General features: G+C 49.1%; 1 pseudogene; it reads right to left on the bottom strand.

Annotated features, from left to right (window-relative positions):
- Positions 1 to 35,129: 35,129 nt before the first annotated feature.
- On the bottom strand, positions 35,130 to 36,376 carry LOC123158251 (uncharacterized; annotated as a pseudogene).
- Between the last annotated feature and the right edge of the window lie 24,572 nt (positions 36,377 to 60,948).

A 60,948-nucleotide genomic window follows, 5' to 3' on the forward strand; every position in this document is an offset into this window, starting at 1 on the left:
GTGTTAAATAAGGTCAAGGACTGTCGTGAGGAGGACACAGTCTCACGTTTCTGCAAAAACTGTATGGACAAAGGAATCCTTAATGCTATAAGTAGCCATGACATAGTACACCTTGCCACGTCTTGAGCTTGCGTTGGTTTTCCCCGAAGAGGAGAGGGTGATGCAGCAAAGTGTAGCGTAAGTATTTCCCTCAGTTTTGAGAACCAAGGTATCAATCCAGTAGGAGGCTCCTCAAAAGTCCCATGCACCTACACAAACAAACTGAGAACTCGCAACCAACGCAATAAAGGGGTTGTCAATCCCTTCACGGCCACTTACGAAAGTGAGATCTGATAGAGAGATAATAATATATTTTTGGTATTTTATAATATAGATGCAAAAAGTAAAGATGCAAATAAAAGTAGATTGAAAGCAAATATGATAAGAGATAGACCCGGGGGCCATAGGTTTCACTAGAGGCTTCTCTCGAGATAGCATAAGTATTACAGTGGGTGAACAAATTACTGTCGAGCAATTGATAGAAAAGCGCATAGTTATGAGATTATCTAGGCATGATCATGTATATAGGCATCATGTCCAAAACAAGTAGACTGACTCCTGCCTGCATCTACTACTATTACTCCACACATCGACCGACTCCTGCCTGCATCTAGAGTATTAAGTTCATAAGAACAGAGTAACGCTTTAAGAAAGATGACATGATGTAGAGGGATAAACACATGCAATATGATATAAACCCCATCTTGTTATCCTCGACGGAAACAATACAATACGTGTCTTGCAACCCTTTCTGTCACTGGGTAAGAACACCGCAAGATTGAACCCAAAGCTAAGCACTTCTCCCATGGCAAGAAAGATCAATCTAGTGGGCCAAACCAAACTGATAATTCAAAGAGACTTGCAAAGATAACTCAATCATACATAAAAGAATTCAGAGAAGATTCAAATATTATTCATAGATAAACTTGATCATAAACCCACAATTCATTGGATCTCGACAAACACACCGCAAAAAGAGATTACATCGAATAGATCTCCACAAGAGAGGGGGAGAACAATGTATTGAGATCCAAAAAGAGAGAAGAAGCCATCTAGCTAATAACTATGGACCCGTAGGTCTGTGGTAAACTACTCACAACTCATCGGAGGGGCTATGGTGTTGATGTAGAAGCCCTCCATGGTCGATTCCCCCTCCGGCAGAGTGCCAACGAAGGCTCCAAGATGAGATCTCGCGGATACAGAAGGTTACGGCGGTGGAAATTGTGTTTCGTGGTGCTCCTGGATGTTTTCGGGGTCCGTAGGTATATATAGGAGGAAGAAGTACGTCGGTGGCCGCCCGAGGGGCCCACGAGACAGGGGGCGCGCCCTACAGGGGGGCGCCCTCCTATCTCGTGGGGCCCTCGGAGCTTTCTTGACTTGCACTCCAGGCTCTCCGGATCAGATTTGTTCCAAAAATAACGCTCCCGAAGGTTTCATTCCGTTTGGACTCCATTTGATATTCCTTTTCTTCGAAATACTGAAATAGGCAAAAAACAGCAATATGGGCTGGGCCTCCGGTTAGTAGGTTAGTCCAAAAAATGATATAAATATGTAGAATAAAGCCCCTAAACATCCAAAAGGGGTAATATAATAACATGGAACAATAAAAAATTATAGATACGTTGGAGACGTATCACACCTTGCTGGCTTAACGACCATAGTACAAAAATACTGTGTGATGGAAAGCGCTTGGAAAACCCAAACAGAATTTTGGGATAGCCCGGCTCTCGCCAAAACCTTTGTTCGAGCTAAATGGGCGAACACTCGAAGGTCGGCCGATCCAATCCCCAAGAAGTCAAAACCCGCCCCAGGGCGTGGAACCGTATTGGAAGAATGGCTCAATGGGCCATGTAAGCTTCACAGTACGCCGGACACAACACCAACCTATAGCCTTAGGGCATGTTGGATACTCCGGCAGGTAGCAAAAAATGGTGAGGATCTCCTCGTGGGCCATACAGCAGAACAACATCCCGCCAAGGAACACAATACGGTACTAACAGTCTTCGAGACTTTCGCCTCAAACAATAGGCGCAAGTGAGCTCACCGAAGCCCCGCTGGAATCTGCCATGTGGCAAAAATAAATCCGTGGAACGACACTACTATAACTTTCAATGCCAGTGACAAACCCCAATTCCAGACCATCCGGGCACCAGCCGCTCTGGTCCTTAACCCAATAGTAGATGGCTTTCGGCTCACTAAAGTACTCATGGACGGCGGAAGTGGATTAAACTTGATCTACGAAGAAACACTCAAGAAGATGGAAATTGATAAAAGCCGCATTGAACAGAGCAGCACAACCTTCAAGGGAATTATCCCTAGTCAGGAAGCACGGTGTGCGGGAAAAATCACACTCGATGTGGTATTCGGCACCCCGGAGAATTATAGGTCCGAAGAAATCACATTCCAAGTGGCTCCTTTCAGCAGTGGATACCACGCCCTTCTAGGGTGGGACACGTTTGCAAGCTTTCAAGCTATACCCCATAACGGGTACATGAAACTTAAAATGCCCGGATCCAATGGAATCATCACTTTAGCCAGTGATCCGGACGTCGCACTCCGCGCCGAAAACAAAACGACAGCACTAGCCTTGGAAGCATTATCTGAAGCCCTAGCAGCCGAAGAATTAACAACACTGCGCACCACCGTGGACAGGGACGACGTGATACTCGACAAGCAACCCAAGTCCACCTCATTTAAACCCGCAGATGAGATAGTCAAATTCCAAGTCCATCCAACGGACCCCACGAATACAGCTTCCATCGGGACAGAGTTGAGCCCCGCAATGGACGCCTCACTACGAGACTTCTTACGCGAGAATTGGGACATTTTCGCCTGGCACCCATCGGACATGCCGGGCATCCCACGCAGATTGGCCGAACACAGCCTCAACATATTAAAAGTATACAAACCTGTCAAACTGACTCTAAGGCGGTTTTCAGAGCCCAAGCGGCAAGCCATGGGAGAAGAGCTAGCCAAGCTACTTGAGTCCGGATTCATCAGAGATATCAAGCATCCGGATTGGCTCGCAAATTTGGTAATGGTACCAAAGAAGGACAAATCCTGGCGCCTGTGCGTCGACTTCAAAGACCTCACTAAGGCTTGCCCCAAGGATCCCTTTCCCCTCGCTCGCATCGATCAAATCATCGACGCCACAGCAGGACACGACTCGCTGTGTTTCCTCGACGCATACTCTGGATACCATCAAATAGAGATGACAGAGTCCGACCAAGCCGCAACAGCTTTCATAATGCCATATGGCCCTTTCTGCTTCAACACAATGCCTTTAGGGCTTAAGAATGCCGACGCAACCTACCAACGCATGATTCAAACATGCCTGGAAAAGCAAATCGGCAAAACAGTGGAGGCATACGTGGACGACGTAGTCATAAAAACAAGACACATCAAAACCCTAATAGATGAATTGAGGCTTACGTTCGACAACCTCCTAACATACGACATCAACCTGAAGCCGGAAAAATGCGTTCTCGGCGTCCCCTCTGGAAAACTGCTGGGCTTCATCGTTTCCAATACAGGAATTGAAGCGAATCCGGCAAAAATCCGAGCTTTGTCGCAGTTGGCTATACCAACAGACCTCAAACACATCCAGAAACTAGCTGGATGCGTGGCTGCTTTGAGCCCCTTTATCTCCAGGTTAGGAGAAAAGGCATTACCTCTTTACCGCCTCTTCGGCGCATCGAACACTTCGTGTGGACGGATGCAGCCGTGGCCGGACTCGATGAGATAAAGACCTTATTGGCCAATAATCCAGTCCTAACGGTGCCAAATATCGGCGAACCTATGCTGCCGTACATAGCTCCAACACATCAAGTTGTAAGTGCAGTACTCGTCGTCGAACGAGAGGTTGACGGATACAAATTCCCGCTACAGAAGCCGGTTTATTACGTATCCACGGTCCTCACCCCATGCAAATCCCGATACCCACACTATTAAAAAATAGCATACGCGGTCTTCATGGCATCCCGAAAGCTACGACACTACTTTCAAGAGTGTTTGATTGCGGTGGCCTCCGAAGTACCACTAAACGGTATAATAAATAACCGCGATGCCACGGGCTGGATCGCTAAATGGGCCCTCGAGCTCCTTTTGTTCGACATAACATACAAGCCTCGGGGGGCCATCAAGTCGCAAGTATTAGCTGACTTTGTCGCCGAATGGACGGAAGCTACACTCCCTAAAGAGTACGGCGCATACTCTAACTGGATCATGCACTTCGACGGCTCTAAAATGCTGGCCGGATTGGGAGCAGGTGTAGTCCTGACGTCTCCCACCGGAGACACAGTCCAATACGTCCTCGAAATATTATACACGGACTCCAACAATGCAGCCGAATACGAGGCTCTATTGCACGGTCTTCGAATGGCAGTCTCTATGGGCATTCAACGCCTAGAGGTGCGCGGGGATTCAAACCTCACAATATCACAAATAAACGGAGACTTTGATGCCAAGGATCCGAAAATGGTGGCCTACCGTAATGTCGTCCTTACAATGTCAGCTCGGTTTGAGGGGCTCGAATTCCGCCATGTGGCTCAAGAAAACAATCAAACGGCAGACGTCCTTGCCAGCATCGGCGCTAAACGCGACCCTGTCCCACCTAACATATTCCTAGAAAGGCTGTTCAAGCCATCCGTGGTATGGGAAGGGGAGTCCGGCAATACCAGCATGGATCCGAATACATCCCCAGATTCCGAACTATCAGACATAATCGGAGGCTCTACCACCGAAATAACATCTTCAGCCCACGAAATCATGGCTGTCATCGCCCCGTGGACTGAGCCTTTCTTGGACTACCTAAATAGGCAGGAGCTCCCCGAAGACCAAAATGAAGCACGATGCATCGTCCGGCGTTCTAAAGCTTACAAAGTCCATGAAGGGGAACTCTATAAGAAAAGTGTGATCGGAGTGCTCCAAAGGTGCATCTCCGAAGAGGAAGCGCGGCAGCTCTTGGCTGAAATCCATGCCGGACTGGGCGGGCACCACGCCGCGGCTAGAGCACTAGTCAGCAAGGCCTTCCGTACAGGCTTCTATTGGCCGACGGCCCGAGCAGACGCACAGGACCTTGTCCAACACTGTGTCGGTTGCCAGCTCTTTACCAATCAGAGTCATATGCCCCCTACCGCTCTCCAAACAATCCCCATAACTTGGCCCTTCGCGGTCTGGGGGCTGGATATGGTTGGACCCCTTAAAGGGGGAAGCCACAAAAAAAATACTTATTGGTCATGGTAGACAAGTTCACCAAATGGATAGAAGCCAAAGCAGTCAAAACGGCCGAATCTGGAACAGTAATAGACTTTATATTAGGGTCGTACACTGATACGGTGTCCCCCACAGCATCATCACCGATAATGGCTCAAATTTCACAGTAGATGAAGTGAAAGCTTAGTGCGGCAAAATGGGCATTAAGCTCGACTACGCTTCCGTCTACCATCCTCAAACAAACGGCCAGGTCGAACGGGCAAACGGTCTCATGATGAGCGGCATCAAACCCAGACTAGTGCGATCCTTGACAGAGTAGGACACGCACTGGGTCGAGGACCTCGACTCCGTACTCTGGGGGCTGCGGACCACGCCGAATCGCACCACTGGATATACACCATTTTTATGGTGTACGGCGCGGAAGCAGTACTACCCTGCGACATAATACATGATTTGCCACGCGTACGCATGTACGAAGAGAAGGAAGACGAGTTAGATCGGCAGGATAACTTGGACGCCTTGGAGGAAGAGCGCGATGTCATGAAGGCCTGCTCCGCATTCTATCAGCAATAGGCTCGACGATACCAAAGCAGAGAAGTGCAGGCCAAAACTTATAATATTGGCGAGCTCGTTCTACGCTTACTGGAGAAGAAGAAGGACAAGCTCAAACCCAAGTGGGAGGGTCCCTTCGTCATTGACAAAGTTCTCACCGGAGGAGCGTACCGCTTATGTAATGCGTCCGATAACAGACTTGAGCCGAACCCATGGAACGCGGCCAGACTCCGGAGATACTACGCCTAGCGCCAAACTCAGTGTTTGTCTCCTTACCTCCTCCTTTTAATTATGCTCCCTCCCTTTTCCTTTCTCGACCTTTTTCTCTTCACACAAAGCATTTAATACAGTACGGACTCCCAGATTACTCCGGCCGCACTATGTGTGTAAGCAATACCTGGGGGCTTCCTATAGGGAAGCTAAACATAAATTACTCTAAAGGCTTTTTGCCCATCACATATGTGTTTCCTTTTCCATGTGTGCCTTTTCTTCACCATTATATGCATCGATATGACTTAAGATGTGGCCAAGCTGGGTTGCCTGGCTCTTGTGTTTATGCCCTACGTTCCCGTTAATTCGGCTAGGGCATAAGGGGAGCACCTCTGCGATTGTTACTGCCGGTTCAGCCGGATGTGTACCTCAGACTGGGTGAAGCCGAAATCTAGCCTCCTTAAGAGAATATTCGGTCGGTGAACAAAAGATATCTTCGTTTATCATAACATAAATCCCCAAAAGTTTTGTATCATGCGCCTTTGTTCGCAGTCCGGACATGTGCATCATCGCATGCGTACCCAAGGAAAGGAACCCTTAACGGAACTATTCTCCTTGGAAGATGTTTCTTACTATCCATGTAATATAACATAACTAGTTGGGTACTTGTCTGTTCAAGCACTTATGACCCCTATGCCTGGTTTCCACGCATACCCCGGTTTTGTATAACTGAGCGGGTATTCGGACACACCCCGGACTGTAGGATCCGGGGGCTGAAGCGAAAAGGTCTGCCATGACAAATGATTTTAATCCAGCTAGGGGCTACTTATGTCCACCGAATTACACAATCACTTGGACTGACTATATTCCTCCTCTATACCATCCAACAGGCTATCTTGCTTACAATCCTGTTGAGAATACTTTGTGGCTAACGCCACCTGGTCATATACCAGACTCACGGGAATTTCTTGCCCATCTGGCCCTGCCGGTCTGACTTCGGCCATATGGTTCGGGTCCAGCTTGGTGTAGCGCGTCTTCACCATAGCCCATGCTTCTCTTGCACCTTGCTGGCAGGCTGACATCTTCCACAATCAGAAGTGTCGCCGTGCTCCTTGAACCATGTCCACAAGCTCCCCCATGCCATTCGGCAGAAAGCTTGATGGCCACAAGGCCTGAGCAATGCCCTGCATCGCCTGCCGAGCTCGCTCGTGTAGTTGTGAGAGGTCTTGCAGTAAATCGCCTGCAGATGCAGGCATCTCCTCCTCAGGGCGACCCGTTAACATTCCTACAAGCAAAAATCTTTTAATACACTTCCTCGCCAAACTATGCTACAGTTCGTCTAGACACTTACCATAAATACCGCAGAGAAGCCTTTTGTTCTCCTTCACGAAGTCCACCAGCTGCGCACGAACGTCTTTCAATTCCACGTCCAGCCGAACATTGGCATCTTGAAGATTATTCTTCTCTTGCTGTTAAACTCCGCCCTCCAGATTCACCCCGGGTTTATCTGCAGAATTTTCTGTTAAACTCGTCATACCAGCCACTTACGAACTGGTGCATTTTCGTGCAATCGAGATAAATGTTACCAGATGAGGCCTTCTGGGATTCCTCTAGCTTGGCAACCGTGGCCCTTAGTTGGATCTTGCACCCCTCCAGCTCCCGAGACAATTGCTCATTCTTATCTATAAGAACCTGCGCATAGATTGATCCTTAAAACAGTTGTTCCAACCATTTCAAGTCTCAGGGGCTACTGCTATACATGCTTATCAGACTTTCTTACCCGTATATCTTTGGTATACTGGTCCATCGCCCGGGCAAGCCCGCCTTGAGCAGCTCGGATGTATGCGTCTCCCGAATTGAAAGAATTAAATGCCTCTTCGGAAAAGATGTTGTTGCGAAGCACGGCCCATCGACGCTGGTGATTCATGGCGCTCTCTACTTCGAAATTTGTGGCAGAGAGCATATCTGCGTCCTCTGTTGGAGGACTATGCGGCATCGGCCCCACGTCCGCCTCCTCCCTCGAAGCCGGTTCTGGAATCCGACTGGTGGAGGCGTGATTGGCAGGATCCCCGGATATAGTCTGGATACTCCTCTTCCTACCAGGATGTAAAGGGCGCCGTTATACTTCAAATGCAATAGTTACATGACAGATTTTTGCCTTACCTACGTAGTGGCGTTTCGGCCCTGACCGCCTTCCTCTTGAGCCTACCCAATCTGGACGCCTGTGGCCGACGGGTCCCTAGGGGCTCGGCCCTGCGCTCCGACCGTCCTCTCTGCAAAAACACGACACTTCAGGGGTAAGGCATAACATCAGGAAGGAGTCCTCTTCGGAGGATAGAGTTTTCGGCTTGGCTTACACGCGACGTAGGTAGCAGTCCGGGATAATCGGCAGTGATAGCCACTGAGGTGCCGTCACGGCTCGCCCGGTAAAATATCCGTTGACAATCTCCATGGTCATATCCGGATCTTCTTCGAGTCCTGGATCCAGGGTCCTCTGGCTGCGGGGAAGGATTTGAGATTACTTCTACGGCCCTCCTCAGTTCCTAAAATATCGAGGCAGGTAATCTTAGCGAAGAACGCCACAATAAGTGAAGCGGGAAAATGAATGACAACTTACCCAGTTTGGGGGATTGTACATGGAGAATCTGTCCCGCGGTTTGATGTGAAGGAAGTCTTCCTCTTCTCCTCTGTATAAATCGGACAGGATCCTTGCCAGAGCAGTGGCGGAGTCCGGACCCTTACGGCCACAACGGGTGGCATTGTCTTCCCCGTTGAAATGCCACATGGGATTGCCCCAATATTGGAGCGGTTGCACCCCCCGCATTATGCATATTGCCATAACCTCGACTATCGTCAGTCCGGATTTGGCCAGTAACTTTATCCTGCTCATTAGGAAGTGTATCTCCCTGGTGTCCTCCTCATGGGGGCCTCGGGGGCGCCAGCTTAGACGTGCCCTTGGCGGAGCGTTACTGAACTTGGGGAGACCTGTCCGGACTGGATCCAGAAGGGTAACATCATGAATGTAGAACCACTCCGAAGGCCAGTTCTCTGGTCCCTTTTTGGGAGTGCCGGATAGGTATCCGGTCTCAGTGATATGCCATACTTTGGCCCCTCCCACTTGACATAGGGACTCTCCCTTGTTGCAGGCGACAAGGCAGAACAGCTTCTTCCATAACCCGAAGTGAGCCTCACAGCCTAGAAATAGCTCACAAAGGGCGACGTACCCCGCTATATGTAGTACGGAAGTTGGGGTAAGGTTGTGCAACTGGAGGCCATAGAACTCCAGGAGACCGCGAACGAACGGGTGGATAGGAAACCCGACGCCCCTTAACAAATGCGGAATGAGGCATATTCGCTCCTCTGGAGACGGATTAGGAGACCTCTCCGCTTGTTCCCCGCCATTATAGGTGGCTATTCCGGCTCGGACGGGGACCATGAACTCCAGTGGGAGAAACCCTTGGGTTTGTAACTCTATCAAACGGCTATGAGGAACTGAACACTCTCCCTATTCCCCCGGTTTGGGGCAAGGGGAGCAAGCAGAAGAGCTGCGATGACCGGCCATGTTGGAATGGTTTTTTCCGGGGCACTCTGTTGGATGCTTGCTCGAGGGGGAAGAGTGAGGTTTGGATCTGGAAATCCCTGTCTCTTCAAATAGACGGCTAGCCCGAAGGATCGGGGTGGCAAATGCGAAAATGCCTCGACTCCTCGCATTCGCTCGACACGTGGAAATGATCATTATTGAGGCACTGAAGCCAAGGAGTACAACATTGATGAGAAGTCGGACACTTTTCATCGTAATAGGTACATTGGAGTATTCGGAGATGGAACCCGCCTTGCAATGCCGAAGACAAGACTGCGCGCCGGACTAATCGTCATTGAAGCCTGGTTCAGGGGCTACTGGGGGAGTCCTAGATTAGGGGGTATCTGGACAGACGGACTATATACATCGTCCAGACTATTGGAGCGTGAAGATACAAGACTCAAGACTCCGGCCCGTGTCCGGATGGGACTCTCCTTTGCGTGGAAGACAAGCTTGGCGATCCGGATATTGTGTTTCCTTCCTTGTAACCGACTCCATGTAAAGCCTAGCCCTCTCCGGTGTCTATATAAACCGGAGAGGATGGTCCTTAGAAGACCGATCACAATTACAATCATACCATCATAGGCTAGCTCCTAGGGTTTAGCCTCTACGATCTCATGGTAGATATACTCTTGTACTACTCATATCTTCAATATTAATCAAGCAGGAAGTAGGGTTTTACCTCCATCGAGAGGGCCCGAACCTGGGTAAACATTGTGTCCCTTGCTTCCTGTTACCATCAGCCTAAGACGCACAGATCGGGACCCCCTACCCAAGATCCGCCGGTTTTGACACCGACAACTACCTCTCTTCCCTCGCACTTTTGGGACGAGTATGTCTCCACTTCCATCTATCTCACCAACCTTCAGCAAGTGCTCTATAGGGTGGCACTACTTTCGAGCATCTATTCGATCGTTTCCCGATTATTCGGTGTTTCAATTGTTTGGTTGTGTTTGCTATGTCCTTGCCCCACGTGAACGCACCAAACTGACTGCTTAGTCCGTTGTGTGTGTCTTCTTAGGATACAACGATGAGCATAAGGGATATCGCTATTGGGATCATGTTCTTAGAATACAACGATGCGCATAAGGGATATCGCTATTGGGATCATGTAGGTCGTCTAATGCCTATTTCTCAGGATATAACTTCTAATGAGTCTTGACCCTACTTGCCTCGTCCATCTTCCTCGATGTTTTTAGTGGAATCTTTCCATAGTTTTCGACACTCCTATCACTCCTGTTGGGCCCAAACCATTCATCGTACTTCTCCTGCTTCTCCGATTATTGCAAATCCAATGCCATCATCTCCTATGATTTCCTCACCTCGCTTATCATAGGATTATACAGCATCATCACCGGTGGCTTCCTTGTTGTCTCCATAACCTTAGTTTATCCCGATGATTCCAACACGTACTCTTCCATCTTTTCCTCACTTTTATACACATCGTCTACATGTTGTGGATGCGTCTACTGATGTGCCATCTTACCGTAAGGTTGTTCATCCCGACTGGCTCCATGTGATGGCATCAAAGATTGATGCTCTTGCCCGCATCGTCATGTGGAATCTCATTTCCCTCCTCGTGCTCGTCTCATCACTTGTAAGTGGGTCTACAAAGTTAAGACTGGTGATTTTCTTGAGTGTTACAAAGCTTGTCTAGTGGTGAGAACATGGTCATGACTACGATGAGACATTTGCTCCTATATGGCCCACATGACCACTCTTCGCACACTTCTCAATGTGGCTTCTATTCATTGATGGTTTGTCTCTCTTGATGTCAAGAATGCCTACACGTAGCCACCACCTGGGTTCTCTTCCTGATGGCATGGTTTGTCGTCTTCATCACTCTCTAAATGGCCCTAAGCAAAACCCCTCGTGCCTGGTTTGAGCGCTTCCCCTCAATTGTGATTGCGGCTGGTTTTTGGCGAGTGCTCATGATCCTGCACTTTCTGTCCACCATTCAACTTGTGGTCGAACACTTCTACATGTCTATCATCATTGGCGACGACTCAAGTACATTGCCTTTGTGCAGGCTCTTCATAGTTAATTTCTTATGTATGATCTTGGTCCTCTTCGCTACTTCCTCGAGCTTGAGGTTTCTTCTACCTCTAATGGCTTCTTTATTTCCTGCACTTTCGGTCCACCATTCAGCTTGTGGTCGAACACTTCTACATGTCGATCATTACTGGCGATGACTCTAAGTACATTGCCATTGTGAAGGCTCGTCATAGTGAATTTCTTATTAATTCTTCATAGTTCTTTGTCCTCTTTGCTACTTCCTTGAGATCTTCTTGCTTGTGCCGCTCTTACTTGAGACTCCTATGAAGTGAACATCCACCTTTGTGTCCACCTCCGCTCTGTGTCAGTCTAGATGGGCATCCTTTGCCTTGCTGCGGGTTGCTATGGGATCTGTCTTAATCCCATATCCCGTGTTCCCTTGTTGTGCGACACCATAACCGCACGCTCGAGCACCACCTATGGTGAGCAGAAGCTCGGACAGTCGACGAGTGCCTGGATTATGCACGGGACGAGCCGACGACAGGTGCTACCTAAAGTCGGGGCCAAGAGCACATAGTATGAGAACCTGGGGTGCTTAATCAAGTGTGTGTCCCACAACCCACAAACAAGAGAAGAACACCAATCCGAATCGGCAGGGTATGGAGAGTGCATAGGATCGTGGGATGCTGGATCAAGTCCCTCTGCTACCATCGTTCCCAGTCTCTGCCTTTGTTGCCTTGTCTACCAATTAGTTCCAGCAGTGGCATCAATGCCTTGGGTCACTTATGATGTCTCATCCTTAATTTGACGTTGTCTTCTTGAATTTGTATCCGACAATGTCTCTAAACCGTCAAGGTTGTCGGCTTGGTAAACAGATCCAATTACCTTACTCATATGGAGACACTGTCTTAGCCACCTTTTGACCTTGTTCACTCTGATGTTGGTGGTCCATCTCCCTTTGCCTCCAAAGGAGGTCATCACTAGTAACCTCTCTCGGTACACCTCTTCTTGTAGTGAGGTCTTACCTATAAGCATTTTGCTACCATGGTTCATACTCCATTCTATATTCCTATTCATGTGTTCTGTGACGTCTCTGGCAGAGAGTATATCTCCCAAGTTGTTGGGTGGAATCCTTGCTCCTCCTCGTGTTCGTCCCATCACTTGGTGGGTTTACAAGGTTAAGACTCACTCTGATGGTTCTCTTGAGCCTTACAAAGCTCGTCTTGTGGCGTGTGGCTTTCGGAAAGAGCATGGTCTGGATTACGATGAGACTTTTTCTCTCGTAAACCGTCTGACCATTGTCGCACACTTCTTATTGTGGCCTCTGTTCGCCACTGGTCTATGTTTAGGCTTGATGTTAAGACTGCCTCCACTGGTCTTTGTCTTGGCTTGTTATTAAGAAAGCATTTCTTAATGGTGAGCTGCATGAGGAGGTATACATGCAGCAACCACCTGGATATTCTGCTCCTGACGACATGCTTTGTCATCTTCATCCCTCTCCCTATAGCTTTAAGCAAGCCCTCGCGGCTGGTTTGAGCATTTTGCCTCTATGGTGGCTGCCGCTGGTTTTCAACAAGTGCTCATGATCCTATGTTGTTTGTCCACCTTTCTGCTCTTGGTAGGACTCTTCTTCTATATGTTGATGACATGATCATCACCGGGCGAAGATCGTGAGTATATTACCTTTGTCAAGGCGCGAGTTAGTTAGCAATTTCTTATGTCTTATCTTGGCCCTCCTCGCTAAATTCTTGGGATTGAGGTCCCTTCTTGCTCAAAAATAATCCATGATCTTCTTACTCGTGCTACTCTTACTGATGAGCGCACTCTTGAGACTCCCATGGAGCTTAATGCTCACCTCCCTGCTACTGATGTTGACCTGTTGTCTGATCCAATGCTTTATACATTTTGTTGGAAGTCTTGTCTATATGCATGTCACTCCCCCGGAAGAACAAACAGACTGCAGTGCCCCCATTCGAGTGCACCTCCTCCCGCGACATCGTCGCTCCACTTTCCTACTCTACCCTCCACTATATGCTCAGCGCATTGTCGTCGTGGCTAGGATGGTGGCAAACTCAATAGCGCCGATGCCTTTCGCACGATGTTGCTAGAGCCTTCATCCTCTCAAGTGGCATGAACGACCGAAGGGTACAATGCCACCATGGTTGTTGGCATTCCCTCTGTCGAATCAGAATCGTGAAGTGTTTGGGAGTGAGACTAAGACAAATATGGGAAAGGAGACGATGACTAGCATATTCGGGGAATGGGTAATTACATGAAGTGCTTATAATGCATGAGATGGACATGGACCATGTCACTCTATTAACAAACCAAGCAAGAAAGTAAGGAATCGATTTGTAATAGGAGTAAATGGCCCGAGGTTAAGCCTTTAAAGCTTCTAGGAGACTGTAAACAGTATTTGTGTCAATGTTGCATACCTCCTAGCATGAAGAGGTTTGGATCATGAACTGCATCTATTTTCTCAGTTGGCTGGTACACCTGAAAAATAAGGCAATGACTGATAATGCATACAAAGGTCAACCAGAATATTGTGAAGTATGTGCATCATCTTAATGAAAACTGGATTCACAAGAGAGACGGAACTTTGAAGAAGTTTAATGAAATCACGAACTATGATAAGATAATTTGTACTTTCCTTGCAGATAGCCAAAACAACATATTTTACAGATGGATATCCATGGTTACAATTTATATTTAATTCATTTTTATTACACAGACTACAAAAGAAGTGGGGTTTGTAGCACCATCATGGGGTAGTACCACCCAGGCAAGGACTAGCGAACTGCCTTTGTAATTCCTTCCAACATACTAGCATCAGCAGTCCCATTGCATTTGTTTATAAGGGTGTACCATATTTCAGCCATTTCAACCTACTAGACTAAAAACATGCATCATGGTACAAGTTAAATTCCATGATAATACAATCTACTGTTTCAGAACCAAGATTTAAATAGTAAAAATCTACTCTAGAGGAATTACAACTTCCATGGCACAACAGAGATAACAAGTACCTTCCATATCTTGTTATTGTTGACCTGAAATAGCTAAGTCCAGCATCACTTTGAGATAGCTCAACCTAAGAAAAGGAAAAGTTGGAAAATTCAAGATCAAGTTGGCAGAACATAAAAAATCCTTTCAAAAAAATAAAAAAACTAATAGTATTTATAGTGAATTCACCTTTGATTTTAAAGTTGTCAATCAAATCAGAAAACATACTGCTTTTTGGCAATCATATAACGCGAAACAGCAGCTGATAAACAAAGGTTATTGCAGGACATGTTTAGACACATAAAAGCGGCTGCAAGCACAAAATTTGGTGCAAACAACCTCATTGTGTGTAGCTTGGTGAAAAGCAACTCAATGTTATCAGACCTTGTAGTTCTGGCAAGTAAAAAGGAAGCTCAAGATGATCAATACTCCCATGCAATGTAGTAGTAAATAAATAGAAAAAAGGGGCAGCCCCGGTGCATGTAGCTCCCGCTTGCGCAGGGCCCGGGGAAGGGTCCGACCACTTTAGGTCTATTGTATGCAGCGTTTCCCTACATTTCTGCAAGATGTTGTTTTCAGGACTTAAACATGTGACCTCTTGGTCATAAGGCAACAACTTTACCACTGCGCCAAGGCTCCCCTTCTAGTAAATAAATAGGAAAACTGTTATGGTGCTGCTAGAAGGAGGGCGCGAGAGGGCCGGCCAGGGTCCTTTCAGCCCACGGCCAGGCAAGAGGGAAGGGATTTCCTTCTCAATTCTTGCTTGATTAGATTGATACATCTCCTCTCTTTATATAAAGAGGTTTACTTGACTCCCAAGCAAGGCTTACTTGACCCCTAAGCAAGCGACCCTTATCTCTAATTAACTCTAAGACTAATGGTCCCATTAGGCCCATTACATACTCTAACACTACACCCCACCTGGACATGCAGCTTGTCCTCGAGCTGCAGCCTAACCAACTTATAACCCTGACTCGATGCAACACAAACCTAACACCTAAAAACAAGCCTTTTACATCTCGGCTTGTTTTATTATTCTCAACCTAAAATGGACTCAGACGCTTTATTTTGGACCCCTTAACAAAAAGTGAACACCATCCGCACGTCGGACGTGCACGTGTACACCCACCTGGATCCCATGGACACCACCTAGACAAAAGGAGTGCATGTGTATGACCACCTGGAAGTGGTCGCAAGAGTGACCAGCAGAGGCGCCCTCGCGGCAATCGGTGGCGGAATGCAGTGGTGCTACGTGGTGCGCTGTTGTCGGTGATAGCATGACTTCTCCCTGCCGGACCGCTGTTGGTTTGCACCGCATAGGGAGGAGTGGAGGGCTTGCGATGGAGAATGACGAGGAGGGGTGCGCCCCCCCCCAAAACCACCGATGTCGCAGACTTTAAGGTCGCTACCTGCCGGGAAAACAGCATGCCCGCCGCCCGTGGGGGAAACCGCATGCCCAAGATCCCCGACGCAGCGAATGAGATCAAGGTCCTTTGCGCAGCAAAGGGAAACTTAGAGGAGCGGCAGTTGCAGACCACGCATCTCCCGCACACGACGACGCGCTAGGAGGTCGTGCGCAGCAGCCTGCAGCCTCACCGCCGGCGACACGTAGCGGGTAACGATCCAAGACGGAAGTGGTGACGGCGATGGCGGGGACTGGACTTGGTGAAGCGGGACTCCCGCCGGTGCGGTCGATGCGGGGCCGAAGCTGATCGGCGGTGGCTACTGCAGTTGCAGCGGCTGCTGCGGCAGAGCGCCGGGCGTACCGGAGGCCGCCAGGAGCGGTGGTTGCCACTGTAGTCAGGGCTGGGCGATGGTGGCGATGGATGGCAGCTGCTGCGGCTGCTGCAGTTGCCCGGCGAGTGCGGCGAAGGCCGCTTGGTGAGGCAGCCGCCACGGCAGCCACAGCAGCGCGGGGGCGGCGGTGGGTGCTGGAGGCGCGGCAAGAGCCGGCGCCGGCCACTGTGGGGCAGCGGCGGGCGGCCGCGGCGGCTGAAGCTAGGGCTACAGCATCCCAGCAAACGCCCCGGAGGCCCTTGGATGCGGCAAGTACCACGGTAGGGCCGGCGGCCCGATGGCGGCGGTCGGCGGTGGCCCGTAGGGGCTGGCCAGGTACAGCCGGATCCCCTGGACGGCTATGACGAGGTCATTGAGGACCCCAGTAATCTCCTCTGGGGTGTAGGCGGCGGCCGGTGGTGCGGTGGAGGGCGTCGGCATCTGGGCGATGGCGGCGCCGGAGGATGCGACCAGTGGCGTGGACAAGGAGGGCAGCGGCCCGGTGTAGATGGCCAGCGGCGCGGTGGTGACGGTCGGCAGCGGAAGCGACGGTGTGGGCGGCGGCGAAGACATGATCGGAACTGAGCTACCTGATACCAAATTGTTATTGTGCTGCTAGAAGGAGGGCGCGAGAGGGCCGGCCGAAGGCCTTTCTGCCCACGGCCGGGCAAGAGGGAAGTGATTTCCTTTTTAATTCTTGCTTGATTAGATTGATACATCTCCTCTCTTTATATAGAGAGGTTTACTTGACTCCCAAGCAAGGCTTACTTCACCCCTAAGCAAGCGACCCTTATCTCTAATTAACTCTAAGACTAATGGGCGCATTAGGCCCATTACGTACTCTAACAAAAACATTAAAAAAGGTGCCTGACCTGGTTGCTGTAAATGTGGGATGTGCTTTGTAAGGCGAAGATTTGAAGGATCATCCATACCAAGATGATGTGCAACTTTCTCAATAACATATATGTGGAATGTTTTGATCTACAAGTATGAAAGTAAAACCAGTTATCAGTACTTTTTTATGTGAGAAGTCAATGTGTTAAATGAAGGTTCAGAGATTCCTAACACATACAATTCTAGAGATATCAAGCAATCTGAAATGCACAACCTATAGATAGCAGCAATCATTTTTTTCTCAGTAAAAAAACCATTAGACAACAACTGTAATGAGCTTTTGAAAATAAGTAAAATAAAACTGCCTCATGTATATATGACAATCACTATTGAAGGAACATCAAACACCAGACTAGCACACAATTACATGTGGCACACAAATTAAGAGATCACCCAGAATTAAGAATCACCTATCAGCACACAACTACAAGTGGCACACAAATTAAGAGAACACACAGAATTAAGAATCACCTATCTCCCCTGAATCAACTAGATTTAAAACTTAATGTTCCCCTCGTCGGCTCTACTACCAATACGAATCATAGTAAATAGCATGATTAATAACATTAATAAAGGGAGAAGTTTGAAAGACTAGCTTGGTAAAACAAAATGCCATCCATTTTGTGACAAGAAACTTATTCTATAGTATCACCTTGCATAGAAAAGCGCCGTCTGTTTTGCAATGTGGGGAGCATGTCAGTCTCAATTGGAGCTGGATTTCCAGCATACAACTTCCTTGCCCCTCTTGAAGCTGGTACACTACACTTGAAGAAGCACCACCGGTTGACCAAGAAGCAGGATTTAAGTTGGATCGGGCGGTCCAGATTGCATACCTAATTGAATCGGATGCGTTCAGGCAGCGCCGGCGGCTTTGGGGCTTGTCGCTGAGCTGGCTCCAGTGATCCTTCCTCCCCGAGAAGGCGTCCAAGAGATTTTCTTTGAGTCGGCGATTCCATTTCTATCCTGGGAGATGTCAGTGGTGTTCTCTGGTATCGGCTGGGCTATCCTTGAGATCTATTAGCCATGTGCGGTGCCCTCTCCACCATAATCCACCTCGATAATATCATAGCGGTGCTTAGGCGAAGCCCTGCGTCGGTAGAACATCATCATCGTCACCATGCCGTCGTGCTGACGAAACTCTCCCTCAAAGCTCGGCTTGATCGGAGATCAAGGGATGTCATCGAGCTAAACGTGTGCTGAAATCGGAGGTGCCGTGCGTTCGATACTTGATCGGTTGGATCATGAAGACGTACGACTACATCAACCGCGTTGTGCTAACGCTTCCGCTTTCGGTCTATGAGGGTACGTGGACACACTCTCCCCTCTCGTTGCTATGCATCACCATGATCTTGCGTGTACGTAGGAAAATTTTGAAACTACTACATTCCCCAACATTATATGCATGAGTAGAACACAAGTGAGTTGCGGGCAATACAAGTCATACTGCTTACCAGCATGTCACACTTTGGTTCGGTGGTATTGTTGGATGAAGCAGCCCGGACCAACATTACGCATATGCTTACGCGAGACTGGTTATACCGACATGCTTTGCACACAGGTGGCTGGCGGGTGTCAGTTTCTCCAACTGTAGTTGAACCGAGTGTGGCTACACCCGGTCCTTGAGAAGGTTAAAACAACACTAACTTGACGAACTATCATTGTGGTTTTGATGCGTAGGTAAGAACGGTTCTTGCTCAGCCCATAGAGCCATGTAAAACTTGCAACAACAAAGTAGAGGACGTCTAACTTGTTTTTGCAGGGCATGTTGTGATGTGATATGGTCAAGACATGATGCTATATCTTATTGTATGAGATGATCATGTTTTGAAACCGAGTTATCGGCAACTGGCAGGAGCCATATGGTTGTCGCTTTATTGTATGCAATGCAATTGCCCTGTAATTGCTTTACTTTATCACTAAGCGGTAGCGATAGTCGTAGAAGCAATAGGTGGCAAAATGACAACGATGCTACGATCAAGGTGTCGAGCCGGTGACCATGGTGATCATGATGGTGCTTCGGACATGGAGATCACAAGCACAAAATGATGATGGCCATATCATATCACTTATATTGATTGCATGTGATGTTTATCCTTTATGCATCTTATTTTTCTTTGATTGATGGTAGCATTATAAGATGATCTCTCACTAAATTTCGAGGTATAAGTGTTCTCCCTGAGTATGCACCGTTGTGAAAGTTCTTCGTGCTGAGACACCACGTGATGATCGGGTGTGATAGGCTCTACGTTCAAATACAACGGGTGCAAAACAGTTGCACACGCGGAATACTCAGGTTAAACTTGACGAGCCTAGCATATACAGATATGCCCTCGGAACACTGAGACCGAAAGGTCGAGCGTGAATCATATAGTAGATATGATCAACATAGTGATGTTCACCATTGAAAACTACTCCATTTCACGTGATGATTGGTTATGGTTTAGTTGATTTGGATCACTTGATCACTTAGATGATTATAGGGATGTCTATCTAAGTGGGAGTTCTTAAGTAATATGATTAATTGAACTTTAATTTATCATGAACTTAGTCCTGGTAGTATTTTGCAAATTATGTTGTAGATCAATAGCTTGCATTGTTGCTTCCATATGTTTATTTTGATATGTTCCTAGAGAAAAACTATGTTGAAAGATGATAGTAACAATGATGCGGACTGGGTCCATGGTCTGAGGTTTATCCTCATTGCTGCACAGAAGAATTATGTCCTTGATGCACCGCTAGGTGACAGACCTATTGCAGGAGCAGATGCAGATGTTATGAACGTTTGACAAAGCTCGGTATGATGACTACTTGATGGTTTAGTGCACCATGCTTTATGGCTTAGAACCGGGAATTCAAAAATTGTTTTGAACGCCACAGAGCATATAAGATGTTCCAAGAGTTGAAATTAGTATTTCATACTCATACCCGTGTCAAGAGGTATGAGACCTCTAACAGTACTTTGCCTACAAGATGGAGGAGAATAGCTCAACTACTGAGCATATGCTCAGATTGTCTGAGTACTACAATTGCTTGAATCAAGTGGGAGTTAATCTTCCAGATAAGATAGTAATTGACAAAATTCTCTAGTCACTATCACCAAGTTACTAGAACTTCGTGATGAACTATAATATGCAAGGGATAACAGAAATGATTCCCAAGCTCTTTGTGATGCTAAAATCAACGAAGGTAGAAATCAAGAAAAGCATCAAGTGTTGATGGTTGACAAGATCACTAGTTTCAAGAAAAGGGCAAAGGGAAGGGGAACTTCAAGAAGAATAGCAAGCAAATTGCTGCTCCAATGAAGAAGCCCAAAGCTAGACTCAAGCCTGGAACTGAGTGCTTCTACTGCAAAGGAAATGGTCACTAGAAGCGGAAATACCCTAAATATTTGGTGGATAAGTAGGATGGCAAAGTGAACAAGGGTATATTTGATATATAGGTTATTTATGTGTACCTTACTAGTGTTTATAGTAGCCCCTCGGTATTTGATGCTTGTTCGGTTGCTAAAAATTAGTAACTCGAAACAAGAGTTACAGAATAATTAGAGACTAGTTGAGGGTGAAGTGACGATGTGTGTTGGAAGTGGTTCCAAGATTGATATGATCATCATCGCACACTCCCTATACTTTCGGGATTAGTGTTAAACCAAAATAAATGTTATTTTGAGTTTGCGTTGAGCATGAATATATTTTGGTCATGTTTATTGCAATACGGTTATTCATTTAAAGTCAGAGAATAATTGTTGTTCTGTTTACATGAATAAAAACCTTCGATGGTCATACACCCAATGTAAATAGTTTGTTGGATCTCGATCATAGTGATACACATATTCATAATATTGATGCCAAAAGATGCAAAGTTGATAATGATAGTGCAACTTATTTGTGGCACTGCCATTTGGGTCATATCGGTGTAAAGCGCATGAAGAAACTCCATAAAGATGGATTTTTGGAATCACTTGGTTATGAATCATTTGATGCTTGCGCACCGTGCCTTTTGGGCAAGATGACTAAAACTCCGTTCTCCGGAACAATGGAACGAGCTACTGACTTGTTGGAAATAATACATACCGATGTATGCGGTCCAATGAGTGTTCATGCTCGTGGCGGGTATCATTATTTTCTGACCTTCACAGATGATTTGAGCAGATATGAGTATATCTACTTAATGAAGCACAAGTCTGAAACATTTGAAAAGTTTAAAGAATTTCGGAGTGAAGTGGAGAATCATCGTAACAAGAAAATAAAGATTCTACAATCTGATCGTAGAGGAGAATATTTGTGTTACGAGTTGGTCCTTCATTTAAAACAATGTGGAATAGTTTCATTGCTCACGCCACATGGAACACCATAGCGTAATGGTGTGTCCGAACGTCGTAACCGCACTTTATTGGATATGGTGCGATCTATGATGTATCTTACCGATTGACCACTATCGTTTTGGGGTTATGCATTAGAGATAGCTGCATTCACTTTAAATAGGGCACCATCAAAATCCGTTGAGACGACGCCTTATGAACTATGGTTTGGCAAGAAACCAAAGTTTTCGTTTCTAAAAGTTTGGGGTTGTGATGCTTATGTGAAAGTTTTCACCTGATAAGCTCGAACCCAAATCGGAGAAGTGCGTCTTCACAGAATACCCAGAGGAAACTGTTGGGTACACCTTCTATCACAGATCCAAAGGCAAGACATCCGTTGCTTAGAATGGATCCTTTCTAGAAAAGGAGTTTCTCTCGAAAAAAGTGAGTGGGAGGAAAGTAGAACTTGATGAGGTAACTGTACCTGCTCCCTTATTAGAAAGTAGTTCATCACAGAAACCGGTTCCTGTGACGCCTACACCAATTAGTGAGGAAACTAATGATATTGATCATGAAACTTCAGATCAAGTTACTACTGAACCTCATAGGTAAGCCAGAGTAAGGTCCACACCAGAGTGGTACGGTAATCCTATTTTGGAAGTCATGTTACTCGACCATGACACACCTATGAACTATGAGGAAGCGATGATGAGCCCAGATTCCGCGAAATGGCTTGAGGCCATGAAATCTGAGATGGGATCCATGTATGAGAACAAAGTGTGGACTTTGATTGACCTGCCCGATGATCGGCAAGCCATATTAAATAAATGGATCTTCAAGAGGAAGACAAACACTGATAGTAGTATTACCATCAACAAAGCTTGACTTGTTGCGAAAGGTTTCCGACAAGTTCAAGGAGTTGACTACGATGAGACTTTCTTACCCGTAGCGATGCTTGAGTCTGTCCGAATCATGTTAGCAATTGCTGCATTTTATGATTATGAAAGTTGGCAAATGGATGTCAAAACTACATTCCTGAATGGATTTTTGGAAGAAGAGTTGTATATGATGCAACCAGAAGGTTTTGTCCATCCTAAAGGTGCTAACAAAATGTGCAAGCTCCAGCGATCCATCTATGGACTGGTGCAAGCATCTCGGAGTTGGAATATATGCTTTGATGGGTTGATCAAAGCTTATGGTTTTATATAGACTTTTGGAGAAGCCTGTATTTACAACAAAGTGAGTGGGAGCTCCGTAGCATTTCTAGTCTTATATGTAGATGACATATTGTTGATTGGAAATGATATAGAATTTATGGATAGCATAAAAGGGATATTGAATAAGTGTTTTTCAATGAAAGACCTCAGTGAAGCTGCTTACACATTGAGCATCAAGATCTATAAAGATAGATCGAGACGCTTGATAAGATTTTTCAAATGAGTTCATACCTTGATAAGATTTTGAAGCAGTTCAAAATGGAACAGTCAAAGAAAGAGTTCTTGTCTGTGTTGCAAAGGTGTGAAATTGAGTAAGACTCAAATCCCGACCACGGCAGAAAATAGAAAGAGAATGAAAGTCATTCCCTATGCCTCAGTCATACGTTCTATAAAGTATGCCATGTTATGGACCAGACCTATTGTATACCTGCCCTGGTTTGGCAAGGGAGTATAATAGTGATCAAGGAGTAGATCACTGGACATTGGTCAAAATTATCCTTAGTGGAATAAGGATATGTTTCTCGATTATGGAGGTAACAAGAGGTTCGTCATAAAGGGTTACGTCAATGCAAATTTTGACACTGATCCAGATGACTCTAAGTCTCAATCTGGATACATATTGAAAGTGGGAGCAATTAGCTAGAGTTGTCGGCGTCCTGAGAATGGGGGTCCCCAGACTTGCCTTCCTGTGGCCTGCGGCGTGGCTCAAGGGGCGGCCCAGTACGGCCCGTCTTCATCAACTCAAGCTCAAGACCCTCGTGAGGGGCCAAGCCTCGGGGGCGGATGACGCAAGGCTTCCTCAGGGACGGCCTCACCAGGCAGGCTCACGAGGTGGCGGAGAGATCAAGGCAGGGGTACCTCGCGAGGTGCTCGTGACGCAAGCCATGACGATCGAGACCAGGCGGGCGCCAGGCAGGTGCCAGCCTGCGCAGTGTCCTCGTTTCCTCTTTGGTGCAAAGGGAGCAAGCACAGGCGTGGAGTACCGAGGCATCAAGCAAAGGTTACCATATTGGTGCAACGAGACCAAGGCCAGCAGAGCGGCAGGATGGAGGTCACGGTGGAGCCAAAGAAGGCGTCATCGCCAGTGCCTTGGGCAGTCGAAGACCAACTTTAGTCAAGATAACTTGTACTAGTTGTTCCCCTTCAAAATGGACATTGTTGGCTCCCTTCCCACTCAATATTTGGGAAGAGGACCAGGGCCTCTATAAATAGAGATAGCTATCACCGTAGAGAGATCATCGGATCCAGAGATAACTTCATCTAGAGCCTAGAGAGATCCACCCAAGTAGGACACCGCACCAGCTCAAGAACACCTCTCGCGACGTTGTTCCTCCTCTGTACTGTTCATCATCAGCCCCTGAGGCAATCCACCACACCACAAACTAGAGTAGGGTATTACACCACAACGGTGGCCCAAACTAGTATAAACCTTGCGTCCCTTGTGTTGTTCATCGAGTAGCTTAAATTCACAGCGAGGCGTTGGGACGTGGATCGGTAGGGGGAAGATCTTCGTGCGCACCATAGAGTTCGAACCTTAAGGGTTTTGCCGGAACCCCATATCCGACATTTGGCACGCCAGGTAGGGGTGCACCGTAGCCCTCCCTGCCGTCGACCCGCTCTCCATCAACACCGCGCTTCGCCCTCATGGCGGACAACGCGCCGCCTGCTCCGGCTGCCGACGTCGGCACTGGGGGCAGGGGGCTCCGAACCTTGTCCCCCGCCTTGCGACAGGTGCAGTGGCCGAACAAGTTCAAGCCAGAGATGCCGCCGTGCTACGACGGCGCGACGGATCCACTAGCTTTCATGTTGGCATATGAGGAGGCCGTCCTCAGGGGCTGGGGCGACGACAGGGTCATGGCTAACTAGTTTCCCATGGCCCTCACTGGCGTTCCGCGCATGTGGCTGCTCCACCTGCCAACGGCTTCGGTGGCCTCCTGGGAGGAGCTACGCGACCTCTTCCTCACCCATTATGCTGCGTCGGTGCCCCCGGTCGTCGCAGCTCCCCTGGGCGGCTCGCAAGCGCCACCCTCGAGCCGCCATGTCAAGCCATTCATCCGCCAGATCGGCGCCGCCCTCACGCGCCACGAAGCTCCTCCGGGATGGGTGGCACCCAAGGCCGACTTAACCTTCAGCTTTGATGATCACCCCGCCAACACCGCCTGCTCGGGTGCACTCCCGGTGTTGTGCACTCCCACCATCTGCTAGGTGGCCGTCACCAGGACCCTCATCGATGGAGGTGCCGGCCTCAATGTGCTCTCGGTGGAGGCCTTCAGCCTCCTCCACGTGCCGCTGGAGCGACTCCGACCCAGCAAGCCCTTCTCAGGCGTCGGAGGCAGTTCCATCGGCTCCCTGGGGCAGATCCGCCTCCTGGTGACCTTTGGCACCCACGACAACTTCCGCACGGAACTGGCCGACTTCGACATCGCCCCCATCGGCCTCCCGTACAATGCCATCGTCAGCTACCCTGCCTTGGCCTAGTTCATGGCAGCGACTCACCCGGCCTACAACCTCATGTAGATGCCCGGGAGCAGCGGCATCCTCACTGTAGCTAGAGATACAAAAGATGCTCTGTAGGCGCTCAAGCTCACCTTCAAGGCGGCTGCAGTGGCGCAGCCCACCAGCGCCGACACCCTCAAGGCCAAGGGGGCTGCACCAACCAAGAAGAAGCAGTTGTTCACCCAAGACAAGGCGTAGACCAAGGAGGTACCAGTCGATGAGGATGGATCCTCTGGCGCCACCTTCACCATAGGTGCCAATCTCGACCCCGAACAAGAGGAGGCTCTAGTGAAATTCCTGGGCGCGAATAAGGAGGTGTTCGCATGGGAACCCAAGCAGCTAGCAGGGGTCCCAAGGGAGGTGATCGAGTATCACCTAAACGTGTGCCCCAATGTGTGCCCCGTGAAGCAGAAATCAAGGCGGCAGTCCACCGAGAAGCAGGCCTTCATCATCCAAGAAACCCGCCAGCTGGAAGCTGCGGGTGTCATTCGCGAGGTTCGCTATCCTGAATGGTCGGCGAACCCTGTTGTTGTGCCGAAGAAGGGAGGAAAGGAGCGCATGTGCGTCGACTTCACCAACCTCAACAAGGCCTGTCCTCAAGATCCATTCCCGCTCCCCCGCATCGACCAAATCGTCGACTCCACCGCTGAGTGCGACCTATTGTGCTTCCTGGATGCCTTCTTGGGCTATCACCAAATCAAGATGGCGATAGAAGACATGGAGAAGATGGTCTTCCTGACCCCGTGCGGGGTGTACTGCTATACTTGCATGCCGTTCGGGTTGCGCAATGCGGGCGCAACCTTTCAGCGACTGATGCATATCGCCTTGGGCCGGTAGCTTAGGAGAAACGCCGAGGCGTATGTCGATGACATTGTGGTGAAGTCTCGGGAGGCAAAGACCCTGATACAGGACCTGGAAGAAACTTTTGCGAGCCTTCGTGAAGTGGACCTGCGGCTCAACCCGGAGAAATGCGTGTTCGGAGTTCCTTCTAGCAAGCTTCTGGGCTTCCTCGTGTCCCACAGAGGGATCGAGGCTAACCCAGAGAAGGTCAAGGCAATTGAAGACATGAGTCCGCTGCACACCCTCAGGGAAATGCAAAAGCTCACTGGGCGAGTAACTATCTTAGGGAGCTTCATCTCCAAGCTGGGGGAGCGTGCCCTGCCCTTCTTCAAGCTGATGAAGAAGAACGACCCATTCGAATGGACTCAAGAGGCTGATGAAGCGTTCCAAGATCTCAAGAAGTACCTGACCAGCCCTCCGGTGATGGTGGCTCCACGCCCTCAGGAGCCCTTGGTGCTCTACCTCGCCGCCACACCCTACTCCGCCAACGCAGCTCTGGTGGCGGTTCAGGAGGAGCGCCGGGTCAAGGCCGCATCGGCCGCAACCCCGACCGCGGCAGCTCAAGGCCAGGAAGGCCTCGCGAGGGCCACGGCCTCGGAAGATGGGGACCAGCCTCAACAGGAAGACGGCTCCGGGGCTGAGGGGACCTCACCAAGCAGTCAGGAGCCGGGGGCTCTAACGTCTCAGGAGGCGCTCAACTCTCCGGAGGGTGCGGGCTTCGTCGGCGCGCCCACCCTCGTCGAGCATCATGTGTATTTCGTTAGCATGGTGCTGCGGGATGCAAGGGCGCGGTACCCCATGCCCCAAAAGCTCTTGCTCGCGCTATTGGTGGCGTCTTGGAAGCTGCGGCACTACTTCCAAGGTCACTCCATCAAGGTCGTCTCAGCCTACCCATTGGAGAGGGTGCTCAGGAGTCCCAACTCTGCTGGAAGGGTCGCTGAATGGAACATCGAGCTGCAAGTATTTCAGTTAGAATTCAGCACGACCAGAGTCGTCAAAGGAGTCGCACTTGCAGATTTTGTGGCAGAATGGACAGAGGCGCCAGGGCTCGAGGCAGGCGAAGATCGGTCGCTTTCCCCGGGAAGCAAGGCACCAGATGGCTGAGTTATGCACTTCGATGGAGCATTTTCGCGACATGGTGCAGGGGCCGGCGCAGTGCTTATATCCCCCATTCAGGACAAGCTCTATTACGCCGTGCAGCTCTGTTTCCAGCAGGGCGAAAAGGTTTCCAACAACATAGCAGAATACGAGGGCCTCATAGCAGGCTTAAAGGCCGCGGTTGCACTGGGGGTGAAGCGCCTCATCATCAAGGGTGACTCACAGCTCCTCGTCAACTTCTCCAACAAAGTATACGAGCCCAAGGATGAGCACATGGAGGCGTATCTTGCAGAGGTGCGCAAGATGGAAAAGCAGTTTTTGGGGCTGGAGCTGCAGCATGTGCCTCGTGGCACCAACCAAGAGGCTGATGACATCGCCAAGAGGGCATCGAGGCGGCTGCCTCACGAGCCTGGCATTTTCGAGGAACGACTCTTCAAGCCCTCGGCAGCACTGTCACTATCAAGCATAACGCAACCTCGGGAGGAACTCCCCCAATCGCCTGCCTCAGGAGCTCCGGCCTATGGTCCAACCTCAGGAGCACGCTTGCTCCTGGCGCTGGAGCCTCATGAAGGATGCTGGATGGCGGAGCTCAAGGATTACCTGATGCAAAGGACTTTGCCAGGGAAAGAAGAGGACGCGGAACGCGTGGCCTGGCAGACCACGGCCTACTGCAACCAAGATGGGGAGCTCTACCGGAAGCGGCCAAACGGTGTTTCCCTGCGTTGCATCTCCAGGGAACAGGGGAAGGAGTTGTTGACAGACATTGACGGCACAGACTGTGGGCACCACTCGTCATCAGAGACCCTCACCGGCAAGGCGTTTCGGAGCGGGTTTTATTGGCCTACAGCACTCAACGACGCAATCGAGCTGGTGAAGGCTTGTGAAGCCTGTCAATTCCATGCCAAGCAGATTCATCAGCCAGCTCAGGGCCTGCAGACCATTCCACTCTCATGGACATTCGCAGTTTGGGGGTTGGACATTTTGGGCCCATTTCCTTGGGCGCCAGGGGGCTATCGCTACCTCTACATCGTCGTTGACAAGTTCACCAAGTGGGCGGAGGTGGAAGCTGTCTGCACCATCCCAGCTGGCTCCGCAGTCAAGTTCACCAAGGGCCTCATGAGCCAATTCGGGGTGCCTAATCGCATCATCACCGACAACGGTTCGCAGTTCACCAGCAATCTCTTTAAAACATATTGTGCTAACCTTGGAACGCAGATATGCTATGCTTCGGTGGCACACCCTCGGAGCAACGGCCAGGCTGAATGCGCCAACACAGAGGTCCTGAAAGGCCTCAAAACCAGGATCTTCAAGAAGAAGCTGGAGACCTGCGGCAGGGGCTAGTACGACGAGCTCCAGTCCGTGCTATGGTCCATCCGCACTACCGCCACCAAGTCGACCGGCGAAACCCCATTCTTCCTCGTCTATGGAGCAGAGGCGGTCCTCCCTCACGAGGTAAGGCGTTGCTCCGCGTGGGTCCTGGCGTTTGACGAAGCGTAGCAGGACGCCATGCGGGGGATGGATCTCGTGCTGGGGGAGGAACACCATCAGGAGGCCGCGCTACGAGCAGCAAGATACCAGCAGGCGCTGCGGCGGTACCACTGCCGCAACATCCGCCCCAGGACTCTCGAGGTAGGTGACCTCGTGCTCAGACGGGTGTCTCCAGGGAAGGGCTACACAAGACCTCGCCCATGTGGGAGGGCCCGTTCAAGGTTGTTCATGTTTCCAGACCTAGCGCCACGCACTTGGAGACCCAGGAAGGGGTGCCCATTCCGAACGCGTGGAACATTCAGCACCTCCGGAGATTCTACCCTTGAAGTAAGACCCATTGCCTGTAAAGAAGGCCCGGCGCCTGTGAAGAAGGGCCTAGTGCCTGTAAAGAAGGCCCAGTGCCTATGAAGCTCACCGCCCCAAGAAAACGCCCGGTGCCTGTTAAGAAGGCCAATGCCTGTGAAGCTCGCCGCCCATGACACTCTCACGTAATAATGAGTTGGGGCTGTACACGCCCCGGAGTCTCCAGAGTGCCGCCCTTGGGACTCAGGGGCTCCCGCCCACGCCCAGTGGCAGCACTTAGCTCCGCGCTGGTGAGAATACGTCAAAGACTAGACTAGGTGCCGGACGCGGCTTTTCATTTGCTTTCCGCAATTGGCTTGTTTACCCTTGTCCGAAACACTATTGGAGTTGCTTCTAGTGTTGTTTGTCGGCCCCTGCCCATGATTCTCTGTCTTTGTTTTTTGCCTAACTCGTTCTCTCTTTTGCAAGCCTCGCGAGGGGGCTGCACGGGCGCCCTCGTGAGCACCTTCTTGCCTAATTTCATGAGGCTTCCTCACTCAAGTTTACAGCGGGAGCACCCCTCCCGGTCCATGCCCCACGGGCATCGCGACGCAAACGCAGGACCTAAGCCGGTCACCCTCGCGACAAAGGTTCGAAAGCTATCCTCCCGACTAATTTTTGCAGGCCTCAAGACGCCCGGCGAGGCCTCAGACAGGTACCTCGTGAGGCAAAAACTACAGCGAACCCCCCAAGCTAAGTTGTTCCTACGCACAAGCACACAGCCGCAACACCATAACATAGCACGGGAATGGCAGAAATAACATGGTAATTAGGGGTAATAGTCTTGCACGCCCCTGCGGGGCTCCATACTTCTCTCTCCCTCTCAATGCGGGAAAAAGAGAAAAACAAAATAAATGCAGCGCGCCCCGTGTTGACTCGCGGGGAGGGATCCGCACCGCCCTCCCAAGCTCAATCAGACTCCTCCTCGCGCTTCCCCGAGGCGCGATGACGGGTTAACCCGCTGCCACCCTCGAAGCAGGCATGGCGGTGCGGCGGCTGGTCGCGGCCACCGCTGGAGGAGCTGTCACCTAAGGGGGAGCCGTGAAGCTTGGCGAGCTGCGGACGCTGCCAGGAGTGGCTCGCCTTCATCCTCGTCACGGCCATTGCCAAGGCCAAGCACCCGGTCGCCGTCATCGTCTTCAAGGCAGCACCCGACACGGCGGCCATCTTCTCCGAACACCCTCACATAGAGGGTGGCGTCGCCATCGAACTTGAAGTGCAGGGTGCACCGCTGGCCCAGGCCACGCGCGTTGGCAAACGTCTGCCAGCCGCGGGCCAGGGCCAAATTTCCGGCGACGGAGATCTCCACCGCGACCCAGGAGGCTCTGCTGCAGCAGCCATCCGCCTGAAGCCAGAGCCCGCCAGGGGCACCGGCTGGCAGTTCGCAGGCGAAGAAGCGGGGAAGCTGGAGCCAGTTGCCGGCCGGATCCGCCGACCACACGACAAACTCCGGCAACACCTCTGCCGAGTGAAAACATGGATGGGGAGGCTGGGCGGCCACGACGCGTCTTCCCCCGCCAATCGAGCGGCCTTCACCACGCGAAGGACCACCGTTGCGACCACGAGGAGCCACTGCAGGAGTCGCGGGGCGCTTGCGGGGGAAACCCCGGCCGCGCTTGGGCGGAGGAGAGCCAGACCCTTCCTGGTGAGCCTTCCCCTTCTCTGCGGCCGAGAGCCTCTTTGTAGGTGCCATGGGGCATGGCGAGCGGCTAGAGGAAGGAGGAAGAAGAAGCGGGCGGGGAAAGGGGAGATGAGCAACAGGGGCTCGCACCCCTCCACATTTATAGTACAGAGGAGGCCAACCGTCGGCCTCCATGATCGCAGGTAATCATGACCCATTTTGCATGCAGGGACTCATCAAATCAGGCAGTTGCCGAGGCAGCATGGGGAAGCGGAGACGCCCACGTCCAATCAACTGCCACGCGGCGACCAAGGCCGCGGGCAGTTAGGACCCGCGGCGCTCCGCACTTACCCTTTCGCTTAGCTGCTCAGCCAAGTCCAAGCGCGCCTTGGGCCCGGGGGCTACTGTCGGTGTCGTGGGAACAGGGGTCCCCAGACTTGCCTGCCTGCGGCCTGCGGCGTGGCTCAAGGGGCGGCCCAGTACGGCCCGTCATCATCAACTCAAGCTCAAGACCCTCGCGAGGGGCCAAGCCTTGTGGGGCAGACGACGCAAGGCTTCCTCAGGGACGGCCTCACTAGGCAGGCTCACGAGGCGGCAGAGAGATCAAGGCAGGGGTACCTCGTGAGGTGCTCGTGACGCAAGCCATGACGATCGAGACCAGGCGGGCGCCAGGCGAGTGCCAGCCTGCGCGGTATCCTCGTTTCCTCTTTGGTGCAAAGGGAGCAAGCGCAGGCGCGGAGTATCGAGGCATCAAGCAAAGGTTACCATATCGGTGCAACGAGACCAAGGCCAGCAGAGCGGCAGGATGGAGGTCACGGTGGAGCCCAAGACGGCGTCATCGCCAGTGCCTTTGGCAGTCGAAGACCAACTTTAGTTAGGATAACTTGTACTAGTTGTTCCCCTTCAAAATGGTCGTTGTTGGCTCCCTTCCCGCTCAATATTTGGGAAGAGGACCAGGGCCTCTAGAAATAGAGATAGCTATCACTGTAGAGAGATCATCGGATCCAGAGATCACTTCATCTAGAGCCTAGAGAGATCCACCCAAGTAGAACACCGCACCAGCTCAAGAACACCTCTCGCGAGGCTGTTCCTCCTCTGTATTGTTCATCATCAGCCCCTGAGGCAATCCACCACACCACAAACTAGAGTAGGGTATTACACCACAACGGTGGCCCGAACTAGTATAAACCTTGCGTCCCTTGTGTTGTTCATCGAGTAGCTTAGATTCACAGCGAGGCGTTGGGACGTGGATCGGTAGGGGGAAGATCTTCGTGCGCACCCTAGAGTTCAAACCTTAAGGGTTTTGCCGGAACCCCATATTCGCCAAGAGTAGCTCCGTCCAGAGCATTGAAGACACAGAATATTTGCAAAATACATATGGTTCTGAATGTGACAGACCCGTTGACTAAACTTCTCTCACGAGCAAAACATAATCATACCTTAATACTCTTTGGGTGTTAATCACATAGCGATGTGAACTAGATTATTGACTCTATTAAACCCTTTGGGTGTTGGTCACACGACGATGTGAACTATGGGTGTTAATCATATACAGATATGAATATTTGTGTTAAATCACATGATGATGTGAACTAGATTATTGACTCTAGTGCAAGTGGGAGACTGAAGGAAATATGCCCTAGAGGCAATAATAAAGTTATTATTTATTTCCTTATTTCATGATAAATGTTTATTATTCATGCTAGAATTGTATTAACCGGAAACTTAGTACATGTGTGAATACATAGACAAACAAAGTGTCACTAGTATGCCTCTACTTGACTAGCTCATTGAATCAAAGATGGTTAAGTTTCCTAGCCATAGACATGAGTTGTCATCTGATTAACGGGATCACATAATTGGAGAATGATGTGATTGACTTGACCCATTCTGTTAGCTTAGCACTTGATCATTTAGTATGTTGCTATTGCTTTCTTCATGACTTATACATGTTCCTATGACTATGAGATTATGCAACTCCCGTTTACCAGAGGAACACTTTCTGTGCTACCAAACGTCACAACGTAACTGGGTGATTATAAAGGAGCTCTATAGGTGTCTCCGAAGGTACATGTTGAGTTGGCGTATTTCGAGATTAGGATTTGTCACTCTGATTGTCGGAGAGGTATCTCTGGGCCCTCTCGGTAATGCACATCACTATAAGCCTTGCAAGCAATGTAACTAATGAGTTAGTTGTGGGATGATGCATTACATAACGAGTAAAGAGACTTGCCGGTAACGATATTGAACTAGGTATTGAGATACCGACGATCGAATCTCGGGCAAGTAACATACCGATGACAAAGCGAACAACGTATGTTGTTATGCGGTTTGACCGATAAAGATCTTCGTAGAATATGTGGGAGCCAATATGAGCATCCAGGTTCCACTATTGGTTATTGACCGGAGATGAGTCTCGGTCATGTCTACATAGTTCTCGAACCCGTAGGGTCCGCACGCTTAAAGTTTGATGATGGTTATATTATGAGCTTATGTGTTTTGATGTACTGAAGGTAGTTCAGAGTCCCGGATGAGATTGGGGACATGATGAGGAGTATCGAAATGGTCGAGACATAAAGATTGATATATTGGACGACTATATTCGGACATCGGAAAGGTTCCGAGTGATTCGGATATTTATCGGAGTGCCGGAGGGTTATCGAAAACCCCCGGGGGACTATTGGGCCTACATGGGCCATAGGGAAGAGGGAAGGCAGCCCACAAGGGGCAGGTGCGCCCCCTCCCTATAGGGGGTCCGAATTGGACTAGGGAGGGGGGCGCGCCGCCCCTTTCCTTCTCCTTTTCCACTCCTTCCTTCCCCCTTCCTTTTCCTAGTTGGACAAGGAAAGAGGGGAATCCTACTCCTACTAGGAGGAGGACTCCTCCCCTCCTTGGTGCGCCCCAAGGCTGGCCGACCTCCCCCATTGCTCCTTTATATAAGGGGGCAGGGGGCATCTCTAGACACAACAATTGATCCCTTGGATCTCTTAGCCGTGTGCGGTGCCCCCCTCCACCACAATCCACCTCGATAATAGCAGTGCTTAGGTGAAGTCCTGCGTCGGTAGAACATCATCATCGTCACCACGCCGTCGTGCTGACGGAACTCTCCCTCAAAGCTCGGCTGGATCGGAGTTCGAGGTTCGGTACTTGATCGGTCGGATCGTGAAGACGTACGACTACATCAACCGCGTTGAGCTAACGCTTCCGCTTTCGGTGTACGAGGGTACGTGGACAACACTCTCCCCTCTCGTTGCTATGTATCACCATGATCTTGTGTGTGCGTAGGAATTTTTTTTAATTACTACATTCCCCAACAGAGGCCGCCCGCGCGTACGACGCGGCGACGTGGCGCCTCCAGAGGCCTCGCGCGCAGATGAACTTCCATGATGTCTGGACGCGCGAGCAGGCGCAGGCCGTCACCCCTCCGCCTCTTCTTATAACAGACCAGGACCGTGAGAAACACCGTCGGCGGCAGCGCCGCCTCCTCATCGCTGAGGAGGATGAGCGAGCCATGGCAGAGTGGCGCCGGTGCTACTCGCAGGACGTCGCCAACGAAAACGCCTTCCGGGCGGAGAGGACGGCAAGGCGCCGCGCGGAGCGGGCGGACAGGCGTCGGCGGAAGGCACTCGCGGAGGCGCAGTGTGATCTCGTTAACGTAGGCGGGGAGTCAGTTCTTCGACTCAGACGATCCTCGTTGGGAGGACGCGTGGCTCTCTACCTCGGACGACACCAGCGAGAATGATGATGACGACTCATAGTAGGTTCTAGTTGTAGCGTAGTTTTTATCTAGTTGCAGCGTAGTAGTTTTTATCGTGTTGGACTAGTTTTTTTATCTATCTATGCTATGATGAACTAAGTACGCATTGTGAAATATCTATGTATCATTTTTTTATTTATTTTTAATCTATGTATATGTTTTTTTATATTAGTCCGGAGTGCATATGTTGTTTGTGCGAGAGCGTGTGCAGTATTTTTGCAGCGCCTGCTGGACCTACTCACGCGCGCTAAAGTTTACAGCGGCCGCTGGAGCCATCGCTCGGTGCCGCGCCAAAACAGGCATTCGGCGTGCTGCATATGCTTTTTTAACGCGCCGCGCGTTGGGCGGCTGCTGAAAATGCTCTAAGTTAATATAATTATTTTTTCCACTTCCAGTTTTGTTTGTGTAGAGTTTTTCATCTAGAACTAATACTTGTATATGGAAGTTCAATTGAAGCATATGAATTTCCCCAAAATTGTTTGTGCATATAATTACATAATTAAACAAGCAATTTTCACTTTCATTAGACCCAAACAGCGTTGCTACAGAGATTAACTCAAATTAAATACAGTTGACATGATTCATGCATGGATGAGTTGACCATGAAATTAACAAAAGAATGCTATCCTTCAGCAAAATAAATAATTTCTGAAGAACAGATAGTCGCACATTTGTGCTGCAACTTGTCGAACCTCAAGCCAATTTGCTTAGAGTTTGGGTTCGATGTATAGCTTGTGCCTGCACATAGGGCACGTCTTGCTCTCCACGAGGACGCGCTCCAAACAAGCGCCATGGAAGACGTGGGGCTTGCCGCACCCGGGCCACGCGGCGAGGTCGTCGCCCTTGAGCAGCTGCAAGCAGATGGCGCAATCCTCCCCGGCGGCGACGACCCTCCTTCGCTTCGCTGGCCGTTCTCCGGCGTGTGTGTCGTCGATGGCGGCTTCGTCTTCAACATTGGCTTCGTCTTTGTAATGGCCGCACCGCATCGGCACCGGCAGGTGCAGATTCCATGCCTGTGAAGCGCCCGGGCCACGGCTTCTCCGCCATACGCTCCAGTGCGGCGCGCATCCGCTCCACGCGCTCTGGCCTACAGTCCGACCTCCGGAGGATGCCGACGTCGACGAACACCTCGACGCGCGCGGCGCGCGGCAGCACGCTCACCTGCGCTGCCAGGCTCGACCATAGCTCCTGGAGCTGCTCTCTGAAGTCACTGGGGTATATCAGCCGGACAAGAGACGATCCGGCCCACGCCAACGACCTCGCCGTGTGGTCGCCGGTGGCGATGAACCGGAGCAGGTGCGCCTTGGTGTTCCCTCGCGCTACCTCGCCGTCTGATGATGCCGAGAAAGGGGCGTAGCGGTAGAGCACCAGGATCTGCTTGCCGTAGGCTTCTTCTTGGTCCTCCACGGCGGCGACCCGCATGCAGCCGGCCGTGCACCCCGCGGCGGCGAACCACGGCGCCGGGCCTCCAAGAAACCGGCCCTCGGGGACGTACTCCATCTGTACCAGCACGTCGTCGCCGGGGCAGCGCATATCGAGCTCGTCGTCCGCCGTCCCCGGTTCAGGCGGCATTGTAAAAAGGACACCGTGTAACCGAACGACCGCGTGGGCAGCGGAGTCAGCCTCCCGGTCCAGCGAGTCCAGCGAGAACTCCTGGTTCATCAGCGTCGTGGACCGCAGCCTCACGAGGGGCCTGTCTGCCGACAGCACGAACCTCTCCATCTCCTCGCCGGTGTTGGCGTGTACGGCCACGCGCACGCTCTGGCTAGCTCCGACTGCCGCCCGGTCGACGAGCTCGGCGATGGTGACAACCGCCTGCTGGCTGGCGCTCAAGGGAAACCTCGTGGACTCGCCGCTCCTGAGGTCCCTGAACCAACTCTCGGCCTGCGGCCGCAGCGCCATGCCCGATCGACTTCAGGGATTAGGGTTTAGACTTTAGACTTCAATTAGAGAGATCTCGTGGTGTGTTAATGTAAGCGCCATGCCTGCTGCCGTCTTGTGATTATATTGACTGATCTTTTGCCGACTCCGAATTGAGTTCTGGGAGGAATATATCCAAGTTCAAGTCGGTCAACTTTCCGTTATCCAACGCACAAGGCAAATATCAGTTCAACTCAAAATGGACCGAAAGAGACTGGTTTAGGTACTAGTCGGCTGATTTCTAATTTTGCATCAGCCGATTTCCGATCCACCATTCATTTCAGATCTAAGAGCAACTCCAATGCGCCGATTCAAACCGATACATGCTTTGTCTTCTTTTCGTCCATTTGAATCGCCCAACGGACATGTGCGTCCGCTTTTTCATATCGGTCGGTTTTAGCGACCAACGGGAGGCGAACCCATTTGCGCGCGAAGAAAAATAAAATAAAATGAATCACACGTGACACAGATAACAAAAATAGAAACTTGATTTACAATAGCTGGCCGGTCAACCGCCTACCAAATTCCACTTAAACTTAATTAAACATTCATAAAAAAAAATTGGCGCCCACACGCAACCCTAGACATCGACCTTGCCCTTGCCCTTGCTGTCGTCATCGCCGCCGGTGAGGTTGATGAAGACGGGAGGCGGCCCGACCCAACCGAAGGCGGCTTGATAGGCCGCCAGGGCTGCCTCCTCCGGCGTCTACTGCGGCGGAGGCAATGCGGCGACACGGGCGCGCTCCTCCTCTTCCTCCCGCTCCATCTGCATGCGCTGACAAACTCCTGCACCTGGCCGGTCCAGACGTACCTCTCGGCCGGCTCGGGCGCAGGCGTCATCAGGTTTAGCCGCGGCGGCGACGGCGGCACCACACAGTCGCCTGCTACGGAGAGGGCCATGGCCTCCGCCATCTCTGCCTGGTACACGGCCTCCTCCGCTGCTGCCGCTTCGGCCTTCCGTCACTCCTCCTCGATGGAGTTGGCGAAGGCCTCCGCCAGCGCTGCCTGGTCGGCTACCTCGGCTTCCTCCTCCTCTGGCTTGACGACGGGGAGAGGCGGGGGGTTGACGTGGTGGTGCTGCACAACAGCCGCCGTTGCTCCTCATGTTCGAGGGCGAACCAGACCTTCCAATTAGGAGAGTCTTTGGCATACTCGGGCATGCGCCGCTGCGCCCGGCGCCTGCACACCTCCTCGTCGTGCGCCCGCTGTGTCCGGGCACTGCCGACACCGGGATCCGCTGCGGATCGAGGTGCCAGTGGTGTGGCAGTGTGACATCCGGGTACGGCAGCAGCTACCTGAACTCCCAGTGCCACCACGCTTGCTGCACCGGGATGTGCAGACGCTGCCAACCTCAGCGGGCACGCGCCAGCGGCGGAGGAGGAGGAGCACGGGAAGATGAGGCGCCGGGGTGCCCTTGCCCTTGCCGCTGCTGGATCTACTGCCGAAGAGCCCCATGGCTAGGGATTGGGTTGTCGCCACGGAGGGGGTGGTGGGGGCCAGATATGGACGGAAGTGGATAAGCCACCCCCCCCCCCCCCCCCCACCCGGGCATACGTGGGTTAAAAGCAACACTTCCATTGGCTGATTAGTGGGCTGTCATAAATTAGACGACGGATGGTAGTTGGGCGACCGTCAAGTGAGACCGTGGCAAATACCAAGGGATGCGCGCCGCGTCCGTGCCGACGCATTTCAGGTGCAAATTTGTGTCGGAAATGGGTCCGCGCGGACGCGAAGCAGACGGTTTTAGGGAATGGGTCGGCGCGTTGGGCTGATATTTTTGTCCGTGACGACTCAAACAGATGTGGGCGGATGAAATGGATTGCCCGGTTGAAGTTGCTCTAAAGGACAAAAACAGTGACGGAAGAAACATAATCGACTGACCCAAATTTAGGGTCAGTAGATGAAACCCAACATAATTTTCTGCGCTCTTTCTTTCCACTGACTTGTACGCTCTCTGTTCTCTCTGTACTTTTTGTGGAAAAAGAAGGAAGCTCACTAAAACGGGCTGAACCCGTTAACCCATTGGCAGCCAGCTCACAATAGCGCACCCCTAGGACGTCCATTTCTTCTTTCTCACTCCCGAGACCCCTAGACAGCGCCACCATGGAAGAAACATCAGATCCAAAACAGAAAAAAACAAAGCAAAGGAAAGAAGAGGAAGAAAGAACCTGGAGCTCCATCGCAAAAAAAAAAACCTGGAGCAGATCTCCCTTCTGCTGCGCCCGCGGTAAATTAAGCTCTTGCCCCATGAAAATTTCTTCCCATTTGGTTTTCCGCTATCCAACACACAAGGCAAATCTCAATACAACTCAAAATGACCTAAAAGTTTCCAACTTTTTAAGAGCCGGCAGTTTTTTTTCATGTTTTAGTGATTTTTAAAATTATACATCTGAGAAAAGAGAGAAGCCCATGAGAGAAAAATAAAAAGATAAGCCCATGATATCACACATTCGGTTTTGGTGCCATAGAACACCGCATACCCGATAACCCATTAAGGCTCTTTGGTAAACCATATATCCTAAAAGTCTAAAATCTTTCCCTTATCCGGTCCATTTCCCTAAAACATTTCAGCTAGCAGATCGTCTATAACTTGATCCCTAAAATTTTTACTTTGCCAATTCTTTCAAACTGTTTTCAAACTTAACACCTTAATTAAAAACTTGAACATGAGGCTGCAGGTGGACCTGGGCTGCCCGCGACGCCGACATTCAAGCCCAATAAAACGTGTTCGTGAACACCCGCGGATTAGCGAAATCAGGAGTACTCGTTCCGAAGATCACTTCAACTTTTCCAGGTTGCGAGAAGTGGCGCGCTGCATGTGCGCCACTTGCCGCAACCTGGAAGTTTTTATTTTTTTTCATAGATCCATTTATTCAAAACGTTTCATCTCTTAAACCGTGCGTCCAAATCTCGAACTGCTTTCGGTGATGGATTTCTCGCGTCGAGATCTTCAAAACTAGATCCTATGTTGATAGGTTTTGACGAACATTTTTTCACGAAAAAAACCGGACGAAAAAACCGAACTGGGAGCACGGGTTTTTTCCCTTTCCGAAATAGACACGCCCGTGCCTCTGACGAAATCATACGTGTGCCTCTCGCGAAAGCAAAACCGTGACTTGCGAAAGAAGAAAAAAGGAAAAACATGTTTTTTTTCGTTTCATAGGAGGCACGGCCGTGACTCTCGCGAAAGCACAACCGTGCCTCTTCCGGAAGCAAAACCGTGATTCTCGCGAAAGAAAGAAAACAGAAAACACATTTTTTTCGTTTCTGAGAGGCACAGCCGTGACTCTCGCGAAAGCAAAACCGTGCCTCTCGCAGAAGCAAAGCCGTGCCTCTCGCGAAAGGAAAAGAAAAAGAAAACGCGTTTTTGCGTAAAAATATTTTTTTCGAAATTTTTTGGGTCGAAAAGCTAGAGAAGACCGGTGAAAAACCAAAAAGGTCGAAAAAAACTAGAAAAAAACGTTTTAAAAGCCGAAAACGCGTGTGAAAAAAATAATCCGAAGGGAGAGCCCAGAGCGCGACACATGGCGAATGACTGAGAGCGCGTCAAATGGCGCTGATCATTGCGAGGCTCCCAAAAGAGCACTCGTTAATTAGTTGCTCTCGCGGATTAGCGCCAGAATTATGTGGGACTTCGCAGGCTATGCCACGAAACCTACATGTGCCAACATCTTCACACGCGGTAGCTGTCGGAAGTCGAGGAGCAATAAGATCGAGGTCGAGGCGAGCAGTAGCAGGAGCGCCGCTGTTAGCGCCTCCACGCATCCTCCCGCACTGTGCCATGGAAGCCCCATTAGCTGATAGAGGATAGCTTCGCCGATGCTGCTGCAAGCTCTTCGATCGCGAGACCATCTGCTGTTAACGTTGTGGGCTGCGCTGCTGCCCATCGAGGGCCTTTGGTTACTCCCATTCGGTATCCATGTCAACCATGTTTCTTAACTCGCTGCCTACTTCAGCATAATTTTGTTCTCATACGCGTAGGCTTGCCGACCTACACCACCGGCACCGCTTGTGCTCTCCGCTTGGATGCGCTACAAGCGGCCCAAGTTCGCAAGGACTAGGTGCTGCCCTCGCTCGTGTAGTGTACTAGCACCATGCCATCTGGTCCATCTCAAGCGAAACGCATTAAGTGGGATTATGTGAGACGGGTAAGGGGGGTCCACCAAGTCTCAAAACGCTACGGGCGATAGGAGGCGATCGCCAAGGCGACTGCGTTCTCTCGCTAGGGTTAGGGTTTCGACGCACTGGGGTGGTTGGATCTGGCGAAGCTGAGGGCGGCGACGGCGTCTCCCTCGTGTTAGGCCAGTCTACATGTGTCTCCTCGCCTTGGAGCGGCGCTCATGGCGGGAGGAACGGGAGGAAAGGAAGCAGCCACGGCGAACAGATCTACACCGACCCCATCTGCTGCAGCGGCGGCTACGCCGGCGAGGCAGGGGGCTGGATCTGCTTGCGGGGGAACGAGCAAGTCCCCTGCAGAGAGCAAAATGCCGGATCCGGCGGCAAGCCTTTCAGCGAGGTAAAGTTTGTTCTCCCCGACCAATGAAGATGTCAGTGGTAGAGAAGACCATGCCCAGGGCCTGGGGTCTACACAAAGAAGCTAAGTTTGCTGAGATTGGCCCAAATATTTTTGAAGTTCACTTTGGCTCCGAGGGTGATTATAGGCATGTTATTCACAATGGCCCGTGGCAGTTTGACTTTAGTGTGCTGGTGATGAAGAAGTATGAGGGTGATAAGAGGCCGTCTGAGATGATCTTCGATAAAGTTGATGTGTGGGTAAGAATTGCAGATTTGCCACCAGAAAAGCGAACTGAAGCCTTTGGGAGGGCCTTGGGGGATTGGCTGGGAGAGACAATCAAGGTTGATGTGGATAAAGATGGCTTTGCTAGAGGACAAAGTTTCAGGGTACGGACCAAGATTTCTGTGTTTGATCCCTTAGTCCGATGTATTTTCTTGAAGAAGCAGAAGGATGATAAGGAGAAAACCTGGTTTGATTTTTATTATGAGAAGATCCCGCACTTTGGTTTTGACTGCGGTAGGCTTGTGCATAGGGGCGGGGGGACAGTGTGAACCCCCAGTCGACTCGTCGTTACAGTGGGGAGGCTGGCTCAAAGCTTCTCCAGGTAGGAACTGAAGGAAATATGCCCTAAAGGCAATAATAAAGTTATTATTTATTTCCTCATATCATGATAAATGTTTATTATTCATGCTAGAATTGTATTAACCGGAAACATGATACACGTGTGAATACATAGACAAACATAAAGTCACTAGTATGCCTCTACTTGACTAGCTCATTAATCAAAGATGGTTATGTTTCCTAACCATAGACATGTGTTGCCATTTGATTAATGGGATCACATCATTAGGAGAATGATGTGATTGACGTGACCCATTCCGTTAGCCTAGCACTTGATCGTTTAGTATGTTGCTATTGCTTTCTTCATGACTTATACAAAGTTCCTGCAACTATGAGATTGTGCAACTCCCGTTTACCGGAAGAACACTTTGTGTGCTACCAAACGTCACAACGTAACTGGGTGATTATAAAGGTGCTCTACAGGTGTTTCCGAAGGTACATGTTGGGTTGGCATAATTCGAGATTAGTTTTTGTCACTCCGATTGTCGAAGAGGTATCTCTGGGCCCTCTCGGTAATACTCATTACCTAAGCCTTGCAAGCATTGTAACTAATGAGTTAGTTATAAGATGATGTGTTACAGAACGAGTAAAGAGACTTGCCGGTAACGAGATTGAACTAGGTATTGGATACCGACGATCAAATCTCGGGCAAGTAACATACCGATGACAAAGGGAACAACGTATGTTGTTATGCGGTTTGACCGATAAAGATCTTCGTAGAATATGTAGGAACCAATATGGGCATCCAGGTTCCGCTATTGGTTATTGACCGAGAATAGTTCTATGTCATGTCTACATAGTTCTCAAACCCGTAGGGTCCGCACGCTTAACGTTACGATGACAGTTTTATTATGAGTTTACAAGTTTTGATGTACCGAAGTTTGTTCAGAGTCCCGGATGTGATCACGGACATGACGAGGAGTCTCGAAATGGTCAGGGTGATTTCGGAGAAAACCGGAGTGCCGGAGGGTTACCGGACCCCCCCCCCCCCCCCGGAGCGTTAATGGGCCACATGGGCCTTGGTGGGAAGAGAGAGGGGCGGCCAGGAAGGGCCGCGCGCCCCCTCTCCCTTTGGTCCGAATTGGACTAGGAGGGGGGCGGCGCCCCCTGAAGGAAATATGCCCTAGAGGCAATAAAAAAGTTATTATTTGTTTCCTTATAATCATGATAAATGTTTATTATTCATGCTAGAAGTGTATTTACCGGAAACATAATACATGTGTGAATACATAGACAAACAAAGTGTCACTAGTATGCCTCTACTTGACTAGCTCGTTAATCAAAGATGGTTATGTTTCCTAACCATGAACAATGAGTTGTTATTTGATTAACGAGGTCACATCATTAGCAGAATGATCTGATTGACATGACCCATTCCATTAGCTTAGCACCCGATCGTTTAGTATGTTGCTATTGCTTTCTTCATGACTTATACATGTTCCTATGACTATGAGATTATGCAACTCCCGTTTACCGGGGGAACACTTTGGGTACTACCAAACGTCACAACGTGACTGGGTGATTATAAAGGAGTACTACAGGTGTCTCCAATGGTCGATGTTGGGTTGGCGTATTTCGAGATTAGGATTTGTCACTCCGATTGTCGGAGAGGTATCTCTGGGCCCTCTCGGTAATACACATCACATAAGCCTTGCAAGCATTACAACTAATATGTTAGTTGTGAGATGATGTATTACGGAACGAGTAAAGAGACTTGCCTGTAACGAGATTGAACTAGGTATTGGATACCGACGATCGAATCTCGGGCAAGTAACATACCGATGACAAAGGGAACAACGTATGTTGTTATGCGGTCTGACCGATAAAGATCTTCGTAGAATATGTAGGAGCCAATATGGGCATCCAGGTCTCGCTATTGGTTATTGACCAGAGACGTGTCTCGGTCATGTCTACATTGTTCTCGAACCCGTAGGGTCCGCATGCTTAAGGTTACGATGACAGTTATATTATGAGTTTATGCATTTTGATGTACCGAAGGTTGTTCGGAGTCCCGGATGTGATCACGGACATGACGAGGAGTCTCGAAATGGTCGAGACGTAAAGATTGATATATTGGAAGCCTATATTTGGATATCGAAAGTGTTCCGGGTGAAATCGGGATTTTACCGGAATACCGGGAGGGTTACCGGAACCCCCCGGGAGCTATTTGGGCCATAGTGGGCCTTAGTGGAAAAGAGAAGGGGCTGCCCTAGATGGGCTGCGCGCCCCCCCTTCCCCTAGTCCTATTAGGACTAGGAGAGGTGGCCGGCCCCCTCCTCCTCTTTTCCCCTCCGAGGAATCCTAGTTGGACTAGGATTGGAGGGGGAATCCTACTCCCAGAGGGAGTAGGACTCTCCTGCGCCTCCCCCCCTTGGCCGGCCAGCCTCCCCTCCTCTCCTCCTTTATATACGGAGGCAGGGGCACCTCTAAACACACAAGTTGACACAAGTTGATCCACATGATCTATTCCTTAGCCGTGTGCGGTGCCCCCTGCCACCATATTCCTCGATAATACTGTAGCGGAGTTTAGGCGAAGCCCTGCTGCTGTAGTTCATCAAGATCGTCACCACGCCGTCGTGCTGACGAAACTCTTCCCCGACACTTTGCTGGATCGGAGTCCGGGGATCGTCATCGAGCTGAACGTGTGCTCGAACTCGGAGGTGCCGTAGTTTCGGTACTTGATCGGTTGGATCGAGAAGACGTACGACTACTTCCTCTACGTCGTGTCATCGCTTCCGCAGTCGGTCTGCGTTGGGTACGTAGACAATACTCTCCCCTCGTTGCTATGCATCACATGATCCTGTGCGTGCATAGGAAATTTTTTGAAATTACTACGAAACACTTCAGTGGCATCCAAGCCTGGTTATTTATGTTGATGTTATATGCACGAGTAGAACACAAGTGAGTTGTGGACGATACAAGTCATACTGCCTACCAGCATGTCATACTTTGGTTCGGCGGTATTGTTGGACGAGACGACCCGGACCAACCTTACGCGTACGCTTACGCGAGACCGGTTCCCTCGACGTGCTTTGCACAGAGATGGCTTGCGGGCGACTGTCTCTCCAACTTTAGTTGAACCAAGTATGGCTATGCCCGGTCCTTGCGAAGGTTAAAACGGAGTCTATTTGACAAACTATCGTTGTGGTTTTGATGCGTAGGTGAGATTGGTTCTTACTTAAGCCCGTAGCAGCCACGTAAAACATGCAACAACAAAGTAGAGGACGTCTAACTTGTTTTTGCAGGGCATGTTGTGATGTGATATGGTCAAGGCATGATGCTGAATTTTATTGTATGAGATGATCATGTTTTGTAACCGAGTTATCGGCAACTGGCAGGAGCCATATGGTTGTCGCTTTATTGTATGCAATGCAATCGTGATGTAATGCTTTACTTTATTACTAAACGGTAGTGATAGTCGTGGAAGCATAAGATTGGCGAGACGACAACGATGCTACGATGGAGATCAAGGTGTCGCGCCGGTGTCGATGGTGATCATGACGGTGCTTCGGAGATGGAGATCACAAGCACAAGATGATGATGACCATATCATATCACTTATATTGATTGCATGTGATGTTTATCTTTTTATGCATCTTATCTTGCTTTGATTGACGGTAGCATTATAAGATGATCTCTCACTAAATTATCAAGAAGTGTTCTCCCTGAGTATGCACCGTTGCCAAAGTTCGTCGTGCCCAGACACCACGTGATGATCGGGTGTGATAAGCTCTACGTCCATCTACAACGGGTGCAAGCCAGTTTTGCACACGCAGAATACTCAGGTTAAACTTGACGAGCCTAGCATATGCAGATATGGCCTCGGAACACGGAGACCGAAAGGTCGAGCGTGAATCATATAGTAGATATGATCAACATAACGATGTTCACCATTGAAAACTACTCCATCTCACGTGATGATCGGTCATGGTTTAGTTGATTTGGATCACGTAATCACTTAGAGGATTAGAGGGATGTCTATCTAAGTGGGAGTTCTTAAATAATATGATTAATTGAACTTAAATTTATCATGAACTTAGTACCTGATAGTATCTTGCTTGTTTATGTTGATTGTAGATAGATGGCTCGTGCTGTTGTTCCGTTGAATTTTAATGCGTTCCTTGAGAAAGCAAAGTTGAAAGATGATGGTAGCAATTACACGGACTGGGTCCGTAACTTGAGGATTATCCTCATTGCTGCACAGAAAAATTACGTCCTGGAAGCACCGCTGGGTGCCAGGCCTGCTGCTGGAGCAACACCAGATGTTATGAACGTCTGGCAGAGCAAAGCTGATGACTACTCGATAGTTCAGTGTGCCATGCTTTACGGCTTAGAATCGGGACTTCAACGACGTTTTGAACGTCATGGAGCATATGAGATGTTCCAGGAGTTGAAGTTAATATTTCAAGCAAATGCCCGAATTGAGAGATATGAAGTCTCCAATAAGTTCTATAGCTGCAAGATGGAGGAGAACAGTTCTGTCAGTGAGCATATACTCAAAATGTCTGGGTATAATAATCACTTGATTCAATTGGGAGTTAATCTTCCGGATGATTGCGTTATTGACAGAATTCTCCAATCAATGCCACCAAGCTACAAGAGCTTCGTGATGAACTATAATATGCAAGGGATGAACAAGACTATTCCCGAGCTCTTCGCAATGCTGAAAGCTGCGGAGGTAGAAATCAAGAAGGAGCATCAAGTGTTGATGGTTAACAAGACCACTAGTTTCAAGAAAAAGGGCAAAGGGAAGAAAAAGGGGAACTTCAAGAAGAACGGCAAGCAAGTTGCTGCTCAAGAGAAGAAACCCAATTCTGGACCTAAGCCTGAAACTGAGTGCTTCTACTGCAAGCAGACTGGTCACTGGAAGCGGAACTGCCCCAAGTATTTGGCGGATAAGAAGGATGGCAAGGTGAACAAAGGTATATGTGATATACATGTTATTGATGTGTACCTTACTAGAGCTCGCAGTAGCACCTGGGTATTTGATACTGGTTCTGTTGCTAATATTTGCAACTCGAAACAGGGACTACGGAATAAGCGGGCACTGGCAAAGGACGAGGTGACGATGCGCGTGGGAAACGGTTCCAAAGTCGATGTGATCGCAGTCGGCACGCTACCTCTACATCTACCTTCGGGATTAATATTAGACCTAAGTAATTGTTATTTGGTGCCAGCGTTGAGCATGAACATTATATCTGGATCTTGTTTAATGCGAGACGGTTATTCATTTAAATCAGAGAATAATGGTTGTTCTATTTATATGAGTAATATCTTTTATGGTCATGCACCCTTGAAGAGTGGTCTATTCTTATTGAATCTCGATAGTAGTAATACACATATTCATAATGTTGAAACCAAAAGATGCAGAGTTGATAATGAAAGTGCAACTTATTTGTGGCACTGTCGTTTAGGTCATATCGGTATAAAGCGCATGAAGAAACTCCATGCTGATGGACTTTTGGAACCACTTGATTATGAATCACTTGGTACTTGCGAACCGTGCCTCATGGGCAAGATGACTAAAACACCGTTCTCCGGTACTATGGAGAGAGCAACAGATTTGTTGGAAATCATACATACCGATGTATGTGGCCCGATGAATATTGAGGCTCGTGGCGGATATCGTTATTTTCTCACCTTCACAGATGATTTAAGCAGATATGGGTATATCTACTTAATAAAACATAAGTCTGAAACATTTGAAAAGTTCAAAGAATTTCAGAGTGAAGTTGAAAATCATCGTAACAAGAAAATAAAGTTCCTACGATCTGATCGTGGAGGAGAATATTTGAGTTACGAGTTTGGTGTACATTTGAAAAACTGTGGAATAGTTTCGCAACTCACGCCACCCGGAACACCGCAGCGTAATGGTGTGTCCGAACGTCGTAATCGTACTTTACTAGATATGGTGCGATCTATGATGTCTCTTACTGAATTACCGCTATCATTTTGGGGATATGCTTTAGAGACGGCTGCATTCACGTTAAATAGGGCACCATCAAAATCCGTTGAGACGACGCCTTATGAACTGTGGTTTGGAAAGAAACCAAAGTTGTCATTTCTTAAAGTTTGGGGCTGCGATGCTTATGTGAAAAAGCTTCAACCTGATAAGCTCGAACCCAAATCGGAGAAATGTGTCTTCATAGGATACCCAAAGGAAACTGTTGGGTACACCTTCTATCACTGATCCGAAGGCAAGACATTCGTTGCTAAGAATTGATCATTTCTAGAGAAGGAGTTCCTCTCGAAAGAAGTGAGTGGGAGGAAAGTAGAACTTGACGAGGTAACTGTACCTGCTCCCTTACTAGAAAGTAGTTCATCACAGAAAACTGTTTCAGTGACACCTACACCAGTTAGTGAGGAAGCCAATGATAATGATCATGAAACTTCAGATCAAGATACTACTGAACCTCGTAGATCAACCAGAGTAAGATCCGCACCAGAGTGGTACGGTAATCCTGTTCTGGAGGTCATGCTACTAGATCATGATGAACCTACGAACTATGAAGAAGCGATGGTGAGCCCAGATTCCGCAAAGTGGCTTGAAGCCATGAAATCTGAGATGGGATCCATGTATGAGAACAAAGTATGGACTTTGGTTGACTTGCCCGATGATCGGCAAGCAATTGAGAATAAATGGATCTTTAAGAAGAAGACTGACGCTGATGGTAATGTTACTGTCTACAAAGCTCGACTTGTCGCAAAAGGTTTTATGCAAGTTCAAGGGATTGACTACGATGAGACCTTCTCACCCGTAGCGATGCTTAAGTCCGTCCGAATCATGTTAGCAATTGCCGCATTTTATGATTATGAAATTTGGCAGATGGATGTCAAAACTGCATTCCTGAATGGATTTCTGGAAGAAGAGTTGTATATGATGCAACCAGAAGGTTTTGTCGATCCAAAGGGAGCTAACAAAGTGTGCAAGCTCCAGCGATCCATTTATGGACTGGTGCAAGCCTCTCGGAGTTGGAATAAACGTTTTGATAGTGTGATCAAAGCATTTGGTTTTATACAGACTTTCGGAGAAGCCTGTATTTACAAGAAAGTGAATGGGAGCTCTGTAGCATTTCTGATATTATATGTGGATGACATATTACTAATTGGAAATGATATAGAATTTCTGGATAGCATAAAGGGATACTTGAATAAAAGTTTTTCAATGAAAGACCTCGGTGAAGCTGCTTACATATTAGGCATTAAGATCTATAGAGATAGATCAAGACGCTTAATTGGACTTTCACAAAGCACATACCTTGACAAAATTTTGAAGAAATTCAAAATGGATCAAGCAAAGAAAGGATTCTTGCCTGTATTACAAGGTGTGAAGTTGAGTAAGACTCAATGCCCGACCACTACAGAAGATAGAGAGAATATGAAAGATGTTCCCTATGCATCAGCCATAGGCTCTATCATGTATGCAATGCTGTGTACCAGACCTGATGTGTGCCTTGCTATAAGTTTAGCAGGGAGGTACCAAAGTAATCCAGGAGTGGATCACTGGACAGCGGTCAAGAACATCCTGAAATACCTGAAAAGGACTAAGGATATGTTTCTCGTATATGGAGGTGACAAAGAGCTCACCGTAAAAGGTTACGTTGATGCAAGCTTTGACACTGATCCGGACGATTCTAAATCGCAAACCGGATACGTGTTTACATTAAACGGTGGAGCTGTCAGTTGGTGCAGTTCTAAACAAAGCGTTGTAGCAGGATCTACATGTGAAGCGGAATACATAGCTGCTTCGGAAGCAGCAAATGAAGGAGTCTGGATGAAGGAGTTCATATCCGATCTAGGTGTCATACCTAGTGCATCGGGTCCAATGAAAATCTTTTGTGACAATACTGGTGCAATTGCCTTGGCAAAGGAATCCAGATTTCACAAAAGGACCAAACACACCAAGAGACACTTCAACTCCATCCGGGATCTAGTCCAGGTGGGAGACATAGAGATTTGCAAGATACATACGGATCTAAATGTTGCAGACCCATTGACTAAGCCTCTTCCACGAGCAAAACATGATCAGCACCAAGGCTCCATGGGTGTTAGAATCATTACAGTGTAATCTAGATCATTGACTCTAGTGCAAGTGGGAGACTGAAGGAAATATGCCCTAGAGGCAATAATAAAGTTATTATTTGTTTCCTTATAATCATGATAAATGTTTATTATTCATGCTAGAAGTGTATTTACCGGAAACATAATACATGTGTGAATACATAGACAAACAAAGTGTCACTAGTATGCCTCTACTTGACTAGCTCGTTAATCAAAGATGGTTATGTTTCCTAACCATGAACAATGAGTTGTTATTTGATTAACGAGGTCACATCATTAGCAGAATGATCTGATTGACATGACCCATTCCATTAGCTTAGCACCCGATCGTTTAGTATGTTGCTATTGCTTTCTTCATGACTTATACATGTTCCTATGACTATGAGATTATGCAACTCCCGTTTACCGGAGGAACACTTTGGGTACTACCAAACGTCACAACGTGACTGGGTGATTATAAAGGAGTACTACAGGTGTCTCCAATGGTCGATGTTGGGTTGGCGTATTTCGAGATTAGGATTTGTCACTCCGATTGTCGGAGAGGTATCTCTGGGCCCTCTCGGTAATACACATCACATAAGCCTTGCAAGCATTACAACTAATATGTTAGTTGTGAGATGATGTATTACGGAACGAGTAAAGAGACTTGCCGGTAACGAGATTGAACTAGGTATTGGATACCGACGATCGAATCTCGGGCAAGTAACATACCGATGACAAAGGGAACAACGTATGTTGTTATGCGGTCTGACCGATAAAGATCTTCATAGAATATGTAGGAGCCAATATGGACATCCAGGTCCCGCTATTGGTTATTGACCAGAGACGTGTCTCGGTCATGTCTACATTGTTCTCGAACCCGTAGGGTTCGCACGCTTAAGGTTACGATGACAGTTATATTATGAGTTTATGCATTTTGATGTAACGAAGGTTGTTCGGAGTCCCGGATGTGATCACGGACATGACGAGGAGTCTCGAAATGGTCGAGACGTAAAGATTGATATATTGGAAGCCTATATTTGGATATCGGAAGTGTTCCGGGTGAAATCGGGATTTTACCGGAATACCGGGAGGGTTACCGGAACCCCCGGGAGCTATTTGGGCCATAGTGGGCCTTAGTGGAAAAGAGAAGGGGCTGCCCTAGATGGGCTGCGCGCCCCCCTTCCCCTAGTCCTATTAGGACTAGGAGAGGTGGCCGGCCCCCTCCTCCTCTTTTCCCCTCCGAGGAATCCTAGTTGGACTAGGATTGGAGGGGGAATCCTACTCCCAGAGGGAGTAGGACTCTCCTGCGCCTCCCCCCCTTGGCCGGCCAGCCTCCCCTCCTCTCCTCCTTTATATACGGAGGCAGGGGCACCTCTAAACACACAAGTTGACACAAGTTGATCCACGTGATCTATTCCTTAGCCGTGTGCGGTGCCCCTGCCACCATATTCCTCGATAATACTGTAGCGGAGTTTAGGCGAAGCCCTGCTGCTGTAGTTCATCAAGATCGTCACCACGCCGTCGTGCTGACGAAACTCTTCCCCGACACTTTGCTGGATCGGAGTCCGGGGATCGTCATCGAGCTGAACGTGTGCTCGAACTCGGAGGTGCCGTAGTTTCGGTACTTGATCGGTTGGATCGAGAAGACGTACGACTACTTCCTCTACGTCGTGTCATCGCTTCCGCAGTCGGTCTGCGTTGGGTACGTAGACAATACTCTCCACTCATTGCTATGCATCACATGATCCTGTGCGTGCGTAGGAAAATTTTTGAAATTACTACGAAACACTTCACCCCCCTCTTTCCTTCCCCTCCTCTCCCCCTTCCTTCCCCTCCCAGTAGGAGTAGGAAAGGAGGAGTCCTACTCCTACTAGGAGGAGGACTCCTCCTCCTGGCGCACCCAACAAGCGCCGGCCGGCCTCCCCCCTCCCTCCTTTATATACGGGGGCAGGGGGCACCCCATAAACGCACAAGTTGATCTACGGATCGTTCCTTAGCCGTGTGCGGTGCCCCCCTCCACCATATTCCACCTCGGTCATATCGTCGCGGAGTTTAGGCGAAGCCCTGCGCCGGTAGAACATCATCATCGTCACCACGCCGTCGTGCTGACGGAACTCATCCCCGAAGCTTTGCTGGATCGGAGCCCGGGGATCGTCATCGAGCTGAACGTGTGCTGAACTCGGAGGTGCCGTACGTTCGGTGCTTGGATCGGTCGGATCGTTAAGACGTACGACTACATCAACCGCGTTGTGCTAACGCTTCCGCTTATGGTCTACGAGGGTACGTGGACAACACTCTCCCCTCTCGTTGCTATGCATCACCATGATCTTGCGTGTGCGTAGGAAATTTTTTGAAATTACTACGTTCCCCTTCAGGAACAACTCCAGCAAAGACGGCTCGAAGGCAGGTGGAATGGGTAGCTATAACATCTTTGGCAGCTCTCACACTAGTGAGACGGCCAACAACAATTCGGGGCACCCAAAAGTCAGAGACATTCCTACAAAGAGAAATTTGCAATCTGAATTTTCGCGTACTTCTGATGGCCGCACTGGTGTCCGTACAGAGTATGCAGGAGGGGAAGTTAACAGCCCACAAAAAGATAAAGGGAAGATTGATATGACGCGTGGGTGTGACCTCAGGGACAGCCTTGAGGCAAGGAGGGAGGAGAGATGAGAAGTAAACTAATGTAGCAGCGCCTGGGGAGTCAGAAGAGTGGCCATAAGGAGGAGGAGCATGGAGGGAAGACACAGGAAAGAAACAGTGGGATGAGCAGAAATCACGTCGAGGGAGGCCATAACAGGCGCCATGCAGTACCAGGTCGGGTCGACCCACTGGGGGGCGATATGCATGGAACCCGGGGCAGGCGGAGGGGCTATTATGTCAGGAAAGAAAGGACAGAACCTAGAGAAAGGTATAGATCGGAGCCAAACTATTGGAGAGGTGATTACAGTAGGAAGAGGAGGCCGAGGCAGGTGTGGAGAGCAAAAGGAGATACAAAATTGAGAAACGGAGAGGATGAGTTCATTCCCGACATGAGGAGGAAGACTACCTCAGTGTTTGATCGCATCCAAGAAAGAGTTGATGAAGCGGCGGACCCTGGAGCCCAGGGACGCCGAGAGCAATGAATCTCCTATCCTGGAACTATCGAGGACTGGGGTTGGACTCGACAGTGGGCAAACTTCAAGACATCATTCGGTCTCATAACCCAGCGGTGGTTTTCCTTTCTGAAACAAAAAAAATCAGCTAGAGCTATGGAACGGCTGAAATGGAGCTTGGGATTCTCTAGTGGAGTGGATGTGGGATGCAACGATAGAAGTGGGGGCTTGGCCTTGTGGTGGAGGGATCATATTCAGGTTACGGTGAGGCCGTGGTGCCAATATTTCCTTGATGCAGAGATGGCTTGGGAGGGGAAGCACTATAGAATCACTGGATTCTATGGGGAACCCAAAACTGAACTACGAAAAAAATCATGGGATGCTATTCGCTTTCTTCGGGCCCAAGATGATCTACCCTGGCTCTGTGTAGGGGACTTTAACGAGGCCCCCTTCCGCATGGATCAGGTGGGGGGTAATCCAAGGTTGTTCTCTCAGATGGAGGATTTTCGAGATTGTCTTGCCGACTACGGCTTGGCTGATCTGGGATTTAGTGGGTACCCATTCACATGGGATAACAAGGGAGATGGAGAAGATAATATTCAAGTTCGTTTGGATCGTGCCACATGCAATGACGGTTTCTTGAGCATGTTCCCTGAGACTTCGGTTGAGCACTTGTTATGTGAAGAATCAGATCACCAAGCTCTCCTAGTGAGTATAGCAGAGACGGCTCCGCAACACACTGGGACGAGGGACAGACCGTTTAGATATGAAGAAGCTTGGACTCGGCATGAGCAGTATGAAGCAATGATAGCAGAGGCTTGGGAAGCGGCGAGCACGGGCGAGGAGGGAGTGAAGGCAGTATGGGAAAAACTGGGCAGCATGACGGGCTCGATGCAGCGGTGAGCGTGAGAGGTGTTCGGGTCTATTCGAATGAAGATAAAGCAGCTCAAGGACCAATTGCTGGAAGCAAAAGAACGAGCGCTCATCTCGGGTTTTCAACACGAAGTGCGAGATCTAGAAGAGCAGCTAAGGGAAGTGTACGAGAGGGAAGAAATAATGTATAAACAACGCTCGAGAGTGGACTGGCTTAAGGCGGGGGATCAAAATACTAAGTACTTTCAGAACTGGGCTTCGCATCATAAAAGGAAGAACACCATCAGGGCGCTACGGCGGGCAGATGGATCGAGATGTACTGTTGATGAGGACATGCGCGCCATGGCTGCAGCATTTTACGAAGAGCTGTTCACGTCAGAAGGGTCGGTTGGGGCAGAAGGGGTGCTACAAAATAATCAGTGGGTCGTCACGGAGGAGATGAACACGGCCTTGACAGCACAGTTTTCAGATTCTGAGATAGAGAAGGCTCTATTTCAGATGGGACCGACTAAAGCCCCAGGGCCGGATGGGCTGCCCGCGCTTTTTTATCAGTGACACTGGTCGCTGCTCCAGAGCAATATTTGCAGGGCTGTTCGTGACTTTTTGAGTGGAGCAGCTACGCCGGAGGGTTTTAATGCTACGGTGATAGTCATGATACCCAAAGTTAACTCGCCGGAGTTGCTATCACAGTTCCGACCGATTAGCCTGTCTAATGTTCTATATAAGATCGCTACAAAAGTTCTAGCTAACAGGCTAAAGAGCATCCTTCCAGTCTTGATCTCAGAAGAGCAGAGCGCATTGGTGCCCGGGCGACTAATTACAGACAATCTTTTGGTAGCCGATGAATGCGTCCATGCTATCCGCAACAGGAAGAGGAAGACACCCCTATGTGCAGTTAAGCTCGATATGATGAAGGCCTATGACCGGGTTGAGTGGGTGTTTTTGAAACAAATGTTGGAATGGTTCGGTTTTGCCCCGGCATGGATAGAGATGATCATGCGGTGTGTGATGACGGCGAGCTTCTCGGTAAAATTGAATGGTGCATGCTCGCGGGGTTTCATTTCCTCTCGTGGGCTCAGGCAGGGGGATCCTCTTTCGCCATATCTGTTCTTATTCTGTGTCGAGGGTTTCTCTGCACTCCTGAGGCGAGCACAAGCAGAAAATAGACTGAAGGGTGTGACGTTTGGGAGCACTGGCCCCCATACCACACATCTGTTATTTGCAGATGATAGTATTGTGTTTCTGGAGGGATCCACGGAGTACCTATAGACTCCGAGGGAGATCTTGGTCATTTACGAGGAGGCTTCGGGACAAAAAGTGAACTTGCAAAAATCCTCCATCTTCTTTGGCAAAGGTTGTTAGGACACCACTAAAGAAGAGCTCAAAATGGTGCTGGGTGTATCCTCTGAAGCTCTTAGTGGACGGTACCTTGGTCTCCCAACACTGGTTGGGCGATCAAAAGAGGGTACTTTTTGGTATGTCACGGAGAGCTCAAAGGGAAAATGTAGCGGATGGAAAGGTTTGGGTCTGTCTAAGAAGGCAAGGGAGGTTCTCATCAAGTATGGACTCCAGTCAGTACCAACTTTCACCATGAGTTGTTTCCACCTCACAAAGAAAACGTGCCGGAATCTGAATTCTATCTCGTCAAAATTCTGGTGGGGGGCAAGAGACTGTGAGAGGAAAGTACACTGGATTTCATGGCAGAGGATGTGTTCTCTAAGCGGGAGGGAGGAATGGGATTTCGTGATCCGGCAGCTTTTAACCAAGCCCTCCTCGCAAAGCAGGCCTGGCGAATCCTGCAATGCCCGGAGTCGCTGGTGGCGAGGGTGCTTAAGGCACGTTACTTCAAAGAACAAACCATATAGCGGCAACATGCCCCGCTTCAGCGTCATACACTTATAGAAGCATTTTGCATGGGAGAGACCTTCTTCGAGAGGGATTGGTTTGGAGAGTCGGGGGTCTAAGGTGAGCATACATCATAGTAATTCGATCCCAAGGAGCAGGTCCATGAGGCCACTGGGCCAGGTATATATGCAGGGCGTGAACAAGGTGGCTGACCTCCTCTCACCGGGAGGCAGAAGCTAGAATCGGGACAGAGTTATGGAGATGTTTACCCCGGATGATGCTAATGACATCTTGCAGATTGTGCTGGGCGGGGAGGGAGTTGATGGTTATCAAGCATGGAATTACACGAAGAGTGGAACCTTTACAGTATGTTCGGCATATCATCTGAAGATGGCTATGGTGAGAGCGAGCTCTAGACGGCCGGAGTCGTCTAGCTCAGTGAATAAACACGAGGGGTACATGGCGCTTTGGGACACGAACGCACCCGGGAAGGCTAAGATTCATCTATGGCGATTAATATCAAATGGCTTGGCGGTTGGGTCTGAGCTCCATCGACGAAGAATAAAACCTGGTGTCTTCTGCGTTTCCTATGGGCGGGAGGAAAGTATATTTCATCCGTTTTGGGCGTGTCCACATTCAGTTCTTTTTTGGCAGGTATTTCGCTTGGAGAAGGGAGATATGGTGACGATCCCACCATGCCAGTTGGACTCCCAGAGAGATATAGCACGCTGGCTATTGCAGTGGCTAGCGGAAGCACCCGATGAAGAAAAACAGGCGACGACGCAAGCGTTGTATAGCTTGTGGCTGGCAAGGAACGATGCAAGAGAAGGGAAGATGATCAAGCCACCGCATGAGATTTTGGCTTCGGTACTGTGCCAGGTGGAGGAGTGGAAGCTGGCACATCCGTCTTCAGGTAATAGCCAGGCTCCACAGCAGCTCCAGAAGTGGGAACCGCCGGATGAAGGATGGATCAAGGTAAACTCCGATGGTGCAACGTCAAAAATGGGGGACAAGGCAGGCAGTGGTGCTGTTCTCAGAGACAATATGGGGGTGTTCAGATCAGGTATGTGACACCATTTTTTGGCCGTGGTTGATCCCGAGGTGGCTGAGATCTTGGCTTGCAAAAGGGCTCTGGAGGTTGCATAGGAAATTAACACGCCTTGAGTGCATGTCGAGTTAGACGCGCAGGGAGTGGCGCATATGCTAAAGAAACCCTCAAAGGAGCTCTCAGCGTCCGGGCCTTTGGTGGAGGAGATCAAAGCCTTGTTAATGTCCTTTGTGGATTATAAGGTGTCTTGGGTTAGAAGATCAGCAAATGTTGCTGCACATAAGCTAGCTAGAGTAGGGTGGGTGATGAACTTTGTAAGGTGTGGTTGGGGGCTCCCCCGGACTTCGTTCTTTCTGTTTTGTCGAATGAGATTCCAAACTTTGTAAGTTAAATAAAGCGGCAAGATTGATCCTCAAAAAAAAGTGGGATTATGTGGAGTTACACGGGCACCGCTTAATCTTATCGTTGTATGTGGAGCAGCTGCCAAAGCCGTCTTAAATAAGTGGGACACATCGGGCATAAGTGGGCAACCCACAGACGATTCCACTTGCATCCTGACCTGAACATTCAAGTACGCACAATTTAAATACATACTCCCTCCGTCCGAAAATACTTGTCATTAAAATGGACAAAAAGGAATGTATCTAAAACTAAAATCCATCTAAATACATCTCCTTTTATTGATTTTGGTGACAAGTATTTCCGGACGAAGGGAGTAGAAATTAGTGTTCTCAAACATAACCATTCAAATTCAAATGCAACATACGGTTCAAATGAACATGATAAAAGCACAAGAATTAAGTGTTATGAAGGTGCCGATGGTGCTCAATAAGATCACCTTGACGTCGGTTATGAGCTTGACGGTTCTTCATCCTTTAGTGTGCTTGGAGTAAGGCTTCGATCCTGTTTGGGTTATGTTCTAGCTCCATCGGGGGCTCACTTGAGAGATAATGAAAGTCATCTGTGACCTCTCTGTCATCCTTGATGATCATCTTATGCAAGATAATATGACACATAGTCTTAGGATTCCAATACTCAGCAGGGCCAAGGACAATCGCAAGTGCTTTTTAAGCACACCAAAAGCTCTCTTAACATCTTTTCTAGCAGATTCTGGGCAAGCTACAAAGTGAATTTTTTTGTTGCATTTAGGTTTGTGGATAGTCTTCACAAATGTGGCCCATGGAGGATAGATGCCATCAGCAAGGTAATATTCCATGTCGTACTCATGGACATTGACAACATAGTTTTAAGGTGGATTGTCCCAAGCAACAAGCCTTGCAAAAGAAGATATCGCTGGAGGACATTGAGATCATTATGGGAACCAAACATCCCAAAGTATGTGTGCCAAATCCAGTGATCATGTGATGCAACTGTTGGGGAACGTAGCAGAAATTCAAAATTTTCCTACGTGTCACCAAGATCTATCTATGGAGAAACCAGCAATGAGGGGAAGGAGAGTGCATCTACATACCCTTGTAGATCGCTAAGCGGAAGCGTTCAAGAGAACGGGTTGAAGGAGTCGTACTCGTCGTGATCCAAATCACCGGAGATCCTAGTGCCGAACGGACGGCACCTCCGCGTTCAACACACGTACAGCCCGGTGACGTCTCCCACGCCTTGATCCAGCAAGGAGAGAGGGAGAGGTTGAGGAAGACTCCGTCCAACAGCAGCACAACGGCGTGGTGGTGGTGGAGGAGCATGGAAATCCTGCAGGGCTTCGCCAAGCACCACGGGAGAGGAGAAGGGAGAGAGGTAGGACTGCGCCTGGGAGAGGTGAAACTCATCTGTTGGGCAGCCCCTACACCTCTACTATTTATAGGGGAAGGGGAGGGGGGCTGTGCCCCCTCTAGGGTTCCCTCCCCAGGGGTGCCGGCAGCCCCCAGATCCCATCTGGGAGGCGGCCAGAGGGGGAGAGAGGGGAGGCGCACCTGGGGTGGGCCTTAGGGCCCATCTGCCTTAGGGTTTGCCCCCTCCCACTCTTCCCTGCACCTTGGGCCCCTTGTGGGGGGCGCACCAGCCCACCTAGGGCTGGTCCCCTCCCACACATGGCCCATGCAGCCCTCCGGGGTTGGTGGCCCCACTTGGTGGACCCCCGAGACCCTCCCGGTGGTCCCGGTATGTTACCGAAAAAACTCGAAACTTTTCCGGTGACCAAAACAGGACTTCCCATATATAAATCTTTACCTTCAGACCATTTCGGAACTCCTCATGATGTCCGGGATTTCATCCGGGACTCCGAACAACATTCGGTAACCACATACAAACTTCCTTTATAACCCTAGCATCATCAAACCTTAAGTGTGTAGACCCTACGGGTTCGGGAATCATGCAGACATGACCGAGACGTTCTCCGGTCAATAACCAACAGCGGGATCTGGATACCCATGTTGGCTCCCACATGTTCCACGATGATCTCATCGGATGAACCACGATGTCAAGGACTCAATCGATCCCGTATACAATTCCCTTTGTCTAGCGGTATTGTACTTGCCCGAGATTCGATCGTCGGTATCCGGATACCTTGTTCAATCTCGTTACCGGCAAGTCTCTTTACTCGTTCCGTAACACATCATCCCGTGATCAACCCCTTGGTCACATTGTGCACATTATGATGATGTCCTACCGAGTGGGCCCAGAGATACCTCTCCGTTACACGGAGTGACAAATCCCAGTCTCGATTCGTGCCAACCCAACAGACACTTTCGGAGATACCTGTAGTGCACCTTTATAGCCACCCAGTTACGTTGTGACGTTTGGTACACCCAAAGCATTCCTACGGTCCGGGAGTTGCACAATCTCATGGTCTAAGGAAATGATACTTGACATTAGAAAAGCTTTAGCATACGAACTACACGATCTTTGTGCTAGGCTTAGGGTTGGGTCTTGTACATCACATCATTCTGCTAATGATGTGATCCCGTTATCAATGACATCCAATGTCCATGGTCAGGAAACCGTAACCATCTATTGATCAACGAGCTAGTCAACTAGAGGCTTACTAGGGACATGGTGTTGTCTATGTACCCACACATGTATCTGAGTTTCCTATCAATACAATTATAGCATGGATAATAAACGATTATCATGAACAAGGAAATATAATAATAACTAATTTATTATTGCCTCTAGGGCATATTTCCAACAATCTCCCACTTGCACTAGAGTCAATAATCTAGTTCACATCGCCATGTGAATAACACTGATATGTCACATCGCCATGTGACCAACATCCAAAGAGTTTACTAGTGTCTAAACTAGTTCACATCACCATGTGATTAAGTCTCAATGAGTTCTCGGGTTTGATCATGTTTTGCTTGTGAGAGAAGTTTTAGTCAACGGGTCTGCAACATTCAGATCCTTATGTATTTCGCAAATTCTCTATGTCATATTGTAAATTCTACTTCCGCGCTCCACTTGGAGCTATTCCAAATGGTTGCTCCACTATACGTATCCGGTTTGCTACTTAGAGTCATTTGGATAGGTGTTCAAGCTTGCATCGACATAACCCTTTACGCCGAACTCTTTATCACCTCCATAATCGAGAAACATTTCCTTATTCCTCTAAGGATAATTTTGACCGCTGTGCAATGATCCGTTCCTGGATCATTCTTGTACCCCTTGACTGACTCATGGCAAGGCACACTTCCGGTGCGGTACACAACATAGCATACTATAGAGCCTACGTCTGAAGCATAGGGGACAATCTTCGTCCTTTCTCTCTCTTCTGCCATGGTCGAGCTTTAACTCTTAACTTCATACCTTACAACTCAGGCAAGAACTCCTTCTTTGACTGATCCATCTTGAACACCTTCAAGATCATGTTAAGGTATGTGCTAATTTGAAAGTTTTATTAAACATTTTGATCTATCTTATAGATCTTGATGCTTATTGTTAAAGTATCCTAATCCAGGTTTTCCATTGAAAAACACTTTTCAAACAACCCTATATGCTTTCTAGAAATTCTACATCATTTCCGATCAACAATATGTCAACAACATATACTCATCAGAAATTCTATAGTGCTCCCACTCACTTCTTTGGAAATACAAGTTTCTCACAAACTTTTGCATAAACCCAAAATCTTTGATCATCTCATCAAAGCGTACATTCCAACTCCGAGATGCTTACTCCAGTCCTTAGAAGGATTGCTGGAGTTTTGCATATTTGTTAGTGTTCTTCAGGATTGTCAAAACCTTCTGGTTGTATCACATACAATCTTTCCTCAAGAAAATTGTCGAGGAAACAATGTTTTGACATTCTATCTGCAAGATTTCATAAATAATGCAGTAACTGCCAATCCATTTCCAACAGACTCTTAGCATCGCTACGAGTGAGAAAGCCTCACCGTAGTCAACTCCTTGAACTTGTTGGAAAACATCTTTAACGACAAGTCGAGCCTTCTTAATGGTGATACTTACCATCATTGTCTGTCTTCCTTTTAAAATCCATCTTTACCCAACAGCCTTATGACCATCAAGTATTACTTCCAAAGTCATGGATCCTCTCACGGATTTTATGGCCTCGAGCCATTCGTCGGAATCCGGGCCCACCATCGCTTCTCCATA

This window comes from Triticum aestivum, chromosome 7B, assembly GCF_018294505.1.
Source record: "Triticum aestivum cultivar Chinese Spring chromosome 7B, IWGSC CS RefSeq v2.1, whole genome shotgun sequence".
Taxonomy (NCBI): Eukaryota; Viridiplantae; Streptophyta; class Magnoliopsida; order Poales; family Poaceae; genus Triticum; species Triticum aestivum.